Source organism: Dermacentor silvarum, chromosome 1 (genome assembly GCF_013339745.2).
Source record: "Dermacentor silvarum isolate Dsil-2018 chromosome 1, BIME_Dsil_1.4, whole genome shotgun sequence".
In the NCBI taxonomy this organism is placed as follows: Eukaryota; Metazoa; Arthropoda; class Arachnida; order Ixodida; family Ixodidae; genus Dermacentor; species Dermacentor silvarum.
Genome location: NC_051154.1, coordinates 282,383,055 through 282,444,844, shown reverse-complemented (window position 1 = coordinate 282,444,844; position 61,790 = coordinate 282,383,055). Strand labels below are relative to the sequence as shown.

General features: G+C 45.1%; 2 protein-coding genes across 2 annotated transcripts; both read left to right on the top strand.

Annotated features, from left to right (window-relative positions):
- The first annotated feature begins 18,038 nt into the window (after window positions 1-18,038).
- LOC119440984 (uncharacterized protein K02A2.6-like) lies at window positions 18,039-22,263 on the top strand. Its single transcript, XM_037705756.2, has 2 exons — window positions 18,039-19,653; window positions 20,714-22,263. Exons 1-2 carry the CDS (start codon window positions 18,342-18,344, stop codon window positions 22,261-22,263), a joined length of 2,862 nt encoding a protein of 953 aa, XP_037561684.2. The 5' UTR covers window positions 18,039-18,341.
- A 7,123-nt stretch (window positions 22,264-29,386) lies between these two features.
- LOC119437178 (DEAD-box helicase Dbp80-like) lies at window positions 29,387-38,390 on the top strand. Its single transcript, XM_049660346.1, has 5 exons — window positions 29,387-29,831; window positions 31,999-32,176; window positions 33,718-34,118; window positions 37,000-37,191; window positions 38,281-38,390. The coding sequence occupies exons 1-5, from the start codon at window positions 29,408-29,410 to the stop codon at window positions 38,340-38,342; spliced, it is 1,257 nt and encodes a 418-aa protein (XP_049516303.1). The 5' UTR covers window positions 29,387-29,407; the 3' UTR covers window positions 38,343-38,390.
- Window positions 38,391-61,790: the final 23,400 nt, after the last annotated feature.

The window sequence follows — 61,790 nt, the reverse complement described above, 5'->3', positions numbered from 1 at the left end:
TCCCATGTGAAAGCAACAAAGCCGGAAGAGGGGGGGAGGCGGGGCAGCTTCTTCTCTGCCAACAACTTCTCCTTCGCAGTTTGCTCGCACCGTCTCTTATCTCCACACGGCTCTGACCTTTGTATGCGCTGTGCATTCGCCGCTCAGTTTCCGTTGAAGCGATAGACCGCGCGAACCTGCGCTTGCTGCCAGCGTTTTGACAGTCGTTGGCTGCGGTCATTCAGTGTGATCTTTTCATGTTTGCTTGTGCGCGCTGACACCACGATTGTTAATTCAGTTAGTAAGCCAATGTGTCAAAGTTTATGCAGCCGATAAAACTACTGTCCCTACTGCGAATAGCTCTCTACTAATTTGCTATCGCAATCGATGCTTCGCCTTTCGGGCGAAACTGCGACATTTTTTAGTCATTTACAGTAATATGAACTACGAACTTTGATTTTTAGCTGTCATGAACGCAAAATAATGTTTAGCGTCATCGATCTCTCACGTCATCTCTGCCTACGGCGTAGAAGTTCAGCTGTCCAGCGATTTGCGACGTGCTCACGGCTTCTTTTTCATGAGCTAAAACAAGTCCGCGCTATGATACCGTGTTATTTGTCTCATCGTCCTCTCTTGTTTTCTCTTTTTTATTTTTTTATTAGCTTGGCCCGGGTTAGCTGCTACATGCTCTATATACTGTTCATTACTTCAACGGCAAGAACATGCGTTCAAATAAAGTGTCAGACAACAGATGCCACTCGCTGTCTGTATCGGTGTAAGCGAAGCTTTAGAAGATTACTGCGCAAAACGGCACACAGTATTTTTAAAAAGCGCGCAGTTGTTTTCGGCGAATGGCAAAGTTTGGGGCCCCAATAAGCTTTGCGGGTGTTAGCGTTGAGGCATGCAGGAGTGAAGAGTTTTGGAATAGGCGTTTTGCGTTTGCGGATAGCGTATTGCGCTTACAGCGTAACTACGGCGACAAAGAAAAGCTGCTATAAATATTAAAATAAATATACCATTTTATGATAAGAAGGGTAATTTAGATTTTCGTGATTTTGCGTTTGATTACAATTAGAACTTATTCTATTAGCAGCAAGCAACTTGTTGCGCTTAGTTTGGAGTAACCAACTCTACGCACTTTCACCTAGCCAAGTCACTCCGTGTTACTACGAGCCATGAAATCGACAATTGAATTCGGAATCAGCGGCGTTTAATGAATCAATCTGCGTTACACATGTTATTTGATAGAAAGCGATAACCGCAATCACTTCTTCTAGCTTACGAACTTCACGCGTTACCACGAATCGAGCCCAGTTTGGTGCTAGGTTAGAGCCGTCGCTTGCATGGGCGCCGCCATGTTTGTTGACGAAAGCTATTGGGGCTCCCGCTAAATCGATGAAACAGCGTGCCCGACGCAAAATCCAAACATAGTTTGCGTCTTGCGCATGCGCAATGGCTTCGACGCTATTTCGTTGGGGCCCCAAAACGTTTGAGGCCCCTATTCTAAAACTCTAATAATTACTGGGGTTTTACGTGCCAAAACCACGATATGAGTGGGAGGCGTAAGGCATAACGCAGTGGGGGACTCCTGATTAATTTTGGCCACCTCGGGTTCTTTAACGTACACCTAAGTAAACGGGTGTTCCTGCATTTCGCCTGGTTCGAAATGTGGCCGCACTGGCCGGGAATCAAACCCGCGTCCTCGAGCCAGCAGCGAGATACCTCACCTGCCAAGCTAACACGGTGGGTGATGTTCACGTGACGTGGTGCACTGATGTCATCGTGGCAAACATGCTTTGATATTAGCAGAATGAGTATCTGCATCCCTGACGTTACGGGTAAAGCATCTAGAAGTAAAAGCACCAGAACACACCTTTGGATCGGTGTCTTGCTCCCATTGTTTTTTTATACGTTCTCGCATACTTAGCCCACTTCCCCATGTCACGGCCGGACTCGACTCTCCTCCAGCGCGGAGGGTGGAGTCGAGTCCGGCCGTGCCCATGTTTGGAATATCCTCTCTGAGGAGGATCCGATCTTACGTCCAACCTATCGAAATGAATCTCGAATGTAAGTACGAACAAAAATTCTTCTAGCAGGAGAAGGAAAATGGCAGTAAAGCTTCGCGTAAGAAACGTGGAGTAGGTCGAAAGCTGTGCCCGCCGCGATACTTCACCCAGAAGACATGGCCGACTCAACAGCAGTATACTTACGTGCAGTTAGCTCACCACTACGAGCTCATCAATCACGGTCGCCAGTGGTTTACAGCCATATCCACATATCTTAATTCGACAATTTGTTAGCCTCGACTAGTACTTCATTATGCAAAGACCCCAGAAAAAGGCGTAAAGGAAACGAGAGAAAGCGTAGAGGACGGCCGTAGCGCCGTAATAACGGCCTTCACCGTGCTTAGACGCAGTTTGTATTAAATTATTATTATTTAATTTTAAACATATACACAGGAAAGAGAAAGCGAGGAGCAAGGCTGGCAACTGCCACCAGAAGGGGCACAACGCCTGCTTACTCTTCAGAAAGGACGAGAGAAACATAGAAAGGAAAGATAGAAAGGAGGGGAGGAAGGAGGAAAGAAAGAGCGAGAAGACAAATCTCAAGGAATAAAGTACAACATACAGTAGGGCCCGTCCCTGCAGGTCACGCTACTAAAGAATGTAAAATAAAATAAATAGTTGCTGGGTTACAAACGTGCCCCTAAGTTCGTTGCTTCTAGAAAAGTAAGCAGAGCGCGATGAGCTTGATCACGTCGAGACGCACAACCACAGGGGTATAAACATTCGTCTAGAGTCGTACACCGCAGGCCAAGGAGATGATAGTCCCTCATTAGCGATAAGCGTTGCGCACTGAAAGCGGGACATTCCAATATCAGGTGCTTAAGTGTCTCGCAGCCACCGCAAGACGTACACGATGGACTAGTCACACGTCCTTGTCTGTATAAACGTTCGTGCACGTTAACACAGCAAACACTTAGCTTGAGTAGTTGCGCTCTAGCGCGACGAGGCAAGCCTTGACCGCGAACACGCGTCGGGAACGTTCCATTTGCGACGCGCTGGTCTGGATGCTGCTTGAGTAGGTGGCGACGAATCAGCAGACGAGCGTCATCAAGGTTGCACAAAATTTCAGGGCAAGCACAGTCGTTATGGGTGCAAGTTGAAGCCAGTCGATCAGCCTCTTCATTTCCGGCGATCCCTACGTACGAAGGTATCCATTGTGCAACGAGAGATACCCCACGTGATAAAATTTTGTTGGCAGAGTCAGTAATACTGCGCACAATTGGGCAATCAACCTGACTGCGTAATCTGCTAAGGGCAGCGCGGGAGTCCGTAAATATGACAATTTTCAGTGTGGTTAACTCCTCTTGCACGTATTTCAGTGCAACATTAATTGCTGTTAGCTCCGCAGTTGTTGACGAGGCTGGATGGCGTTATACGTCGTACTTTTTGAAGGGCAGAAAAAAGCTGCAGAGGCGCCTTGACCGTCGCTGTGTACAGATGCATCCGTAAATACTTGAAGGTAATCTAGAAATCTCTCGAACATGTGCGACTGAGCCAATTGGAATATGGCCGAAAGAGGCATATCAGACTTTTTGTGTATGTCAGGGATTGTAAGGTACGTGTTTGGTGATATCTTGCGGAGGCGAAGGCGTAACTGAAGCATCATGTTCAGAAATGCCAGTAATGTTCATAAATAATGCCACCATTTTTCCAATGCGAGAAAACGGGCAGTGAATTAGACGATCAAGGAGCATTTGATCATTCGATGCACGGTGCAGACGCTCAATATGATATAGAGCTCTCTGGTCTGCTTGTAGCCTCAGAGGTAAATGATGCGCTTCAGTGAGTAATGGAACTGATTGCGCCTCAAGAGGTAATCCCAGCATTACTCGAAGGGCAAACGCGATGATTGGGCGGCCCCTTTACCTTAAGCCCGAGCCCGGCCCGAACCCGACTCGAAACCGGCCCGAACCCGGCCCGAGATCGAAAAATACATGCTTTTCAGAGTTGAGAAGCCCGAGAATAACTCGCAGAAAGCCCGAGCCCGGCCCGGGCCCGGGTCAAAAAGCACACGCCGTGCCCGAGCCCGGCCCGAGCCCGTGAAAAAACTCCTCTACCCGGCCCGGCCCGGCCCACGGGCCGGGCCGGGCCCGGGCTTTCGGGTAAGCCCGAGCCCGTGCAGTGCTCTAATCCAGATAAAATTAAATTAAATGCATAAATACCAGCATTTCTGCTGTATAAATTACATAACTGCCGAATCAAAAATACGGTAAGCAATCTACAAACGTATGTAGTACATCGCTTTAGAAAATTGTTCAGGATGTGAATAATAAATATAATCAACAAATACAGAGATCTCCTATGTATGACAAAAATATAACATGAGACAACAAATATACATTACAAACGGGTGCAGACCCAATTGCTCTTCGATATTCATGGATCGGGAACAGCCGAGCACCGATAAAAGCGTTGCAGATTTCATGCGGTTCGAGAAAGCACGACTACGAACAAAAACAATAAACTGAAAAGCTACCGGCGCAGCGAGCCTAAATAAGTTCAGTACATGATGTAGGGAAAGGAGAGCGAGATTAGAAGTGATGATGCAAAGCCTAGCAATGCGGCGGAGGCGCGTAACCACGGAATGATGCGAAGAGCGAAAGTAAGGAAGATCGGGAGTGTGAGAAGCGAGAAAGGAGTGGAGACTGGAGGTGATGCGGAGACGACATTACTAAGATTACACCGTATGATTAAAACGGTGTAGGGGCTCTTTGTCAATGAGAAGAGAGAAAGGAGCGGGAGTGATATTGCCACGTGTACTTTTTATCATTCACCGGTGACCGCTTTTCACCGGCTAACAAATGTTAACCTTCATCCCTCGGCGCAGGACGCGCCTGCATGTATCTGTAGTTTCTCGAACGTTATCGATGCTTTTATCCGTTGTCTGTTGTCACCGACGCTTATGTACTCTGATTGTAGGAGCGACACGAATTGTCTAGTACTTTCTGGAAGCCACGCGGGACCCGCCGCGGTTGCTCAGTGGCTATGGTGTTGGGCTGCTGAGCACGAGGTCGCGGGATCGAATCCCGGCCACGGCGGCCGCATTTCGATGGGGGCGAAATGCGAAAACACCCGTGTACTTAGATTTAGCTGCACGTTAAAGAACCCCAGGTGGTACAAATTTCCGGAGTCCCCCACTACGGCGTGCCTCATAATCAGAACTGGTTTTGGCACGTAAAACTCCATAATCTAATCTAAGCCACGCGGGCACCAGGGATTAATCTGGAACTTTCGATGACTCATGTACAAAAGCCGACGGGCTTCGCCGCTCATCAGATTTCGACGATCGCTGAGTGTGTTTGCCGCTTTCGTTGTGCTTCGAGTCTAGCTTGCTTTTGTGGGCACAGGTTCGTCATACACAGTTTTACGACTGTTTTTTTCACTGTCACTACTACGTGACAATATGATGCGGAGACGGATGTCATAGCGCCAGAAGCACTGAATCTTACATCTGCATTTGCCCGGCCCTTCCTCCTTTTCGGAAACTTCCCATTTATGCACAATTTTATTTTTTTTTCTAGATAACTATCACTGGCCCAGCTGTTTACTCATTTCTTATGTGAAAGTTTAACTGTTACAATAGCCTTGTTATATAATGCGTGAATCCTCTCTTAAATCATAGACATGTAACTTAATTGTCTCATGCTATCATATGCAAACGGCCCACCGGTGGGATAGTTATCATCATCAGTTGTAGGCGTAATTTATTGCTTAACGTATGATTGTTACATAAACTAGTAACCTTTTAAGGCGCATTGGCGATGGTATGTGTGTTTGCATTATATAGGCATAGTTGTGAAAATTACCAGCTTTGATGCACTACAAATATTTCTATTAACTTAAATAACGGTACTGCTATTGTCTTCAATGGCAGTAAAACATGAAAAGTTTACGTTCTTGTAATAAGTTGTCTCTTTTCATTATGTAATTACAACTACGTATTAATTGATCAGCGAGTATATTGTTCATGTACGAACTGGCGAACATACCGAATAAATTTCTAAATTTACTTTTGTGTTAAGAAGGAAACAGCAGAGCGCGGGAGAGAGTCTTGTAAAGCAAATCGAACGCATCAAACAAAAGAAAGTAAATGAAGGGCGCAAAGCGTTAGCATGAGCAAGCCGTTTACATCTGCTTCGCGCTCCTAAAGTCCCTATATAGTAAAAGTACCGCAATAAACTCTTTCCTCCGTCGGCTCCTCTCCTAAAGCGCTTGTTTTTTTCTTTACTTTTTGCTTGCGAAAGCAAGTCGATGGTGTCACCCCTAGAAAGTCCTCGTTGAAGCTTTAAGGCCGAGCGCGCGCCGCGGCCGCCGCCGGCGACTGCGGCTGCGCAGAGTGACTTTTAACATGGCTCTGGAGCGGAAAAGAACAAAATATAAAGAAGTGAAAGCACGCGCTATCATCCTCCAATCGAAGATACAGGAGAGAGAGAAGCGGATTTGATCAAAGATGGCGGTACTTTTCCTATATAGGTATTTTACACGCTCCAAGTTATGCGCGCCATCTCGTGCTTATTCTATTTTGCAGAACGTTTACGTTTGTAATGTCACACTTAATTAAAACACCTCCACTCACTATTAAGTGGGAACAGAATGTTTGCCTGAAACAGCCGCGGAAAAGAATGCGTACCATTGCGCGGTGACAAAACCGGCAAGCATAGAAGGAAATATACAAAATCCTCGTATTTAAAGCACACAAACGAGTTCTCCGTGCGGTGAGTCGCTGCAGTATTATTTTGCACTAACGTAGTATTTTATAGGAGCTACATTATCGCAATCTTTTGCGAACAGCGACCAAAATATCAAGCGCGTAACAGACGCCCGCCGCTTTGGCGCATCCAGCTTCACGCTCGCCCACGAATTCACCAGGCGCTTGGGCCACTCTCCCAGTATTCTAGTTCACTCTAATACGAACTCTACGATTAACTTTAAGTTTGGCGCTGAGACAGGGTTGCTCTTTTCAATGTCAGCGGTCTGCGAGTTTCGTGGCGCGGGTTTTGCGCCGCCTCTTTCGAGACGACGCTGCCGGCAGCGGGTGGTTGTGTGGTGTGGTGGGCTGTGCCCTTGCGAACATGCACCATTTTAAGATTGCGGCTAGTATCATCTCCGACCAATCTGCTTTGCCGGTAGCCATTTCATGCTTACATCCACTCGCGATTACGGGAGAGCCAGCATTTTTTGGGTTGTTGGCTATTTGGCTACTATTGCGCTATTTCCTACTCTCGATCGCTTCAAACGCTTGTGTTTCAGGGTGTTTTCTTTTTTTTAATGGTTGTTCTGCCTCAAAGTTTACGTAAATAATAGGCGATCATTGCCCGTGTTGTTTACAATGCGTATTATAGATCCCTATAGACGTCTGACTACCGTTTGTAGGGTGTATAGATAACTGGCGTCTCCGAGAGAAACGAAAGCCAAAGCACTGCGTCGGTGTGGAGCGGGACTTGCATTCTTTGTTTCTTTTGCAGTATTTTTACTTTTGCAAGTGTGTTATTCTATATCTCTTGCTAAATAAACAATCTATTCGTCTTGCTCTGAAAGCGAAAGTACGTCTCCTGTCGTTGTGTCGTCCAGGAAAAGTGTCTTTTATTCTACAGTTTCCAGTCAACAATTGATACCAATGGTTCATACCACTGATCTCCTAGTAGAGATCAGTGGTATGAATCAGGGGATTGAGATCAGTGGGTTGATACTACTGCCGAAATCATGGAGTAAAAATATATAATAAACAAAAATGGTTCGAGGATTTTTTTCTGTGTTGAGTGCCTCACAAAACGTATTAAAAGAGCGTTTTTGTCTTTGGCTATATTGGGCTATATCTATGGACCTACACCACAGGCGCTACTATGGTGGCTAGGAGGGGCAGTGTGACGGGCGCGGTATGCGCACCTTGGGAGAGGAGCGCACGAAACCTGATGCAAATTTTCAGTGCCACGGGGGCGCTGTTGTCGTCAGGAGCGCAAACAATCTCCAACGCGGCGGCCATCAGAGCGTTGACCTTGTGCGCCGGCTGCTACACGTGCAATCGTGCTGACGTTATATCTCGGTGCGCACGTTTAGTGAATGCGCTTGGTTGCTGTGTAAATGAAAGTAAATGAAAGTAAATTTAGCTTTCACACTTTTCAGGAAAGAAGTGCACAAAGGCATGTTTCCCTTTAGATCAGATGTACATCAGTGCTCAAATTCAGAGTCTGCGACAGAACATCTCGTGAGACGCCTGAGCCGGCTTATAGCTATATATATATGACGTCAAGGTACCCAAAACGTGTACCTAGAAGAAAGTCATCGGAAGATGCTGCAGAACTTGAGGCATTTGTATTTTTCGACGAATAGGAACAAGCTTCAAAAAAATGTGGAGGTGGGTTCGTAAGCAAAAGTACTGCTGCCAGTGCTGTGGTACTTGCTTAAAGCAGATTGAATGGCAGAGGCAGCACCATCAATGTTTCCGCCCTCTAGCAAATCCCTGACAATGTCTTGTATGCCAAATACAGCACTGTTGTGTGTGCCTGCTGACGAAGTGTGGAGCAGAGCATTGACAACCTGTGCTGGGCAGTTTCCAGATTTTGGGGCCACACGAGGTTGTAAAAACTTTGACAGTTTACTGTTATAAGAAATTGCCCTGGGCTTGGATGGTCATTAGTACCTGAATATTGCCTTATTATGCCGAAAAAGTTTTCCAGCTTGTCCTGGTCCACTTATTTAGTTTTGACGTCAACAGGTATTTGAACCCACCGAAGATGTGATACTGCAGAAGTGAGAGTGTGCTGCATATGGTAACACTCATGCCTTCAGCTAAGTAGTTGAAAAAAGTGATAGCCGTCTGGATTTTTACGTAGCTGGCTATGTAGCTAGAAAGTTTAAAAGAAAAAGTTGTTGTGGCATGTTTTTTTTAATTATGGGGTTTTAGGTGCCAAAACCACAATCTGATTATGAGGCGCGCTGTAGTGGGGGCTCCGGAGGTTTAGACCACCTGGGGTTCTTTAATGTGCACCTAAAGCTAAGTACACGGGTGTTTTTGCATTTCGCCCCCATCAATATGCGGCCGCTGTGGCCGGGATTCGATCCCGCGACCTCGTGCTCAGCAGCCCAACACCATAGCCACTGAGCAACCACGGCAGATTATTGTGGGATGTGTGCATCAACACTAGCCACAAAAAACCAAGAGGTAGTGGACAATGTACACAATCAGCTTATTAAGCATTTCGACTGTAAAGGTTTGTTGTGCACTGGGGATGACTTAGGCGTGATTTAATGATGTTAAATGAAACGTTAACTTTTTTTTTCTACTGAGAAGCTGCAGGCTTTCAGCATACATGATTTTATGTTGTTTCTGAACACTGTAAAGCTTCATCAAGTTGGATGTCAAAACTATTGCAAAGAACTAACACCACACATAGTTCAGTTTTTTGTGCTCACACACTTGCATTTTTACACCAAATCACTCAACAAAGATAGAGCTGTACAAAGGGAAAAACAGAAGCGCCTTAAGCTGAGAATGTGCTAGTAGGTCGAGACAAGTGCAATTTACATGTTGGAAAAAGTGCAATTGCAGATGCAATTACAAATAACTAAATCCTCTAGTCCATGCTGTCCATGACTTGCGCCGAATAAAGTCACAGCGTATTTTTCCCTACTGTGTTCTTTATGACTAGCCTTGCAATGTAAACATATATTGGCACTAAAAAGCCGTACTGGAACATAATTTTTATAGAGTAATTAACGGCTAACCACATCGCGAATGTCATTTTCTGCCTGGTGGTGAACGAAGGTATGATAATTGTGACAAAATGTTTCTGCAAAACCAGCTGGATACGTCCAGCTTTATTATTATTATTATTATTATTATTATTATTATTATTATTATTATTATTATTATTATTATTATTATTAATGGCGACAAGCGGTTGCCGGCTATTTATGTTTCGCGGTAGCGTGCAGTACCGCCAGAGTAAAGGCACATCATTATCTTGCTGCACCCTTGTGAAGCACACGATTCAGTTCATAATGTATGAATGTAGACTACTCTTCGGAACTTTTCCGAGTTCCGGCCACTCAACTGAAATAAGTTTCAGCGGAAACAGCAGCGTCTTTTTAAAAATCAAACGCGGGGTATGACCAAATAAAAAGAATGCGACGCGCAGCATGAATTACAAATTTATGCTGAATTGGAAAACGGTTACTGACATGACAAATGCTAGCCGCTCTAGATTGTCGCTGCACTGAATTTAGGGCAGCGACAATCTGAATTTAGGGCACCCGCCGTGGTTGCTCAGTGGCTATGGTGTTGGGCTGCTGAGCACGAGGTCGCGGGATCGAATCCCGGCCACGGCGGCCGCATTTCGATGGGGGCGAAATGCGAAAACACCCGTGTACTTAGATTTAGGTGCACGTTAAAGAACCCCAGGTGGTCCAAATTTCCGGAGTCCCCCACTACGGCGTGCCTCATAATCAGAACTGGTTTTGGCACGTAAAACCACATAATTTAATTTTTTTTGAATTTAGGGCACCATATCACGCCCGGATAACTTGGCAAATAAATAGAATCACTGAGGTGCACCATATAAGCGAACTTTAACACGCAACATCTGCACGCGTCGCAGAAAACGCGAAATTACAGCCGACGGCCGCATCATAGCCACGCCGCTAAACGCGCTCCCAACGCGCGCAGCGCCACCTGAGCCGGCCGCCATGTTGCATTGCAATCTTGTGCGCGTCTTCGCTCCCGCCCGTCACACTGCCCCTTCTAGCCACCATAGTGACGTAGCACGAAAATGCGGTGGCGCTGTCGTCGGAATTCAGTTTCGCATTGTAGGCATTCCGCCGCTGAACCGCCGCCCGTGTCGCGCCTACCACAGCAGCCGATGGGTTTCGCGGGTGGTTTTTCGGTTCCATCTGTAAGGACTTTATTCTTTGACTTTACAACGAAGGAAATGCAGTATCTCGACGAGCTGAGTTGCGTCGAAATACGCAAGAGGCTAAAGTTTTCATATGTTTCCTGTTGATGGAAACCGTTGCCGCGGTAAAAAGCGTAACTTGGATTCTGATACCAGATCATCCACTATGCGCAAAACATTTCGTAATCGTTAAGCTTCTCTTTTATTTTGAGTGGCGTTTTATTTTAAGTGCGATTAGCCAACCTATGATCTTGCGATCGTTATTAGCGTGTCATTGCAATTTCTTGCCGCACTATGGGAAAGCTATAGATTGGGATTACCCTTGAATGTAGGTCGAGCGAACAGATGCCCCACAAAGCACGTCACATTCAAATTTATTTTCATCTCAAAGAATTGAGCCACCTGCAGTGTAGATATCCTATCACATGTTCACTTACGCGAGCAGCATGGTCACAGCTGCGTTTATTGCAGTGTGGATGTCATAAACGCGCCTAAACGTGTCAATTGAATTTCGAGCGCGAAATAAGATGTACAGTGTTAGTACAGAGTTGGAGCGATGGGACGGCCGCGGCCAGCAGCTCAGATTGCGCGGGCCTACACAGGTGGCGTCGCCATAGGGCCGGTACCTCGCCGGTCTCATCACCGAGCCGATCGCATATATTGCCGCTCACGGCGACGTAGAAATCGGTTACAGCGTGTTTTTAACATGAAATAGTTCTTAATAGAAAAAATATTTCGAATTTGCGCGTGTTTCGTAAAGAAGTGCCCAGTACTAAACCACTGGCGTCATTGGGAGCAACGATACGACGGCATTTCGTCTCGCAGACGGAAACCAAGCACCGGCTGTCTCAGCCAGGCGGCTCGGCTGGCTTGCAAGTACTATGTTTCGTTTGCTATTCACATCAACGACACCGACAAAACCAATTCATTTACGCGCACGTTAATCGTGTCATCAAAAATAAGCATACTATGATGAGCTGTAGGCCTGGTCGCAAGCGCTGTCGGCCGTCAGTGCGGTGGTCAGCGAGCTAAGCCTAGCGTCTCGTTCGGCCGTATCCCGATCGTGATCCCGATGGGGGCGAAATGCAAGAACGTGCACTGGGTGCAAATTAAAGAACCTCACGTAGTCAAAATTATTCCAGCGCCCCCACTACCGTGGGGGCGCTACAATAGGACATACGTAAGCTGCAGGATAATCGCAAAGGCGCTTTGCTTCACTTTCAGGGCAACGCGCTGCGTATCATTAGTAGTATAGTGGTGGAATACGGCATCTCTATCTCGCAGGTTCCGATCTTGTCGGCATGGATTTCACGCAGCGATTTTCGCAGCATAAGCTCCCGCACCAGCGTAGGTCCCGATTATATCAGTCGGCAGGGCATCGAGGGCATTTATACAGTTTTCGCTTTGGACATTATACACACAAGGAGTTAGAAGCACGGAATTCCTGGGCATGAATTAGAGATCAATCTTGGAAAATAGAATCAATCGAGAAGCGTCATCGTAATGCGTGATGTTGGAACGAAGGATTTTAACATCAGTGCATGAATTGACGTGGTCCTTCACGCATTCCATCGCGAATTGCGTCGACGTCCGACAATCAGTGTCCGCAGCGGCCATAGCCCCACAACCGCGTTGGCACAGCCGGTTGTGCAACACACTCCGGATAAAAAAAAAGTCAGTCGGAACACTAGCCACAGAACACGTGCGTACAGCCGTTAAAAACAAAACACTTGGAGAAAAACAGTCCGATCAGTCCGAACACAACACGTTGGCACAGCCGTGGTGCTAGCGAAGAAGAGCCAGGCGTCTAGAGATAGAGCACCGAGAACGAGAGTAGTCGCTTGGCGCCGTTGCTAGGAGTGACACCACAGCGTCCCGCCGGCGTGTAAGCCAATAGCGTGGCTTTGCGGTTGCCCATGCGTTGTACCTTCTGGATATTCCAAATACGCCCCGGGACCGGAAGGCCTAGCCTCCCAGCCACGTCGTGGGCCTGTTGGACAGCCTAGAGTTGCTTCTTACTGTCCGATCCACCAATGGCGTCCTCCCATCTGGCTTGATTCTTGACTTCTGGGCCGATAATGCCTTCGCAAAACCAGAGCATGTGTTCAAGAGTGACTAATCTGTTACAATCCCTACATTACGGATCGTCGTACGATTCCGGGTCTATTTTGTCTAATCTACGAGGAGATGGATATGTCCCTGTCTGTAAAAGTCTGAGGGTAAGTTCCTGAGCCCTGTTTAACTCGGTACATGGGGGTGAGAACGTTCTCTTACCCAATCTGTAGTGTTTAACGAGTTCATTGAAAGAAGACGGCGCATCTCTGTTCTCGCGGAGTCCAGCCGTGGCGCGGGGCAGAGCGGAGGGTGAGGTCTCGCGCTGCCTCATGAGCGGACTCGTTGAGATTTAGGACTGGTCCGTCAAAGTTACCCAAGTGAGCGCGAAACTAGTACAGAAAGTGCAGAGCGACCTTTCCCGAGGAGAGGATTCTGCAAGCTACCTTGGAGACTACGCCTCTTTCAAACACCCTGATGGCCGACCTCGAGTCACTGTAAATGTTGTACCGCGGCTCATTAAGCAGTGCGAGCGCAATAGCTGCTTGTTCTGCCACTTCATGCCTTCTAGTAGGAACCGACGCCGCATTGATTTCCTCGCCTTGGCCATCGACTACCATTAAAGTGAAAGCCCCCCCCCCCCCTCCCTCTCCTCGTTACACGCCGCATCTACGAAACTAACATGTCTGTTCTCCACAGCTCCGGCTGCGGTCGAATTTAATGCTTTGCCCCTCGCCATTCTCCTAGCTCTGTTCCGCTCAGGGTACATGTTTCTTGGAATGAGCTTGACCCTAATGCGTTCCCTGACCGCTGATGGAATACCGACGTGAAGCTCCTCAATTTCCGTCTGTGGAACTCATATAGCCCTCAGAATGCACCTGCCTGCCCTGGTACCGGAGAGCCTAAACATCTGGGATCTCTCCCGAGTCTCAGCTATCTCATCCAGCGTATTATGAATTCCAAGCTGTCGCAGTTTCTCATTGCTGGTGCACATTTGTAAGCCCAGCACTCTTTTGGCTATTTCCCTGATCTGTGCATTAACTCGATCCTTCCCGGATGCCTTCCATTTGTGCATAGCTGCCACATATGTAATGTGGCATATCACGAAGGCGTGCATGAGACGCAGCAGCGTGTCCTCTCATTCCTGTTTGTCTGTTGGCCATCCTCCTAACCAACCTGGTCGCACTTTCGGTCTTGGATACGATTTTCTCAACTGTGCTTGCATTCGAACCGTTCGTCTCGATGAACATGCCCAGCACCCTTTTCTGTCTACCCTGGGGATGACATCCCCACTCCTGTATGTTGACCTTCTCAATTGGGACCAACGACGTGGGTTTGGGCCCCATTCTTGTTGGCCTGTAGATTAACAGTTCTGACTTGGACGGCGTGCATTTGAGTCGCGTAGGAACTAAGTACTCCTCGATTACATCCACGGCTTCCTGTAGTGCACACTCGATGAAGCCTTCGTTGCCCTTAGAGCACCAGATGGTCACATCGTCGGCGTATATTGTGTGGCAAATCCCGTCTATACTCAACAATTTCTTCGCTAGTCCCACCATAGCCAGATTGAAAAGCGTCGGCGAAATGACCGCACCCTGTGGCGCTACCCTTACTGCCTAAGCAGAGGAGGTCCGATTCAAGTTCACCTACCCTCAATTTGGCTTTTCGGTCTGTTAGGAAAGATCTGACATATTCATGGAATCGTTCACCCAGTCCCAGCACCGATACTGAGTCAAGAATGTATGCGTGGTTCACGTTGTCGAAGGCATCCTCCAGGTCAAGGCCTAGGATAACTTTCAGGCCTCTATCGCCTCTATCAATGATGCGGAGCTTGATCAGCTTCATCGCGTCTTGCGTAGACAGACCTGGTCTAAAGCAAATAATGATGTGTGGGTACATCTTGTTATTCTCCAGACAGCGCGAGAGGCTTTAGTATAGCGTGTCCAGCTACCTTGCCTTCTAGAAACTTTGACCTTGCCGACACACGAGGTCGAACGCATGGGAGGAGTGAGGACCTTTTCTTGGGAACTCCCGTGCCGCGGCGCTGCTGTACCAGACCCGTCGGCTGTCTCCGCTGCGCCGCGCCAAGGTGGTGGGCGTCTGCAACGAGCCTGATATTTTGGTTGCTTTTAGCCAACATCGCGATAATTTGGGATATAGTAAGTACCACGTCACCGCAAGGTAATACCGCAGCGACTCACCACAGAGAGGACGCGTTTGCCGGCTGTGAATACGGGTATTTTGTCTCTCTCTCTCTCTCTCTATATATATATATATATATATATATATATATATATATCCTTCTAGCTCGCTTGGTCCACGCTTACGTGGCTGTTGGAGTAACGCATTCCGCGCGCTTACTTCATTTAGTTATGCACGGAATGAGAAACGTGAACGTGCTGCAGACGAAAATAAGCTGGAGATCGCGATGATAACCAGGAGAACGTAGCAGATATATCTAGCTCATGCTAACGCTTTTACACCCTATTGTTTCCTTTCTTTTATTTCATGCATTAGATTCCTTCTAGAAGACTGCTTCCCGCGCTCTGCTGTTTCTTTCAGTAACTGGCTCTTCGGAAGCGGAATGTGCCATTCGGAGGGGCCGCGGTATGTGTGAAAACTTTTTATCTACAGAATTCCTGAGGCTCGACACTTTCAAACCGAGGCGGGCCGCACTCACGATGGCACCGTTAGGCCCAGCCCTTCAGCGACATCGTGGGCCCTCTGGACAGCCCATAGCTGATCTTGAAACAATGAACTCTGTAGCATCTTCTTCCAATGGAGCCATTCTTCTTCAGGGTTGGTGAGAGTCGCAGGGCGTGCCGCGGGCATGTGTTTGATCCCAATGATGCCATTCCACGCATGACAGTCTTTCGTGATCTCACTTTCTGGATAAATTTTATCAAGGTGGTACGGCGTGGGATAAGTTCCTATTTGCAATAGTCGCAGTGAAACTGCCTGAGCCCTGTTCGTCTTTGAATTTGACAATGGAAATTGGCTGCGTCCTATAGATAGTAGTGTTTAGTAATCTAATGCAGGAAATTGTGAAGCCTCAGCAGCTAGCGCAACAGGAAAGATTGAAAAATCTTTGAAAATTGAGGAATATACTACAGGCAGTAGGGGCAGAGCTGAATAGGTCAAGGAGCCCAGTGGAGGATGAAGTGGAGTTACTAGCGGAGAGTATAGCGATATGATTGAAATCACCCCCTGCCTAGAAACATGCATCCAGAGGAAAATGTCAAAAGGAGAAAGGCAAAAGCGAAAGCACTCTTGCGGGAAATCGAACAGCAGAATCAACAGGCAGCTATCGTAGATATTGTCTGGGTGAAAGGGAAAGAAGCATATACTGCCGCAGTCGGAAACATTCAAGGGAAGGTAAAAGATGCCATCACTCTCTTTTTAGCGATTTCAAAGCTGCTATAAAGGGTTTTGATAAAGGCTACGTGGCCAGCTAAATTTATTGAAAACACTATGACTATGAGGACTGATATCCAATGGTTTCCTGCGCATATGGGAGAGGTGGACGAGACGCGGGTTAACCTAACTGAGGTTACTCATGACTTGGCACAAGGACTTCCGGGCCACTACCGAGCCATCCGCCACCAGGCCGGGGAATTTAGAGATGCCGCGGTACCAAAAAACCGCGTAACTCTCGCGTCTCGTTCATGTGGTATATATATATACCACTGTTTTTGTGCCGCTTTCTTGCGGCTCTGCTTCCGATTCCACCGCCCTGTTTGCGTCCTCCGAAGCCTTCACCTCTCGCAAAACTTCCTCCTTCATTTTGCAGTTCTCACGGTCGAAAACTCTTGCAGCGCCATTTATGTCACGAATCGGTTGTCTTCCACAGCCACGTTATACCGTGGTGAATGTATATTTCGGCTTGAGGATATTGATTCCGCATACTCTACTCAACTGCCTAACGACACGATAGGTCTTCTCGTCGACAGCATTACTCCTGCTACCTCCACCGATTCGTCCTCCTTAGAGGCATTCCTCCCGTAAATTGATTCCACACTCCCGCCTGCACAGCGTACCCAACTCTTGGAGCTGCTCGCCCACTTTCGGATGTCGTTCGATCGTAAGCAGTCTTCCTTGGGCTGCACATCCACCATCGTTCACCGCATTGACACTGGCACCCATGCCGATGCTGAAGATGAAAAATGATGAATATCAAAATGCCGATAGATGAAAAACTGCCGATACAGCTTTGTGTTGCTTAATACGTGCTACATAAAAGTGTTTTCCGAGCGTGAAAGAAGCCCGCGAATGCACGCGAAATGCCTCGAGCGGCCAGTCGCGCGGCAATTATGCGTGTATTCGCGGGCTTCTTTCATACTCGGAAAAACGCATTTATGTAGCACGTATTGAGCAACAGAGAGCTGTATCGGGAGTTTTTCAAGTTGCTCTACAACTTTCTCATTGACACTTTGATAATTGGGACAGTACTTCTCGAGTTAGATAATTAATGAAAATTATCAAATTAAATCTCGGTAACGAAAAAATTACTGGCGGCAACTCCACTGTACTGGAAACAATACGCACTAGGTTTGCTTCGCGTAACGCCGTTCCTCTTTTTTTAATCGTGCTGCATGACAGCTGGGACACCCTGTATGTATATATATACCAAAGTATAGCGTGGAAAGGCACAAATGTGTGACTAACATGACTGATGGCTCGTGGCATTACTAACTTGCCATACTTGCATTCATGTCACGATTAACAATAACAATATGACGTGTGGAGCATACTCGCATTCTTCGGCCAGAAATCCCTCTGATGGTGCGGGTGTGACGATAAGAATGTGTTGCATGCCAATCTCGATCTCAACGTGTCGAACTTACCCATATGACGCCGTATTGGAGGGCTCCGGTATTAGACCGCCTGGGGTTCTTTAACGTGCATCTATATCTATGTATACGGGTGTTTTATGCATTTCACCTCCATCAAAATGTAAGCCGCCGTGGCCGGGAATCGAACCGGCGTCCTCGAGCTTAGCGGTCCAACCTACCAAAGCTACTAAGCTACCACGGCGTGTAGGTAAAGTGTTATAACTGCAGTGTTCTTATCATTTCTCAGATGAAGTCGACCGCTACACGTGCCATTCTAGGTGGCTATCTTATGTTTTCTTACTTTGTTTCCCTTCCCCTCCTTCCTTAACCTGTCTTTATATTTCGGCGTGCACTGGAAATAAACGTCCATTCTTCCAGCTTGTCAGCTTGTGTCTGCCTCGTCTGCGTCAAGCGCTCTGTCCGGCCTACGATGTAACAGTGGCGACGAGGAACGGAAAGCAAAACCCCTGGCAAAACCTTGAAGCAGGACAGCAGCTACGCTACGGGGCGACTACTCGACGATGGCACACCAGCAACTGCCCGACTTCGACGACGAAAGAGACAACTGGAAGGCCTATGTTATCAAGGCAGAGGCATACTTTGAGGCAACGGGCGTGACGGAATCGGCAAAGAAACGGGCACTTTTGGTGGCAGCTTTAAGCACGCGAACCGTTCAAATATTAGCAGGAAGAGTAGCGCCGAAGAAGCCGAATTCTTTGGAGTACGAAGACGTCGTGAAAGTCTTGGACGAGTTCTTTGATCCCAAGCGCCATGAGATTACCGAAAGCTTCCGCTTCTTCAATCGCTGCCAGCTTGACGGTGAGTCTGTCCAAGAATTCATTACTGAAATTCGTCGAATTGCGGACAACTGCAATTTTGGTACTATGCTCGACCGAATGCTACGAGATAGAATTGTGTGCGGCATAAGATCGAGCGCACTGCAGAAACAACTCCTGACAAAGAAAGATCTGTCCGTAGAGGACGCTGAAACGATGGCACTGTCGGCTGAAGCTGCAGACAAGGATGCCAATAAAATGGCCGCAGACGCGTCGGCGGTGCTTAAAATTAAGGCGCAGTCAACCTCAACGAAAGAGGTACCGGTAGAATGTGGGCGTTGTGGCAGCATAAAGCACAACAGTAATGCCTGCCGTTGGAGTAATGCTCGTTGTTATCACTGTGGTCGACGTGGTCACCTAGCAGTAAAATGCCGGAACGAAGAAAGCGCAAGGCCTCGAACTCGAGAAGGAGCCCGGGGATTTCGCGGCAGAGTACTGACTGTTAAGGAAGGGGAGACAGATGAAGACATAGAGGATAGCATGCACATTTGGACGCTAAAATCTACGCGGGAGGTAAAGGTGAAGCCCCCAATTCGACGGACCTTCACATGGGGAGGTGTGGACGTATCAATGCTTATCGATACGGGTTCCCCGGTCTGCGTCGTGTCTCGACAGCTATTTGAGCAGCACAAAAACGCTTGGCCTTCGCTACGGCCTTCACGCACGAAGTTATCATGCTACCTCGGAAAGTTGCCAGTTTTTGGAGAGCTCCTGTTGCCGGTGTCGTACGACAATACAACTGTAGAATGCGCATTGGTGGTGCTAGATTGCCCCGGTCCAAGCTTATGTGGTCGAGACCTAATTTCCCTTCTGAGCGACGCAGGCTCCCCGGTCCTCAGCCTCTCAGCCAAGCCGCTGACCGCACAGCCGTCTACCACAACGCAGGTCACTGCTGACGTGTTCGCCGAGTTTCCAGATGTTTTCAGCTCGGATCTAGGCCTCATCAAAGGACCCCCGGCACACCTACAGCTGAAGGAGGGAGCCACGCCCAAGTTCTGTAAGGCCCGATCTATTCCCTTCGCTCTACGCGACAAGGTATCTGAAGAGCTTGATAGGCTCGTGGCATTAGGCGTTTTGTCACCGGTACCGCATTCCGAGTGGGCTACGCCCATTGTACCTGTCCTTAAGAAGGACGGCACCGTTAGGATTTGCGGCGACTTCAAAGTCACTTTAAATTCGGCATGTGAGCTGGAGCAGTACCCGTTGCCAGTAATCAACGACATGTTCACGTCCTTAAGCGGTGGAAAACATTTCAGCACACTGGACTTACGTGACGCATATAACCAAGTCCCTCTCGATGAGCAATCGCGCCAGTTATGCGTGATTACTACGCATAAAGGTCTTTTCTGCTACAACAGATTACCTTTCGGCATTGCCTCTGCACCAGCCATTTTTCAACGCAGAATGGAAACAGTTCTACAAGGCTTATCAGGCGCGCAAGCTTATCTGGACGATGTCTTAGTGTCCGAAAGAGCAGGAAGTGACGACGTGCTAAAAGCCGTTCTGCAGCGTTTCCGCGAGAGTGGTGTTAAACTGCGGCTCGACAAATGCAAATTTCGGCAAGTGTCCGTTACATATCTGGCCATCGAATCGATCGGCAAGGATTGCACCCAATAGAAAAGAATGTCGAAGCTATCACAGAAGCCCCTAGCCCGAAAAATGTAGCTGAGCTTCGTTCTTTTCTTGGCATGATCACTTTCTACTCAAAATTTTTGCCGAACATATCATCGCTGCTCGCTCCGCTGTATCGGCTGCTGGAAAAGAACAGACATTGGCTCTGGGAACAAGAGCAACAAACGGCGTTTGATAAAGCAAAACGGTGCTTGCAGCAAGCAGGGGTGTTGGTTCATTTCGATCCTTCACAACCGCTGAAACTAGAGTGCGACGCATCGCAAAAAGGAATCGGTGCAGTGCTTTTTCACACGACAGGGAACGTCAACAAGCCGATCGGGTTTCGTTCAAGGACATTGTCGAAAGCAGAAAAAATTATTCGCAACTTGAACGTGAAGCATTGGCCCTCGTATTTGGAGTAATGAAGTTTCGTGATTACCTTCTAGGCCGAGAATTCATCCTGGTCACAGATCACCAGCCGCTCCTGGGCCTGCTGAGACCGGATCGGCCCACTCCGCCTCTGGCTGCTGCTCGCATACAGCGCTGGGCGCTGTATTTGGGAGGATTTCGCTACAAGTTACAGTATTCGCCAGGCAAGCAGCTCCTGAACTCAGACGCGCTTAGTAGGTTGCCACAAGAAACTTCAGAGCCAACCACGGAAGGGGAGCCACCTGACTACGTTCTGGCACTAGCATGTGTCCAGGAGGGAGTGGTCTCGGCAGAAGAACTGCAGGCGCTGACCGCAGGTGACCCTGTACTTTCAAAGGTCATGCAGTACACAAGAGACGGGTGGCCTTCAAGCTCTAAAGCATTAGAACGAAGCTTACTCCCCTTTTACGACCGCAGACTGGAACTGTCATTGGCCCACTGTTTGCTGTATTGGGGCCGTAGAGTTGTCATTCCAGTCAACGCGCAACATAGAATGTTGCACATGTTGCACGAGACACATCAAGGATCATCGGCGATGAAATCAATCGCTCGGTCAGCTTTCTGGTGGCCAGGAATGGACCACGACATAGAACAACTGTCAGCGGGGTGTACAAGCTGCATCCAAAATCGACCAATGCCGGTATCTGCTCCGCCAGTTAACTGGCCGACCTGCCAGGAAAACTGGTCGAGAGTTCATCTAGATTTCGCCAGGCCAATCAAAGGAAGCATGATCCTTGTTCTCGTAGATGCTCACAGCAAATGGATTGAGGCCGTACCAATGAAACAGGCGACCACATCTTCGACTATTACTTGCCTGCGCAGCATCTTTGGCAGGTTCGGCATTCCTCGCACCATTGTTTCAGATAATGGGACGCAGTTCACTAGCCAAGAATTTGCTGATTTTGCGAACAACAATAACATAACCCACCTGCGCACGGCTGCGTTTCATCCGCAGTCGAATGGCCTAGCAGAGAGAGCTGTCCGAACTGTTAAAGATGGGCTGAAGAAGATTAACCAGGGCAAATTAGAAGATTGCCTTTGCAGATTACTTTTCAACTACCGGAGAACACCCCTTGCCTCGGGCAAATCTCCTTCGGAACTCCTCCTTGGCTACCAGATCCGGTCTCGCCTCGACACATGTTTTCCTCCTTTGGCTGCAGAAAGATCGGGAACATCGGATGACTGGACTCTTGCACCAGACACAAATGTTTACGTCCGTAATTTTGGTAAGGGTGATAAGTGGAAGACGGGCACGGTAAAGTCAGCAGTGGAAACGCCTGAGGGCCTCGTTCGGCGACACGTTGATCAAGTTCACACAAGGAAAGACCCACCGGCTACCCAAGGCCACAGGGAAAGTGAAAGATCGTCCATCTCGAAAACTCCGCAACAAACTCCCGGAGCAGGGCCAAAGGCAAACGCCGAAACTCGTGAAACGTCACCACCACAGCGTCAGTCATCACCCCAACCCCTGGACGCACCAGAGAGAAACCGTGAACCTACAGTGGCTACGGAACTCCGACGCTCAACGCGAGAGCGCAGACCTGTGCAGCGTCTTCAGTATTATTGATGGAGAAATGTTATAACTGCAGTGTTCTTATCATTTCTCAGATGAAGTCGACCGCTACACGTGCCATTCTAGGTGGCTATCTTATGTTTTCTTACTTTGTTTCCCTTCCCCTCCTTCCTTAACCTGTCTTTATATTTCGGCGTGCACTGGAAATAAACGTCCATTCTTCCAGCTTGTCAGCTTGTGTCTGCCTCGTCTGCGTCAAGCGCGCTGTCCGGCCTACGATGTAACATAAAGGATACGCGAGAAATTTACGTGGCAAAAAACAAGACAAACCAAAATAAATAAAACGCTAACAGTACAACATTGTGTACGTATTAGAGCACTGCACGGGCCTGGGCCGACCCGAAAGCCCGGGGGCCGTCCGAAGAGTTCATCGGCGGGCTCGCGCCTGGCCCGGGCTTAAAGCCGCGGGCCCGAGCCGGGCTCGGGCTCGAAGCCACGGACCCGGGCCAGACTCGGGCTTGAAGCCACGGGCCCGGGCCATACTCGGGCCTGCTCATTAAAGGGCCTAAGTAGGCCTTAGAGCACACGCGACCGTTATGGATTGCATGGCTCAATGCATTCTGTGCCAAGCTGAAGTGACACGTGCAAGATGACTGCATATCTTATGAAAGAAAATAGTAAAACAGATGAAGTTCTCAATTTTAACAGCGGAGCTGTTTCAGCTGGGCGTAATGTGTCTGCCGAGTCCAAAAATGTGGGCCGATCCTGGCAGCAGTGCAGAAAGGGTCCAAGCGCAATGGCACATACACCTGTTAACTAGCGAAGCTGAGCCTGGATAAGTCTAGCTAAGAATGGTGGGGACTACTTAAACATAGTCAGTCATCAATTAGCAATTGATAGCCAATCAATAGCTAGTCGATAATCGATCAATAATCCATAAATTCTGGAAAATGCTGGGGATGACTTGGTAATGCTTAGCCTAGCCCAAATACGTGGCCAATATCTTGCGATGGACAATCGATAGCCAATCAATAGCTAATCGATAATTGATCAATAATAAATAAATTATAAATAAATTCCGGGAAATGCTGGGGATGAGTTGCTAGTGCTTAGCCTAACTCAAAAGCAAGGACTAGCTAGGTGCCCATCAGCTCCGCTGTCTCTTTAGCATTGCGCCACAGCTACGCTAATTTTTTTTTCTTTTCCGCGCAAGGAAAAATAAATTATACAAAGAACCGCTCCTCAAACTATTTCCATGTTACCGCTTTTGCGATTGCACTATTACCAGTGTCGATACTATTGCATTATTTAACGCCAAGGCCAGTTACTTTTGTGCTTCAATGCATAAAACAGCGTTTTCCTCAAAAAGTTAACTGGAACGCCCGTGCATTTCGTCGGACACTTTGAAAATTAATATCTCGAAACTGGTGCAGTCTTGAGAATTCGTTCCAAGTGGATACGCCTTGCGAACTGAGCGGCTATAATTCGTAAATCTACGAATTATAGCCGCTCAGTTCGCAAGGCGTATCCACTTGGATCCACTTAGAAAGATGTGCTGTGAAAAGAATAATTAAACAGTTAATTACGTAATTACGTTAATTATTCAATTAGGCGTTTTGACCATCTATTAAGCCATCCATGTCAGAATTACCTTGGAACTACGTAAAACAATTAGCCTCCTTCGAGCGTCGTCGCATTAATGCGAACACAAGAAATCCTGAGATATGGTCAATTCCATACTTCAGAACACTCTACAAGCATCAGTCGTTAATACATAACCTACCATTCACTTTGAAGAAATACAAAAATGTCGATAATTTCACTAAGAAAGAACTCAGCTCATACTTTGTTCGCTTGTAATGCATCTGATTATTATACTGCCTTTGTGTATAGTTCTGAGTATATAATGTACAACCTGTTTCGTTTTCTTAGCAAATCTTAATCTTGTAAAATTCAGTCTCATGCTATGTTGTATAGCTGTTATTACGTTGTTTTGTATAACTAGTATTGCTATTGTAGTGTTGTTTAAAATTAATTCTGTTAAACCTTTTTTCCAATTCTGTTTAGTCGCCGTGACGGAAATATTCTTTGTCTTTCCGTTCATAGCTATTTCGTCCATGAGGAATTCCTGTGATAGGTGGAAATATATCTGAATTATTGTACATGTGCAGCTCTGTTTGCTGTACTATTTATCGCCTTGCCTGGTCTTTTGGGTCACGTCAAGATATGTATGTAGCTTTTAGCCAAAATGACCGTCCAGCATGTAAACTGGAGAATAAATTGATTTGATTTGGTTGATTTCGTCGGACACTTTGAAAACTAAAATCTCGAAACTGATTTAGTCCTGAGAATTCGTTCCAAGTGGATACGCCTTGCGAACTCAGCGGCTATAATTCGTAGATTGAAAGATGTGCCGTAAATAATTAATTTAGAAGTTAATTAGCGTAATTAAGTTAATTCAATTAGGCATTTTGATTTCTCGTGGAAGTAATGGCCACCTCATCGAGTAGTTTAGATCAAGTATTATAATTGTGCATTCTGCAGCAGGCAATTTTTAAAATTTGGTTCAGCTAAAATGAAACACCCTGCATATTTGCGAGCTAAATGTCATCATAGAAGCATATCGTACAAATCAAGGTTAGTGCATGCGCACCAGCGGAAAAATAGCAGCACAGGCAATGGGCTGGATTACTGATGTTCCCGTGGGAGAAACAAAGATTTCGGTCATTTATTGCTCATATACTGCAGCTGATTAAACCTAGAGAAGGTGAGGCTGACAGATACGGTACAATATGTAAGTAAAAAAAAAAGATTTTTTTTTTCTTACAGGCCGGGCCAGATCATGCACACGCGGTCCCTAGCTAAGCTTAGTAATGAACGCCCGGGCCCGGGCCGGGCCCGGGCTCAGTAACACGTGCCCGGGCCGAGCCCGGGCCAGGCTCGGGCTTTGTATGACGGGCCCGGGCTGGGCTCGGGCATCGTAAAGCCGGCCCGGGCCGGGCTCGGGCCGAACAATCAGGCCCGTGCAGTGCTCTAGTACGTATGGCTCATTTCATAATTACGAGTGAACGTCAGAAAACGAACGTGATGCATTACAAATGTGCAACTCGTCTTTCGCCTTCTAGTGTTGCAAGAGCCCAAAGACTAAGCGAATTTTAACATAAGAGTAACTTTAGGAATATTTACTGCGTATGCTCACTGGTTCGTACATAGCAAATATACTTCATCATCATCAGCCTATATTTTATGTCCACTGCAGGACGAAGGCCTCTCCCTGCGATCTCCAATTACCCCTGTCTAGCGATAGCGTATTCCAACTTGCGCCTGCAAATTTCCTAACTTCATCATCCCATCAGGTTTTCTGCCGACCTCGGCTGCGTTTCCCTTCTCTTGGTATCCATTCTGTAACCCTAATGGTCCACCAGTTATCCATCCTACGCATTACATGGCCTGCCCAGCTCCATTTCTTCCGCTTAATATCAACTAGAATATCGGCTATCTCCGTTTGTTCTCTGATCCACACCGCTCTCTTCCAGTCTCTTAACGTTAGTCCTAAAATTTTTCGTTCCATCGCTCTTTGTGCGGTCCTTAACTTGTTATCGAGTTTCTTTGTTAACCTCCAAGTTTCTGCCCCATATGTTAGCACCGGTAGAATGCAATGATTGCATACAAATATACTTACTGCATCAATAATTACGTACTTCAACTTGTTACGTAATGAAAGAGGCAACTAATGACCAGAACATAAACTTTTCATGTTTTACTGTTATTGAAGGTAAATATTTTAGGAATATGTCGAGTCAATAGCGATATTTGTAGTGCATCAAAGACAGCAATTTTCAGGACGATTTTCACTCAATATAATGCAAGCACACACATCGTCATGTGCCATGAATGCTTGGCAGTTTACGTAAAAAATCACACGTTAAGCAATAACCATGACATCATGAGAAGCCACATGTTGGTAATTTCAGAGAGGATTCACGGATTATTAAAACAAGGCTATTGCAGTAATAACATTTACATAACAAATGAGTAAATGGCAAGGCCAGTAGTAGCTATCTATTCATTTAAATGTAGAAAAACATATATTTGTTTACCTATTGGATGGAATGGGTTTTCTTTCTAATGTCTGAATTTGAAACAAGTTTCGCTCACGGTGAACCTTAAGGTAGTACATCGTGCGCAAAGTTTGTACTGAAGAGATAGCGTACTACAAGAATTGTTCGTGTACGCTATCTCTGAGGCGAAATAAGCCAACAATATTGCGGCGTTGAGGCCGTCTCTGCTCTTTCTCTTGTTTCCTTTACATCTTCTCACTGTGCTCTGTTCATAATAAAGTATTGTCGAGGCTAAAAAATTGGCGAATAAATACATATGCAGATGGCTGTAAACTACTACTCACCGTGAGTGAAAGGCGCGAAGTGGTAGTGAAGCGGGTACCGCACGCACGTATTTCACTTGACTGCGCGAGTAATTTATTTGCTACAGCGAAGCTGTATACCCCGGGTTGGTCGGAAAATTTCGTGGCGTAAACACAAAACGCCAGGTTAACAATTGAAGTTAAACGGCATATCTTTATTTGCAATCCGGCATACATCATATATATATATATATATATATATATATATATATATATATATATATATATATATATATATATATGGGTCCTTCCATCTCAAGTGTACCAGGTGTCTTTTCGACCACCTCAGATTCTGCTGGAAAAATAAATACTATTTTATCTCACTGGGGGCATTACTTATTCAAGCGACTTTTTTCTGAAGAAAGTTTTCTGATGCCGTGAGGGCACTTCGAAGGTTGCGCGCACACGTGCAACTATGTCAGGAAGAAAAATTCCTATAAAATTATTTCTTTGACCTGTTACTGCGATTTATTTTTTTCTGTAATCTGCAGACGGTGCTCTTTCATGACTGATGTCGTTTGTGAGGTTTTGTTTTCACATAATTTTTGGGCACGAAAAAAAGCTGGAAATTCCCGCTTCGTTAATATTCTTATTAAAAAATATAATTGTTCCACGAGGAATACATTTGCAATATAGGTTTGGTTTGTGTGTATGCTACATGATAAAAATACTTTGATAAGAAATAAAACCTTAACTTTTCGATAAAGTCATGACAAAATGGAAAAAATGGCATTCTCACTCAAGTTGAGGCTTCATTTTCACAATGTAGCGGTCCAAGTAAAAATATGGCTTAATTAGCATTGTATAGTGTGCTTTACTGTCTATATATTTTGAAAGTTTTAAAGGAGTAAATTTCGTTTGAAGCGAGAAAAAAAATGTTTGAACTGCACAATCGCAAGGTTGCGCGGAGAATCTGTTTCGCCTTCACTGCACGCGTCCATCGGCGTTTGAGCCCCGCTCGTTCCACGTATTATTCTTTTTTGAGGGTGAGCTCTTCTGCGGCGACTTCAGATTGATTTGGGGTTTGTCGGGTCTGGTTTTCTGGCCACTTTTGTCTAATAACTGACGATTTGAGGACTTCTACTGCACGTCGGACAAGAAAACTGGCGTCTAAAATAAGCCTGGAACGAAAATGAGGCAGGAATTTAGCGCATGGCTAAGTACGAAGAAACAATAAGGCTTAATTGTTACAAAAACGGCGAAATAAATTAAATCCACATGTGCCCGTTCACACAGCGGGCGCCTATAACCGGAACCTGAACTGTGGCTTTATTCAACAAACGGGTGATTTGTGGCGTTCTACTAAACGTAAAACAACAAATAAGGCCCCTGGCCCGTTGGATTCTGAGAATGTCTACGAAGCGGCTTGAAAAGTGGTTTTGGAGCATGTATTCCTATCGGTACACGCGTTCCGCGACACCAGCCACCCAGGTTGGACAAGCGACGTCAAGACGACGATAACAGCCAAAAGAAGATGCACCAGAACAGGGGTCGTATTCTGAAACGTTCGCCTAGGCGAAATCAGCATGCGCGCTGATTGGCTGGTTGAGCAAATTGAATGACGTCGGGCTCAACCACCCAATCAGCTCATCCAATTTTGCTAAAACAGCCAATCGGCGCACGCCTGAAAGCGAAAAAAGAAATTTCGCCTAGGCGAACGTTTCAGAATACGGCCCAGATCTCCACGCCGTCGATTCGATACATTTTCTTCACTAATGGGCCATCAGAAATAAACTGTAAACATGGACGCCGGTTTGCTGCTGCGCCTGCTTTAGCTTTGCCGGGAAGATTGAAGAGCAGCAGCAGACGACACCATTGTCGTCTGCTCGTAATGTAGGCTCCACTTGTCTTGACGTCGCTTGCCCAATCTAGTAGCTGGTGTCGCGGAACGCTTACACAAACACCGCGAACACCTCTGCAGAATTAGTGATAATGACCAGGGTTGCCAGGCGCTCAGAGACTGACCCGCCAAATCTCGGCCCTCATAACCGCCAGCCACTGTTTCTCCGCGAGGCTGCAAATAATTCGTACTCGAAACTTTCCCTGTTACCTAAATAAGGCGGTAACCACAAAAATAAAATTATAACAGGGTAATTTTATGCGTTTTCACTCGCTTACTATATTGTAACGTTGTGATGTGTGTAATGCGCGACGCGGTGCGGTGGATGGAGACAGACAAGAAGCAGACGACAAGGAATGCGCGCGCGGAGGCGAATTCCGTGTGGAGTGGAAGACGACAACGTCGAAGAGCGTCCGGCACGTGAACACGCGGCGCAAGAAGAGAAAATAAAAGGAAAAGGCATCCAATCAGAAGAAAACACGGAGCTTTGAGCGGCCAATCAGCAAAAGACGAATCGGCAAGAGCTGCAGAAAAGCGAGGCCCGCTGGCAGAAGAGAAAGAAGTGCCACGAGAAGGTGATCAAAGCCTGTGATCAAAGAATTACCTAGCAAAGTAGAATGTCAAGTTGGGCTGAGGCCGCAGACGAGCAAGAGAAGCTACTCTCGAGGCTCACTGGCAAGGTACGGAGAACGTTGTGAGAAACGGCAGTGCTTCGCCGACACTCGTTTTGCAGGTGTCCGGGGTTACCATCGATGGGTCCGGAGACGCTGATCCTAGCGGCTACCGCGAAGAGTCCGGCGGCGCTGGTAGCGAACCAGTACCTTCAGAACATGAGCCCGGTAAGTATTGCGAAGAGTGTTTTCGTGAGCGAGACGACAACGTGGTTACACTACACACTCCTCGTTTCAGTGGTCACCCCGGCGGAGATATCACTGATGCGGAAAATACTCCGGTCGCGTCTTGTGCACACATCACACGCTGTGGAGGTCCAGTACAAAGACCCCAAGTCGCCGCTGCACTCCATCACGACGTTTGAAGATTTGAGGCTGCGCCCTGAACTGCTGAGAGGCGTGTATGATTGTGGCTTTGACAAGCCATCAAAGATCCAAGAGACAGTTCTACCAATGTTGTTGGCTGACCCTCCACTGAACATGATTGCCCAGTCACAGAGCGGCACGGGAAAAACTGCCGCCTTTATTCTGGCCAGCTTAAGTCGAGTGGACGAGACGCAGCGGTACCCACAAGTGCTGATCCTGTCACCCACGTACGAGCTGGCCGTTCAGACTGGCAGCGTGGCCAAGAAGATGGCAGCATGGTGCCCACGTATCACCTTCTCCTATGCCGTCCGCGGAAATAACTGTGAGGGTCCTCCTCTTTTTGGCCATCTACTTATGCATGCATTGTCTGCCCTGCTGTGTTGCATAGTTCCTGCTGTATTGTAAGCCTTATCAACCCCCTATATGGGCCCTGGGATAAATTTGTTCAGTCGTTGATTGTGCCATATTAAGGCTGTACACATAGCAGAAAACATTCTGTCGAGCTTTAAACTGAATGTGGCTTATCTTTGCGTGCAGTTATCTGAAGTCCCTGCCATCTTTCAGCTGACACGTCAAAGTGAATTATCTTAAAACAGACATTAGCAGCCGTTCTCAAAATGTCAGGCAATGACAGCCTGAGGCAGAGGAGCAGAAATAGAAAATGACTGAAGGGAAATGTTAAGAAATGACAGCCTGCAAAGTGCCTCCCCAAAAAAGTTTTTAAAACTTGTGCACCAAGTGGTTAACCATGTGACAAATTAAAACAGCAGACTAATGTGTCGCTGGGCAGAGCGTTACTAGCTGACATTAACGACATTTGCAGCTTTCAGCATTCTAGCAATTCTGATAAGAGGGGATGAGCCTTAAGTACAGAGCGATATAAAATGTGAAGAAAATTGTGTGAGGGAGCGAGGGGGGCGGGTGGACATTATAAGAGCATTGTTTGTAAAGGAACAAATTAAAACAGTGTGTAAGCAAGCTAGTTAAAACTAAGTTATCTGCCATATTTGCTACAGTTAGCTTGAATGTAATGTATTTACACAATGTTTGGGTTCTGTTCGCACTCTTTGAAGCACAGGCACAAATAAGCTTGGCGATAAATGTATTTCGACAAGTATAGCATACTAATGTGCTAGCAGTGTATTATTAAAAGCAGTTTCAGAGTAAAGCTCCAATAATTCAAGCAGATACTTGGTACACAGCCATGGCTGAATGTCATTTATTACCTGTAAGTGAAGATGGTAGGCATTAATGACTTCTGAAGTCTTGCTCTTGGTAACCAGAGCTGCACCGACATTAATTTCAATCATTGCAGTGGCCCATATATGATATGCTTTATGGCTGTGGTCGACAAAAAATTGTGAGGAGACAGCATATTTATCTACATGTTTTCATTGGCCTCATGGTGTGTACTGAGGCTGTATTCAGGATCAATCACTTTTGGGATAACTTTCACTGATTGGCTAAGCCAGTTTCTTAACAAAACGTCACTTAATGCATTGAAGCACAAACTTAGCTGGAACGCCAATGCATTTCTCCGCAAAGTTCGGGTATTAATATCTCGAAACTGGTGTCATCCTAAGAATTAATTCTAAGTGGATCCGCCTTGCGAACTCCACGGCTACAATTTGTAAATTGCAATATGGGCCATGACATAATTAGTTAAAATGTAATTAGTGAATTTCTGTTAATTATTTGATTATGCATTTCAATTTTTGTGCAAGTAATGTCCCCCTCTTCGAGTAGACCAGCTCATTAACTAGAATTGGGCTATCTGCCACAGGCAACCTTAAATAAATTTTGAAAGTGTTCGCTGAAACACCCTGTATACATGCTAGCTATGGTGGGGAGAAAAAGGAATACAGACACAAAATTTTTGTAGCCCACCTTTTTGCTTGATCAGATAGCTGTCAACTACTCCGAATTATGCACAAAATAATAAGTTTGGTCCCCTGCTGTTATCTTTGCTGTTTTTCTCCGAACTTGTGGCTCATACCCACTATGAGGATTGGCTGTCCTTTCTGTTAAAGTGTGCAACACCCTTTGTACTTTTCACCTTCTCTCCCCTATTACCTCATCGCCTAAAACTTTCGACAAGGTGATCACAATGTGGCTTCGACTGCTGCATTGACCCACGCATCAGTGACACCCCCCCCCAAATTTTCATGATGGGTACAGATGACGTGTAAACACACCCGACATTGAAAAATATGGTGCGCTTTTTGAATTCGTCACATCAAACCTTCTCATTCATGATTTATTGCATGTTCAACATATTGAGCTGTCGTACCGTGATTACAGAGTTGCTGATTAATAGCAAAGCAACAAAAGGCGAGACGATTTTGGGGAACGATTTTGCATCAGTTCCCCTTTAATGTTGGAAAATAAGGTGAAACTGATTGTACTGGGACATTGGTGCATTCTATAAAAGACAAGTACTGGCTGCCATCGTCCACAATTTGTGAAGGTGATGTTTTTATACTTTTCAGACTCGCGAGGAGAAAAGATACAAGACCAAGTAATCTTAGGCACACCTGGAAAAATAGTTGACTGGGCCTTCAAGTTCAAGTTCTTTGAACTGTCACGCATCAAAGTCTTTGTGCTGGATGAGGCCGACATCATGATAGCCATGCACGGACATCATGACCAGTGCATACGCGTCCACAAGTGAGTACCCTCAGTGTTTATATTCTTCTGCACTGGCTTAATGGCTGTGCAGCATTTGCTTAGCGTTGCGTAATTTTTTTAAGAAGGCATGCTACAGCTTATACCCCTGTCAACCGAAACAACCTAAATGCACTTTGAGCGAGTGCACTTCACCCCGAGTTAGCGAAGTAGTGCCAAAAATAACAAATATATGTTGTGCTACTGACTCACCCATCGCCATCACCATCATTTTCAAAGTGCACTTCTCTTTCTCGTGTAGCAATTTGCTGCCAAAGTGCACTCTCTCAAAATGACACTAAATTAGCCAGTGTGACAGGGGTATTAAGGGGACATGTGGGCCTTTTACCGAAGATTTTTTAAAATCTTTATTCTTTGAGGTATAGCACTGGAAACTCTTATATATGTGTAAATCTTTGTGCTTATTTCAAATATGAGGTCCATTTTTGTTTATCTTTCTTGGTTCCAATTTTATGCTAGTGTCCTTTAAATATTTTCTGCACAGATTTGCAAAATATCCAATGCTTATATTTCTCAAAATAGGGTATCAATGACTTTTGTATGATTCAAGGAATGCTGTAAGACCAACCTTATTGCTCTATCTTACCTAGAACATGAGTTGTGTGGCTTTGAAGTTGAAACTCGAAGGAGTGTTTTTCTGGTGCTTATCTTTGAAGTCTCGCAACTCGTGTTCTAGTTAAGGCAGAGCAATAAGGCTGGTCTTACGGCACTCCTTGAATCGTACAGAAGCCATAGATACTCTATTTTGAGAAATCTAAACATAAGATATTTTGCAAACCTACGTAAAAAATTATTTCAAGGAAGCTCATATAAAATTAGAACCAGGGGAGAGAACCAAAAATGGACTACATATTCAACATAAGCACGCATCATTGCATATAGGTACAACTTGTCAGCACCATATCTTGAAAAGTAAAATTTTTTTTTCTAGAACCCACTTCCCCCCTTAACTGACATGTCCTGCTGTGTATAGTTACAGCACTATGCAATTCTAGAGCAGCAAGCGTTTGTAGAACTGTTCTCACAGGTGATTGGATAAGCTAAGATTTCATGTGTCATACAACTGTAAAGAAGGATGTATGTAAATGGCCAATATATACTGTATAACTTACAATGGTAGGGTTGTTTTTAAAAACTGAAGAGAAGCAGAAAATTAACACAACTAAATGCAGCTTATGCAGTGCCTATTTAGGTTTATAAATGCATCTGTTTTGCTTACCTCTTACTTTTGTTTCTGTTATATTTTGTGTGTTCATGATCAGAATGCTCATTTGTTGCACTGGTGCATCTTTCATTCTGTTTGCATAATTATTCAGTATTATTAAACACGTCTCTTAAGTCTATACTTTTCCCCCTTCCCAATTTCTAGGTGTGCTGATCTTTAGCAACCCACCACAGAGTGTCACAGTTGCTAGCTAGCCTAATATGAAACATAAATGACTGCTTAAGTAGCATCTTTTTGTTGATTAGTGTCCATTTGGTAGATCAGCGGTCACATTGCAATGTGTCATATGTCCTTGCAGGCGGCTTTCTCCCAGCTGTCAAAACATGCTCTTCTCAGCCACATATGGCAAGGATGTGATGGAGTTTGCTGAAATGATCATCTTCAACCCCGTGGTGATCCGGCTGCGCAAGGATGAGGAAAGCCTGGAGAATGTCAAGCAGTACTATGTGGTGTGCTCGAGCAAAGAAGAAAAGTTCTGGGCCATTTCAAACATCTACGGTGTGCTGGCCATTGGGCAGACCATTATATTCTGCCACACACGTCAGGAAGCTGACTGGCTGGCCAGAAAAATGACAGAGGAGGGTCATGCTGTGGGAATGCTCTCTGGTGACCTCACCATTGAAGAGCGTATTGCTGTACTGAAAGACTTCCGCCTCGGCAAAAAGCGTGTCCTCATCACCACCAATGTCTGTTCCAGGGGTAAGTCTTAAGTTTATGGCTTCTTCCATCACCATCGTCTGCTCTGGCCTCGCTATTTCTACTGCCTTTATCAATAGCAAGAAGGAGGGTGCTGTATCCCGATCTCCCACAAGCCTATTATTGCTGTCACACATGGCTACATCCTGTTAGCAAGTTCATTGTTTTTGATCGTGTACTTAGATTTGGTTGTCATTCATTGCATTCTTGACAATCCTTGCATTCTACTCATGCTAACATAAGGAGCAGAAACTTGGAGATTAACAAAGAAGCTCGAGAACAAGTTAAGGACCACACAGAACGATGGAATGAAACATCTTGGGCCTAACGTTAAGAGATGAGAAGAGAGCGGTGTGGATCAGAGAGCAAATGGGGATAGCCCATATTCTCATTGACATTAAGAGAGAAAATGGAGCTGGGCAGGCCATGTAATGCGTAGGATGGGTAACCGGTGGACTATTATTAGAGTTACCGAATGGGTACTGAGAGAAGGGAAGCGCAGTCGAGGACGGCGGAAAACTAGGTGGCGTGATAAAGTTAGGAAATTTGCAGGTGCAACTTGGAATCAGCTAGCGCAAGATAGGAGTAATTGGAAATCGCAGGGATCCTTTGTCCTGCAGTGCGCAAATATATGCTGATGATGATCGATTTGGGTGCACATTAACTCTGTAAATTCCAAAGTATTATACATATATGCTACGTTGAGTTTGATACCTCAAATTTTTGCTTTAAGCATAGAAACCTTAATGTATAGCTCATAGTAGCACTTTCAATAATGTGGACTAAGTCTTCCCAGTTGTGGATGGTTCAGCAAACTGGGCACTAAAATAATTACTTTACTAATTAAGCTTTAATTCAAATAAGAATTTACTGTTGATTTTTTTTTTGTAAGAGTTCACTTCCATGGTGGGAAATAAAGGCAGCAGTTTGTTATAATTTTCCTCCTCGATGTGGAACTGTGTTTGGGCATTACAGAGTTAAGCAATCCCAGGTAGCCAAAATTAATCTGGGTGCCTCCACTATGGCATCAATCATAACCAATTGCACAAATTTGCGATTTGAAACCCCAGAATTCAATTTTAGTTTCTTAACTATATTGTCAACATGGATTGCTATAGCTGTTATCCTCTATTCATCACCATAACTCAAAACACATCCTTGCATTCACTCTGCTTGCACAAGTGATTGTTCATTCAAAGCTGTGGGGTCTCCAAATGTGCTTTTGGGAGCTGCCCCACAAAGCATGTTGAAAAAGCAGTGTATCTGTGTGTGACTCGTTGCAAGTTTTATGTGATAAGCATGGTTAGAGCTCACTAAAGGTACATAAATCTGTTACAACTTTACTACTTGCAATTATATGGGATGCTTCTTCAACATGCTTTACAACTACATTGGTACATTACAGTAAAACCTCATTAATTCAGATTTCACGGGGCTGAAAAAAATTTACTGATTAACAAAATGTAAAATTATCGAGGGTATCAAGAAAACAAACAAATGCGTATTACGTCAACACGCATTTATTTACTGAATAAATCTGCAAATCCTGTTTTTATTTCACCCAAAAGCAGTGCGGAAGCAGCAATTCTCATCTCCCGACTGATTAGCGCTCGCAGTGGCGATGGCCTCACAACTTCCTTTGGGGCATTGCCTCTTTGCCGCGCATATCCCAGTTCAATTTTTTTTGCCGGTGAGCTGGTTGCCAGCAGATCGACTGTCCATCACAATGTAGCCTGCACTCTTCATCCTCGACAGCATCCACTGTGTTTGTGTAATTTCGTGTGCAGCCATTGCAGTAAGTCAAACCAAAACTACTGTTTGCCGCAACCACTGCGAACGAAACCGCTGTCACTGTCAATGTGATCTGGGCAGCGACCACGCAGTTTTGAAGGCACTCGGCCAACGTGGTGTTATGCATAGACTCTCCTTTAACAATTACCAGACAGATCTCTTGGCGGTGTGATCGTTCAGCCACCATGGAAATGATGGTTAGTACATGGATTTGTCTGATCTTGGTGCTTGTGGATTCAAACACACTTGTGGCTTTGTTTATTACGCTTTATCTACCTTCATTGTCAAAAATTTCAAAGCAATGTATACTTTTCTAAATGCAGAAGACTCTGCAAACATGCCTAATTGCTACTAATTGTAGCGGTTCAGCCTGTCGAGGTGGTCAAATCGAAAGGTGCTGGCTTGCCCATGAGAAACTTATTAGGGTGTTTTATGCTGATTATCAATGCGTGAGTCTGTGGTGTAATGATTTTAATGTCAGTCTTCTGTGTTTCAATCTTGCCATCGGACAATTTTAATAACAATTATTTCATTATTTATAGCCGTACTTCACTGAAGTATAGAAATTCACGAAGCCAGAAGGACAAAGTATAGGCAAGTCCAAGTAACTAACCATCATTCCAAGGCTGACTGAAGCGCCTGGCTTGCAGCTCCTGTATACACTAGTGCTAGAGTTCCCTCTAGTAATTATAAGAAACTATGATGTTTTGAACGGCGCGAAACACAGGGATAAAGGCTATGCAGGCGCAAATAAAATCAAAGCGTCCCGGTGTTGCCTGTCCATGTACGATTTCTGCTGATGACTATGGCAATGCGGAATCTGCCGCTTCGTTTCGATTGCAATATGGTGTGTCAATACATTGTTTCATTGCTAATTTCAGTAATGTTGACAGTCATCGTGAGATGGGGTTTTGCCGGATGTACTTGGCTTGGCTCAAATTTATGTAAAACACAGCAAACATTAGCAGTACACTAGTCAGTGTCATTATTCTTTTCCTGGATCTCTTTCTCTTTTTCTCATTGAGAGTTATTTGGCTTTGCTTTGTCCAGTTCCCAAATGTATGTTTTTGCATCTATGTTTACTTACTTGTAGGCATCGACGTGGAGCAGGTGACCATGGTTGTAAACTATGACCTTCCTGTCGACATGAAGGGCCAGGCCGACTGTGAAACATACCTGCATCGCATTGGGCGCGCAGGCCGTTTTGGCAAGTCTGCAATTGCTGTCAGTATGGTGGAGGGCAACCAGAACTTGGCAGTCCTGAAACAGATTGAGGAGCACTTTGGTAAGTTCAATGTGTCATTGTATGCCATTTCAGCTTTGCTCGGTTGGGTGCTGCCACATCGAAAGCACTTCATAGGCTCTCGATAATTTTTTTATTAGTATGTTGCAAATTTTGGCACAAAACTACCGTACTAATACAGTGCCAACGACTTCTGACAATCTGTTAGCCTAACTGACATTACACTGGCTGAACACTGCTTCTGTATTAGCTGGGCATTTGAGCATTGCATCGTTCATGTTCTTAAAAAAAATTAAGAAAGAAAATTTAGCATGCTTCTTGTAAGCTTGAAAGCATGGCACGTTTCCATGCTTGGCACGAGCTTGGAGTTAAGTTGTGTTCTGTGACTACAGTCAAAAATGTCTGCAAGGTAATGTAGTTGGCTTGTGTGAATGTTCAATATTTTCGAATAGTAGGTATTGTACTATTTGGTATTCACTTTGGATCGAATTTCAGTATTCCGAATTTTCTAATTATTCTGAATAAACAAATATAAATTTGAAAACATTTACAATCTACAGTTTTTACAAGACAAGCCGAAGATGAAGCCTCCACGCTGCTCACTGATTTTTTTATCCAAGTTTCAGATATCGTACGGTGTCTCACTCGAGTTGTTGGATGTCATTTGCATGCATGACATCGGAAATTGGTGCCATTTAGGAAGCCTCCCGCACGCACTACATTCTCGCTTTCTTTGGTGAAGTAGTAGCTTTTTGGTAACCAAGACCAAACCACAAGTTTGGTCACTAGCACCTGATGCAGTGCTGAAATGCCTAACGGGCAAGACAGCGTAGTCGTGATGAAAATTCGCCGCTCAACTGCGTGGTGTCAATTCTGGAGCTGTAGCGCACACCTCGCCCAACTCCCACCCTACTGATCAGTGGTTGTAAATGCATCTTTAGTGATAGTCATGCCAGGCATAGCTGACTTTCTGCTGTCATGTGAATGTAACACTGAGAAGCTCAACTTGATTGTCTTTTCTTGCAAACTTTAGCCTAGTAAATGTACAGTAAATTGGTGATACAATGGAATTTGGGAAAGGAGGCTTGTATGACAGCCTGTTATGTAACACTCTTCTCTTGTTCTTGGCAGGGCGGCCAATTCGGAATCTGGATACAGAAGACCTTGACCAATTGGAAAACATTCAGCAGTGAGCAAAAGAACCAACCCACCATGGTCTCCAGGAAGTGCTTCATTTTGTAACTACTGCACCATTTACACCTTGGCCATTTGTGACCCTGTGAACTTGCTGCGAAGACTTGAAGAGGAATAAACTTTTTGTACAGCAGATTTGTAAGACCTAGGCCTCCCTACCTAGATGACTGCTTCGAGCCCTTTGGCTCTGGTGGCATCTTCAGCCTGCTGGATTGCCTTAAGTTGGTCTTCTGGTGCAGAGTTGAGCAGCGCAGTCTCCCACTGCTCTCTGGTCTTGTGTGTTTTATTCTGTGTGGGTGTCCCAGGACAAGCCAAAATCATATGCTGTGAGTCTGCCCTTTCGTGCCAGAATCTGCATCTATCGATGTAAAATTCAAGGTAGTAACGGTGGTAGGCCACGGGGTTCGGATATGTGTCTGTTTTTAACAAGTGCCATGCCGTCACTTGTCTATACTTAGCGAGGAGTGTGCCAGGAGGGGGGGGGCCTTTCCCAATTTATAGTTTTGGTGATCTCGGTAAAGCTCTCTCCGTTCCCAGTATTTGCATGTCACCTGCTCGGTTCGTCACTTCTTGAGCTAGGTTGTGCCATATCTCCTTCCTGGGAAGGGAGGAGTGTGCGGGTGCCCATATAATGTAAACATCTTGATCTCCACAAAAGTTCGATAAAATTCTTAGCGGCGAGATTCTTTCTTTGGCATAGTTGTTGACGGCGGTCTTGCCAAATGCCAGTGCTAAGGCAGCCTCCTCCGCCACCTCCGCTTTTCCTGTTTTTACAGTGCCACTAACTCTGCAGTCACCCTCTATACTCGTAGCAACTGTCGACATACTCTGTATATTTGTGTACTCCGCCACGTCCACATAGACCACGTCCCTGGCACTACTGAATCTTTTGTGGAGAGCTCTTGCTCTTGCGATGCTTCTATCTTTGTTAAACTCTGGGTGCATGTTTCTGGGAATTGGGGGTATTGAGAGATGTTCCATTATTTTCCTTTGGTTGTCTCACTGCAGTCCGTGCTGGGCTTCGTAGGTTAATTATTCTGACGTCATATAAGATGTGTCTGCCCATCAAACTCTTCGTTAGTCTTTCATACTGCACCACTCTCTGGGCTTCAGTAAGTTCGTCTAATGTGTTGTGCACGCCGAGCGCTAGGAACCTCTCTTTCAAGGTATTTGGTGGAAGTCCCAAGGCTTCCTTTACGCCCCAGACAACACCAAATGTCCTAGGGACATTCCAAAGAAGTACTAAAGTCCCATGTCCAAAAAAGAAAGTCATATGGATGTCCCGTGGACATCAGCGTTCGGATGTCCACTAAACATCCCAGAATAACACATGAATGGGCATCCTGCATGCAAGACATAAATATATATATGTGCTTATTTCAGTTGTCTTTATGGAATGACGCACATTTCAAATGATCATTGTTTAAAACGATGTTATGTCCTTATTTACTGTAATTTTCCATGTGAATTTTGCCATGCGGGCACTTATTAGCGAGCGCAATATGCACTGCAACAATATCACGCGACAGGCTACGTTAGTCGTTTATTCCCACATTTATTTACCTCAATATTGTACACTAAACTGGCTCAACGTACTTACATGCTCCGTTGGCCCACGAATAAGTTAAACATAGATACATTATTGGGGATTAAAACCATCCGTGTGACAGACCTGCGTGCATGCTATCCGCTTGCAGAGTTCTCCGAGAAGCGATGACCAGTTTCGGTTTCAGTTCTTTGAATTTATCCTTTACTACATAACAAATTCTAAATAGGCAGACAAGAACAATAGAACAAACCCTTTATTATTAGTATTTAAAATAACGAATAGCTTTTTACTTTTTTGTTATATGTTCGTTATGTACGGCGAGGCGGCTACGGCTTATCTGTCTGCATAGGTTGGCAGCTGCTTCGGTAGGTGCCATTGTGGTCGCATAGGCAAAGCATAGGTCCCATGGTTTCACTGGTCGCGCAATTTCTTGGTGTTTTTTCAAAGTTGGGCTTGCGGATCCGGTCTGTGTTTCAGTCGAAGGTAAGTGTTGTCCTTTGCTAACTGTTTTTGATCAGTCGGGCCTGTGGAAATACGTGTGATGGCCTTGTTTTTCACCTTTAAAGCTTACGCTTGGCAGGAAGCGCCCCATGGAAAGTGAATACGAAAGTAAGTTAACGTTGCATTTTTCATTCCTTCATGTTCGTAGCGTTAGACTGCTGTTCTTAAAGTGCACTCTGGTGACATACTCTGAATGTCACTCGCATAAACAACACGGCACACGTCAATTTACTGGCTATTGAGAATGTGAATGAGAAACACAGGCAAGCAGTACGCTATAGTTGCACCAACATGGCTTCCATGTCGAGAGCGACTGCCTACCGTCGCATCAGCCACGCCGTGCAGGCCGATGTGCATGCAATATTGGCAGCTGCTGGCGAACCTAATAACGCAGGGAATCCTTCTGGTGTCGCTTCCACCTCCTTTCGGCCAGTGGAAGTTCCCGAACCATCTCTGAACCTTTTGCTTGGCCAAGTTGCGAGTCGTGGCATTGGTGGCGGGGCACAGGCATTTTGCGATGTGGACCAGACTGGTGACAGCATTCATAGCGATCACAGCTTTCCCGTGGAACCCAAAAACTTGCTTGACAGGCGCCAAAGAAGCCTTAGGCAGCAGGATACCGTAACGGATTCTAGCACAAGCACTTTGTTGAAAGTACTGGACTTACATCATTGAAAGAAGACCTGCGACAATGGAGCTTAGAATTGAGTTTATCTCACGATGTCGTCACAAATCTTTTAAAGGTTTTAAAGGTTCTTCGCTCGTATTCTTGCTTGCATGAGCTGCCAAACAGCGCTAGGGCACTTTTGTCGACACCGAGAGTGGCAAATGTCACACTGACTGACTCTGGTCAGTATTGTCATTTTGGCTTGCGTGAAGGGCTTCACTAAGCTCTCAGACATGTTGTTTATCTGCCTGATCCTATTGTTATCCACGTAAATGTGGATGGACTGCCACTGACAAAAAGCACACGAGGTCAGTTCTGGTCTATTCTTTGTCGTGTGTAAAACTGCAAACCAAGCAAACCATTTCCAATCTGTCTTTTTTGGCGAGTGCAAACCATCTCAGGCTAATGTGTTCTTGCAGCCATTCATGTGTGACCTGAAAAGCATGCTCCAAGAAGGCCTGACACTTGAAGCAAAACGTTTGCAGTACAGGTAGAAGCACTAATCTGTAACGCGCCTGCTAAGTCATACGTTCTTGGCATCAAAGGGCATAATAGTTACTTCAGCTGCTTCAAATGTGTGACTGAGGGAGATTTTGAGCAAGAACGAATGTGCTTTCCTGAATTAGATGCGCCATTAAGGACAAATAACAGCTTCCACAAAGCAAAGCAAGAAGAGCACCACACCACTTCGTTGGTTGCTCAGCATGTTTCACTTGATTACATGCACTTAATCTGTCTTGGCGTGGTACGGAAGCTCCTGCTACTTTGGATCAAAGGCGAAAAAAAATACCGTATTGGAAAAGATTCAAGAGACGCAGTGTCACAAGCAAATTCAAAAATGAAGCACGTTGTACCAACTGAATTGTCCAGGAAGCCACGAAGATTGTCAGAGCTTGATAAGTGGAAGGCCACAGAATTTCGCATGTTTCTGCTGCACACAGGCCCTGTTGTCTTAAAATTGCACATTGCACAGCACCTAATAGACAACATCACGTTGCACTGTGCTGTCAGCCTGCTTTGTAGCCCACAGCATTGCAGCCAATACTTGGAGTACTCCAGAAAGCTTCTGAGGCATTTTGTTGAGGTATACATCACCTTGTTTGGTAAGCATGCAGTATCACACAACATTCATGGGCTTATTCATGTAGCAGATGATGTTAAAGTTTATGGGCCATTGGATCACTACAGTGCATTCCCATTCGAAAACTACATGTGTAAGATAAAGAAATATGTGCGAAAACCCAAAAGACTACTGGAGCAGCTACACAACCACATTCTTGAAGAACGTTCTTTCAACAAGCCTTCACCTAGTAGCTCAGCCCAAACTCCATCCAGCTGGGACATCATTTTCATAGGTCTAGAACGTGCAAAGCTGAAAGGAAAATGAAAAAAGGGACCTTTGCCACCTGGATGTATTGGGCCGCAGTACAAAGCCCTTGAATTTGATTCTGTTACGTTCAGACTAGGCAAAAGGGGCTCCACAAGCATGCTTGATGATGGCAGAATTATAAAGATAGAGAATATCGCACTCTCTGAAGATTGTGAGCCTGTAATAATTGGCAGAAAATATGAAAAGTTGGAAGACCTGTAGATGTATCCATGTAGTTGCTCACTATTAAATATACATCTGTCATCCCAAGCTTCTGCTCTGCAGTTCTGGCCTGTTTCAAAAATCAAGGCGAAATGTGTTAGGCTTCCAGTTGGCAAAATATTTGCAGTCTTTCCATTCATGCACTAAAAGTGACTGCTCTTCAAAACATTTCTGCTACTGTGTGTGCGTGTGTGTCTGTCTGTGTGTGTCCGTCTGTCAGTCTGTGTGTGTCTGTCTATCAGTGTCTGTCTGTCTGTCTGTCTGTCAGTGTCTGTCTGTCTGTCTATCAGTGTCTGTCAGTGTCTGTCAGTGTATGTCTGTCAGTGTATGTCTGTCAGTGTATGTCTGTCAGTGTATGTCTGTCAGTGTCTGTCTGTCAGTGTCTGTCTGTCAGTGTCTGTCTGTCAGTGTCTGTCTGTCTGTGTCTGTCTGTCTGTGTATGTCTATGTCTGTCTGTCTGTCTGTCAGTGTCTGTCTGCGTGTGCGTGCGCTTTAGCTTGAAACGCCAAGGTCATGCACTGTGGGAACTTTTCTCGCTTCATGGTATATGACAAAGAATGTGGTCATTGTCTCTCACGAAGGCTTCACAACCAAGTTCACAGGCTGGTATGTCTTTTACTATTTTGACTGTTTTCATCTCTGACTTTCCAAGTTTAGCCTGAAGAAATTTGGGTTAACCGTAAGCTATACGATTGTCTACGTGGTAATTTGACTTTATTTCTAATTTCATAGAAAGTTGACTTTCACTGCCGTTCAGATTTTTCAGCTGTTCATTTGCCTATGTCTAGGAGTAAAGCCACGTGCTGCAAGAAATTGTAATTGCTGCATTGTACTCTAGTTAGGTTGTTGTTACGCATGCTGCAATGGCCGCTGTGCAATTGCCAAGCATACGGGCCAGAATAGTGGTCCACCCTAAATTGTTTTTTGTCATTTATGCTGTGGTAGCAATTAAACTGGTGTCATACTCAAAAGTTAATTAACCTTTATGTAGACTTTTGCTGGGGACCACTTGTCACACCATATTGCGTCTTCACTTTATGCATACTGTGGAGCATTATGCTTAACTTCACCAGCAGCTCCTAACTTGGGAGCTAGTTATGTTGACCTAACTTTCTATATACAGCTCCAGTACAAGGACGAAATCCATTTTCTTGACTGCAGTATCTGCTAGACTATCACACTGCTGGATGCTTCATCGATAGGCTCAGCAAATTACAGTACCATATTATGTTTGCTTCAAGGTTTCTAAGCTGCCCTTTGAAGACAGCTACTCTAATGTAAGAATTTCGCGGTGCAAAGTTGTTAGCAAACTGGTGCAGAATGTTCATAATGCAAAATTACAGGACTAGGTTAAGCTAATTACCTATTCTCCTACAGCCTCTTTGTTTTCTCACCAGCCATGAAATGATGCCTCTGTGTTGGCACATAACGTTTGCTTTTTGTACATTCTGTGGTCAGGTGGAGCGTAACTAGTAGAAGCACAAGTGCCTGGTATGTCTTTACATGCATGATTGCAGTTTATTGTTACTTTGTATACCATATTGTAAACAGTTGTGCACTGGAGTACTGCATATTATTTAGGTGCATTGTAAGGATTGGGGGGGGGTGTATTCTGTAAGTGTCCATATAGTGGACACTTACACAATACCCCACCCACTTCCCCCACCCCACTCCCAGCTTGTGCAACTCTTGTAAAAAATTTGAGACCACTTAAAGACTACCGACCCTTTTTCGAATGAATATCAGTGGAAAACATAACAGTACATAACACCAACACTTTGTATGTCATGCATGCAATTTATTGGCCAATTAAACGATTTGCTGGTCTCAGCTAGTATATTTAGATTTTTGTTTGCTTGTGCATTTTGCTGCCAGAGTGTAAGCCATGGTGTGTTTGTTTCAGATGCTTTGCAAGGGTCTGTAGCTGCCCACGCCGAAACTCCTAGCTTATACATGGACTTGCAAACTCGTGGTAGTCATCATGTGATTTACATCTTTGTGCTGCTGTTATTCACTGATCCTAGTTTGTTTTTTGTACATTTATAGTCACGTGGAGCATAACCTATGGTCTGTTTTATGTTCAAGTTCAGCATACAGGTGTTACGTCTCAACTTGGGGCAGCGTATAACTTGGACCTTCCCCACAAGGCAGCCCGTTTCATCAGCGTCGCCCAGACGGCGACAGCGCCCGACACCGGCCATGACGAGTTGACCGGATTGAGGCGAGAGGCCAACTTCCAGGAATTACTACTGTGGGAACGACAACGATCTCGGTTTCCTAGATGACCATGCAGTGCCAGCGAATGCAAGGGCGAGGAGGCAACAGTAGAGGTGGTGTTGGGTAAACAATACAACCCAACTGATTGGCCGCACCAAGGTCAGCAGATTCCGCAGTCGAGTCTCCTAGGGAAGACCAAGGGATTAAAAGCGGAGACCGCTGGTGCAGTGGGAGGGGGTTGACGTGACCTGATACGAACTCAGACGTTGAATACGCTTCTGATGGAGTGGGCTTCCATGCCAGGGGCCAGTGTAAATAATGTAAATTAAATCAGTTTCCTATTTCCTACTACTGGATGCATTCATCGATGGGCTTGGTAGATTCCTTGGCCCAAACGCCACCTCGAGCCGCAATAAACTGGTTGGCAGCGGTGAGATGAAGAAGGCAGTCCTCATGATCTGGGATCGGTGCACCTTGGAACCTTCGCAAGCTCGAGAAATGGCGTGGAGTCTTCGACGACTCGAGGAAACTGGAATGAAGAGCAAGCAGCAGAAGGTGGCAGGCCTCACGATCTGGGATCGGCGGACATGGGAATGTGGCCCTGGGAGACATGGCCTTCGCAAGCTCGAGGTTGGGTGAGTGCTTGAGCGACTACGTTTTGCCGGACAATAAGGACAGAGTTCTGTCGGGCAATTAGCTGTGATTGAGTGCCACAGGGTGTGCGGTCAGTACAGGGAAAGTTGTAGTGGGCTCTCGAAACGCATGGATATTAGAGTGTTAAAGAAAGAGGAGCTGTTGCTGTTAGCAGCAGAGCTCGGTATGGATATTAGCCATAAGTTGAGAAAGCCCAAAATTCGTACTGTGATTGACGAAGTGGGTCTCAAGGAAGATGAGCTCACGTATGCCTGGGAAAAGATACGTCGTGAAGGAAAAAAAAGGCGGAAAAGCAGGATCGTGAGACAAAAGAACGCTAGAAAAAAGAAAGAGAGGAAGAGAAGCAGCACGAAATTCAGATGGAAGAAATGCGACAGGAAATCGAGCGGCTTAGAGTTCAACAGGCAGGGTTTAATCTGCACAATTTTAAGGAAGGTGAAAACATTGAATGTTTTCTGGCCCTTTTCGAGCAGGTGTGCACAGAGATAGAGCTCGACCGTGACTTTTGGCCTCTTAGTTTATTGGGAGTGTTACACAGTAACGTGTCCTGTTGCTTAGCTCGCATTTCCGATGAAGACTTCAGCAATTACGATAAAGCTAATAGTGCATTACTCCGGCATTTCGGTATTGCTGTTGAGCACAAGAGGGAAAGCCCTAATGACGTTCAACAAAGCGCAAGGAAAGAGGATGAGACACCTGGTGCCGGAGACGTAGTTAAACCAGAGGAAGAAATCGTTCCGATTTCTCCGACCGAAATTCAGGAAGACAGACAGGCATTGAATTGCGACGATCAAAGTGTAAAGGAAGCGGATGAACCATCTGGCTCAGGAGAAGTAGTGAAGTCAGAGGAGAAAATTTTTCTGATTTTCCCGACCGAAATTAAAAAAGAGGTTCAGGCGCTGAGTTACGACACTGAACATAGTGCAAAGAAAGCGAAGGAAACAGCTAGCTCCGGAGACAATGGTAAGTCGAACGAGGACATCTTTCCAATTTCCCTGAAAGAAATTCAGGAAGGCGGTCAGGCTGAGGAACCGCCAACTGAATGAAAGAAAAAGCACTCGGAAATGAGCACCAGTAAGAGTGCCAAGAGGCATCGCAAATTCAGGAATGCGGCCAAAAGGGCAACGCGGCCGATTAACTCGAGAAAGCCACTGAACCCTGTGGGGAGCACATTGAAAGAGTTAGTAAGGCGCATTTGTCCTATCGAATGTTTTCGGCCAAAGCGCGTCCGAGCCGCCGGAGGAGAAAGAAAAGAAAGGGCCGTTTGGCGGGAAGGTGGACAATAGGCAGGGGGCAATTATGTTCCCCCTCGTGGAGTTGTCGAGGTGTACAAGGCGTGACACCGAAGAGCGAGGCAGTGAGGCGACGCGAATTCATCATACAGGACAGGGAATTCGAAGTGTGATGCCTACAAGGCATGCATTGGCCTGTACGTACAGTGTCAGGGGTCAGCAGAGAGGGTAATGACCTGAATGTCATTTGTATTCCCTGGTTGACAAGACAGGCTTTCAGACTGCGCCCACCTAATGTACGGCTTAAAGATAGACTCAACCGCGAGCTATTCAGAATGAATAGCTCACGGTTGAGTGAATGAAGGGCGAGAGGCCAACTTCCAGGAATTACTACCGTGGAAACAACAATGATCTGGGTTTCCTAGATGACCACGCAGTGGCAGCGAATGCAAGGGCGAAGAGGCAACAGTAGAGGCGGTGTTGGGTGAACAATACAGCCCCTCTGATTGGCTGCACCAAGGTCAGCAGATTCCCCAGTAGAGTCTCCTAGGGAAGACCAAGGGATTAAAAGTGGAGACCGGTGGTGCAGTGGGAGGGGGTTGATGTGACCTGATACGAACTCAGACGTTGAATATGCTTCTGATGGAGTGGGCTTTTGTACCAGAGGCCAGTGTAAATAATGTAAATTAAACCATTTTCCTATTTCCTACTACTGGATGTACTACTCAATGGGCTTGGTGGATTCCTTGCCCAAACGCCACCTCGAGCCGCAACACAGGCCAGTATCCACATCTCTTGCTATAACTACAAGGTCACACACGAATACACACGTGATCGGTATGCAATTCATATGCAATGTTATGTTCTTATTGTTGCTGCAGTTCAGTGTTTGCTTTCTGCTTATGCATTCTGTGGCGACGTGTAGCGTAAACCATGGAGTCTTTGTTTTAGATGCTTTGCACAGGTCGGAAGCTTCCAGCTCATTCACAGAATTGCAAACTCGTGGTATGTCATTTATGTGGTACACATCATTATGTTGCTGTCGTTCATTGTTTCCACTTTCAGATTTTTTTAACGTTTATTACATTATGGTTAAATGCCTGTGGCATGTTTTATTCTCAGGCTCATCGAATATACCAGTATCTGCATCCCTTGCTGGATTTACAAGGCCACACACGGAACAACACGTACTTGGTATGTCATTCTTATGTCACATTGCTATGTTTGTTATTTTGCTGTAGTTCTTGACATTTATATAGTTTTTTTTAAATGCAATCAGCATTCTTTCCCTACTTCAGGCAATTTGAGCCTGTCTATCTAACTATCCTCTTACAACTTTGTTCCAGTACTTTATGCAGGCCTGCTCCGCCACATGCTGAAGTTGCCAGCTTCACAGAATTGCAACCTCTTGGTATGTCAAGCATGTAATATAAATTTTTGCTGGTTTTGTTCACCGAATCCAATTTTTGTATGTGGACATTTAATGCACTACAGTCAGGCAGAGCATAACCTGTGGTGTCATTTATATTCAGATTCATCGTACAGGCCAGTATCCACATGTGTGACTGGAGCTACAAGGTTGCACGCAGACCCACAAGTGCTCGGTATGTCGTCCACCTTCTATTTATGGTTATAGTTAATAGGGTTCAGTGTTGTGGGAGTTTAATGTTACCAAGGCCAAGTTTTCAGTATTTTATCTGCGAAGACCGATTTGTGTTTTCTGACTCCATATTTACTTGAGGCAAATGATTTTTTTTGTATTCTACATGTACCATTGACATTTGTGATAACATGTGCCCAGAAGTGCGAGAGTAATTCCATTAGCACTAACTTGGATTATTCTTCTTTAAAGCATATTGGAAACAAAAGGTGATATCCTTAGCACTAAATAACTCTATTATTGATTTATCTTGCTGGCTTCATGACCGAAAAAGTAATGGCAGAACACATGTCACGATAACTGCTGGTGGTAATGCGATTAGCATTCAAGCAATATAGCAGCACATTGTATTGCTGCAGTCGCATTAATTTAAAATCTGTAGTGGCCATTTTGAGACTTTCGTTGGTTTGGCTATAGGTGACATACAATGTCTCCGGTATCAGCTTGCTCTTCTAAGCACTTGCCTGGCAAGGTTGCCCATGATCATGATGGCATAATGAAGTCTGTGTGACGATGATGTAATGACGAAGAAAGAATGATGTCGATGGAATGAGTAAGGCATTGTGATGACAACAGCATGGCGAGAAGGAGATGACAATTTAGAAATGAGGACTATGGTATAATGATCACAATGTGACGACTATGGCACGAGGACAATAGGATGATGCAAACGCATGGTGATGGTGGTGTGACAAAGACAGTACAGCAACAACCGCATGACAACGATGGCATGTCTACGACAATAGGATGACATGTTTGAAGTGATGATGAAAAACAACAGTGTGATGACGATTGCATGGAGGCAATGGTATGTCAACGACTGTGTGATGACAACATGGCGAGAGTCGAATGAAGTTGGAAGGACGAAGATGGAATGACCATTATGGCATCATGATGGCAATATGACAGTTATAATTAAGTGTCCAATCATTAAGTCACGGAGATAGCCAACTTTTTTGTTGGTCAGTGAACTGGTGGTGAGCTGACACTAAAAATTGAATGTCTGGCGTTTTACATGCCGATAGCAGGATATGATTAGGAGCTAGGCACACCTTAATGGGGGGCTTCGGAAAAATTGTGACCACCTGGGGTTCTTCAACGTGCACCCAATGCATGGCACACAGGCTTTCCGTCTCTATGGGAATGCATCCGTGGGGGCCAGGAATTCAACTTAAATGCGACCTCGAGCTTAGCAGCGCAACACCAAAGCAGCTAAGCCACTGCAGCGAGAAGCGAGCTGACACATGAAAGCCCTTTATAATGCAGTGATGCATAGTTGCCTTGACCGAAAAAGAAATTGGCTATCTCTGTGAGTGACAGATTACACACTCTTGTTTCATTTTCCTTAAGGACACATGCCTGGTTTTAGCACCCTCTTCTTGATTTTCTAAAGCTTCATAGCAACCAGGGCCTAGTCCAGTTGTCTGTTTCTCGTCCCGTTCGTCATTCTGTTTTTCTGTCATGAAGCCATACAAACAAGTCGCGGTTCAGAATTTCTTGAAATCTTGGTGGCTGTCCAGTCATTATTATTATATCTGCGTTTTACTCTTCAGCATGCATAAAGAAGCATTCACATGTTCTCTGTTGAATGCTGTAGTGTAAATGACAAACAGCACGTTCTGAACGCTCCATCTCTTGAGCAATACTTTCAAGATGGTAATTGCACAATATTGCTAACGAGAGACACATTCTGCCAGGGGCAGAAGACAAAGAAGACGGTTCTGTCGGGTGCTGTTGGATGTCCACCATCTTGGCTACTGTGTCTGTGTAGTGTAAATACAGTGTATATAGTCCCGCCTTGTGTCGTTTTACGTAACATCTTTGTGGTGGAGGTGCTGGTGGAGGTGTTCCTTTCACTTGTGCTATGTATTAGCGTAAATTGAAACGCAAATGGCATAGTGCATAGCTTCTACAGTCTTCCTCGCCTAGCTCTGGCTTCACGATAATAGTGTTAGCGTGAGTATTCATTACCCACCCCTATGCCGCAGCCATGCAGCACGTAGGAAAAGCTTTTGTGTGTTGCCACTGGTGCACTATCTTTTCTCAATGTCGTCGCGATGGAGTGACATCATGAGTCAGTGCCGCAGTTTGTCACTTCTTCCTTCTTTATGAGTGTACCCCATCATTTGAGCAACAACGGTTGCTAGCGTGCAAGTTAGGAAAGTATTTGTGGTCCGTGGCATGGCTGCAGCATTGGACTAATCGTGAATCCTTGCTAGCGCTTTTATCGCAAGGCGAGTGCTAGGTGACAAGAACTGTAAAGAAGGCACGTGCTTCACTGTTTGTGTTCCACTAATGGCTGGTAGTACATTTAATAATGGTCATGACTGTATTTTTTTCAAATTGTTGCCACGTCAAGTACCGTATTAATACAAAAATAGGTTGAACACAAACATAAGTTGACCCCTATATAGTGAAATCACTGAAAAAAATTATAAATAGAACTTGAATATAGGTCGAGCTATATCTTTCTAGAAAAACAAAGCACTTTGAACATGACACACCATTATTTGCCTTAAGCTCGGCTACTAAATCTCGCTAGTTGATGCCACAAGCTGTATCGCTGTCTGAAATGGCAGAGAAGACATCCTCGACAGACGCTTCACAGGCATCTTCGGCACCCCAAATGATGCCATTCGTGTGCCGTCGAGTGCGTTGGATATGCAGCATTCTTTCAAGCCAGTCTGGATAGTCTCGAGACTGGCCATGTGGCAGGCGTAATTGAGGAACTCGAATAGCTTGGTACGTTGGCTAGCCTTGTTCCCAAATATGGTCGATGGCTAATTTTGGGTAAGATTTTCAAAAAAAGGTCTACCTATATTCGAATAAATGTGCTAGTTTCTCATCTTGCAAATAGCGGTGACCTGAAAATTCACATAATAATAATGCCATTAATTTTCTTTTTCAGCCTTCATGGAAAGGATCTTACACATACTTAATGGCATTAAGCAGATCCAGCAGGCCCATTCACAATATCTTAATGAGCTGCTCAGCAATGCAGACAGTGCTTCGTCGCACCTTTGTCACCTCCCTGAATTGCCTTTTTCGGATGCGGCAGTCTATTTTTGTAATTTTGGCAATTTTATGGCTGTAAACTCCCTAATCATGTTGCTTCATGACCTAGATTCAGTGTGAAGTTGCCTGCCTTGTAACTACAACATGCTGTAGTTACAAGACAGATTGACGCTGATGTTACTTATGACACTAAGTCTGATTCATGGACATGCTGTAGAATCTTGCATACATTAACTGTTTGACAATTTTAAAGAATTTAAGTATAATACTAGAAGCCAGTTTGCACTTCTCTATTACCAAAACATCATTTAGGTTGCGAAACTTTCAATGTTTACTGTATGTTTCTTCGTTTCTTTTTAACAGAAGCACATGGCTGTCCAAAGATGGAACTCAATGAAACAGAAAATAACACGCATACTACAGTCCCTCCTGAGCTGGATTGCTGCAATCAGCTTCAGCTGGTTTGGTGCAAAAGGAAAAAAAATTCTCCGAGCTGCATCTGTGCAAGCTTATGTGTGGTGAGTTACGTGCAGCAAGACTGACATCACTTAGTTATTTTTGATTTTGATGTCAAGCAGTATACCTACTTTACTTCGACTGCTTTGGCAGAATAGACTCCTTATTGCCTAGTGTGATGGATTTTCCTTGGCAAAATATATAAATCACTGATACACCTATTAATCATGTTTTGCTGAGTTTAGTTCTGTATTTAGTTTTGTCTTTTTAGAATAGTATCACATTGGTCCAAGTTCTGTGTGGTGTGCAAAACTTATAGAAAGGATAATTTTGCTTATGCAAGCAGGCACATTGAGTAATGATGTAAGACACCCAGATGCCATGCTAAAGGATGTCGAGAGGGCCGCCATGACGTGGTTCCACCATGCTGCCGAGCGGCTTGCTGCGCAACACACATAATTGTTTTCACTGTCGTGTATGATCCTGCTAAAAGTCAGTTTTTTGTTGCATATTTTCTGCATTGCTTGTATGAACATTTGTTTTTTCATCAGTCCTTCATTCTTTTTTTTTTAAATATTTATGTTCACCACATTCAGTGCCATCATTTTTTTATGTGTTGTTTCCTGTGCCTAACTGAAATTCTTATTTCCTAGAACTCAATTTCTTTACTGGTGCACACAGCCTGCGCTGCCTGCTTAACTCGCTTCTATAGTAGTGGAGAATTAAGAGTTAAGAGATTAGAATTAGGAGTTATTAACTTGGTGCAACTAGGCACAGTATTGTACAATGTTTAAAAAGTGCACAGCAACATACACAAAAGCACCTTAGCAAGTAAATGCAACTTTGATTCTGCACTATTAGATGGGAGTTAAGCAGGCTGTGCAGGTGGTGTGCGCCAGTAAAGAAATTAGGTTTCAGGAAATCAAAATTTCAGTTAAGCACAGGAGACAACAGAGCAGAAATAAAATGATGATTTTAAACTTTATATAAATAGTTCCTGTGAGGGCAATGTTTTAATTATATGTGTATATCAACATATAATTAATTATATATCAACCTAGAGCTAACAAGTCTCTTTTGTCATACAGTTCTGCTCATTCTAAGGTTATTAAAAGGGGCATAGCGAAAATGTGTTTGAGCAATGCTCTAAAAAAATTGTGCCCTCTTTTAATGTCAACAGTTAGTGTGTTTGAATGAGGCTGGGTTTCCAAACCATGTGATTGTGTCAATTTCCAAAGCCTTGCTCAGAGCAACCCAGTCAGGAGCTCATGGTTCCTCGACGACAGCTAGCACACAATCCGGTAAAAAGAAAAATTTCGCTGTAATTCCATACATTCACCGCCTATCACATAACCTGAAGAAGATAGGACATCGGGGAAAGGTCGACATTGTGTTCTCAGCTCCAAATAAGCTTATCATGCAGCCTGTGTGCAAAAACAAGATCATGTGGTACAATAAAGGACGTGTGCAAAAAGCAGCACAGAAAAGGGTACATTAACTGCAGGATATTGTGTTATTTACAGAATACCTTTGCAATGTGGAAGGAGTTATATCGGACAAACCGGCAGATGCATCAATGATAAGCTTAGAGAACATGCCAATAAAGTTAACAAGCCTGCAGCGGATGGCTTCCTCGCAAGTCATTGTCACAAGTGCGGATGCGGCGAGCCCCGCTTCGAAGATACAGTCATTATTGGGAGTAGCAAATGCAAAGTAACTCGTCTAATCATTGTAAGTCCTCACATTGAAAAGTTCGGTGATACTTGTGTTAGCAAATCGTCTCTGTCACTGTCTAAGAAGGCGCTGGAATCCCTGCACGTGCGTTAAACATAATAGTTTTCTCTGCCTAGTCTGCAAGTGTCATTATATCATTTTACCATGTGCTTTGTTGTCTTGCCTTAGTCTGCAAGTATATTAGAATATTTGACTATCATGTACCGTTTCAGTAGACACGTGCTTGTGAAGTGAGTGAAGAGAGAAAAAAAAAGTGAGGGTATAAAAGTGGCGTCCGTCCCGGAAATAAATTGTTGGAAGTTAGCGCCTGTGTGTGTCTTTGTTCTTGTACGTCCTGTGTGTTTTTTTTTTTTTGCTACAAGAAGAAAACCTGCCAATATGTGGTTCCTTACCTTAAGCTCTATGCTGTGGAGAAAGCCACGATAGAATGCATCATTAGAAGGGATACAGTCCACCCCCACACAAGCCGAAATTCGGCATACTCTTTTGCAAAACGTTGAGCATAGCGGACAAACAGGCGCTAGTCGTGGTCGGCGATTTTAATGCGCCACACGCTGCTTGAGTATACAGCTTAGAGAACATTAAGGGCCGAAGCCTATGGGCAGACGCTCAGCACAAAAGACTAACGCTCATAACTGACCCTCAGGCACCCACCAGAATAGGAAACAGTGTAAACAACAGCACGACACCAGATCACACGTTTACGAAGAACGCAGCAAATTCTCAATGGACAAACATGCAGAAAAACTTATGTAGTGACCATTACATCATTGTCGCAATGGTACAAGCAGGCTCAAGGAAAAAGAGGGGTAGAGAACTGAAACTTGTAGAATGGGACTCTTTCCGCAAAATCCAAAGGGAAGATGCGGAAGAGAATATAATGGACATCGAGAAATGAGCAGAGAAACTACAACAACGTGTTAAATGAGCTACCAAAACTGTTCCAAAAGAGGCTGGGGTAGGAGAGATTGATAGCAGATTATTGCACATGTGGGAAGCGAAAGGTTGTATGTGGAAAAGATGGAAAAAGCAAAAACATAATCGGAAGACAAGGAAGAAAATTGCGGAATTATTCGACAAAGAAATCAAAGTTTATGCGAATAGGTTCACCCAACAAAATTGGTAAGATACGTGAAACTTGATGGAGAGGCAAGACCTGGAACATTCTCCGATGCCTCTTGGATCCCGAGAGTACAAAAACTGCACAAAGGTACAATCTACAGAAGGTTATACATAGCTACGAGGGTACAGAAGAGCTCTTTCGAAAGTTTCAAAAGATGTACGTTGGGAATGCGGATAGAGAACTACTCCCGGATTACAGAGGTAATGACAATCCTGATCTTGATGCCCCCATTACAGAGGCAGAAGTCAGATATAACCTTACCAGGCTCAACCCGAAATCTGCACCAGGACCTGATGGGATAACCAGCAAAACGCTCGGGAACCTGGACGATGAATCCATCAGAGCTCTCACAGACTACTTGAATAAGTGCTGGGAGCAAGGTGGCATTCCAAGTCAGTGGAAAACGGCCCAAATCATCTTTATACTGAAGCCTGGAAAGAAACCACAAGGGAAAAACTTAAGGCCCATATTGCTAACATCCTGCGTCGGTAAACTCATGGAACGTGGTTCTGACACGCCTCACGAGATACACGAATCATGGAGGAATTTACCCACATAGCATGGTTGGATTTCGACCAAAGTTATCGACGCAGGATATTATGCTCAAACTGAAACATCACATTATAGATGCGGATGCAAAAACTCTAGATACCAAGGTGATACTAAGGATTGATCTAACAAAGGCCTTTGACACTGTCACGCACAAAGCAGTACTACAAAATCTCCAAGAGCTGGATGTAGGATGTAAAACATACGTGTACTTCAAAAACTTCTTGACGGATCGTACAGCAATGATTACAATTGGAGGAACCAAATCGGAGGAGATCAAACTAGGTAATAAGTGTACTCTGCAGGGATCGGTCTTATCCCCCTTTCTATTTAACGTGGCAATGATCGGTCTTCCTGTGAGACTCGAAAAGATAGAAGAACTCGGACAAAGCCTATACGCAGACATCACCCTCTGGGTGGCAGCTGGAAGCGATCGGCATTTGGAAGAGATCCTCCAAACAGCAGTAAACACGGTTGAAGACTACATCAGAGACAGGGGACTGCGATGTTCCTCTAAAAAATCAGGACTTATAGACCCACATGCAGGGGTCGAAAAAGCATTAAGGAAAGGCTGGATGTTGTGGTCACAGTATACCGCACCACCAGGATACCGGATACCGATAGAGGAGAGCTAAAGAATACTGGGAATCTCCATATCCGAAAATGGTCATAATAGATGAACCATTCGACTACTGGATAATAGTGTTCAATAAACAATCAGACTAATAAAGTGGATATCCAACAGGAACTATGGCATTGAAGAGCGCAATATTATCCGATTAATAGAAACATTCGTAATCAATATGTGGTCCATCAGTGTAGACATTTGGGCTTGTTGGTGTATTATGTTTGCAGATTTTTTTGTAGTGCAAAAAAACACACGGACGTAGAAGAAGAACGGAGACACACTCAGGTGCTAACTTCCAACAACGATTTATTTCGGGGAGGGACGCCACTTTTATACCCTCACTTTTTTTCTCTCTTTTCTTCACTCGCTTCACAAGCACATGTCTACTGACACGGTACATGATAGTCAAACATTCTAATATATTTGCAGACTAAGGCAAGACAACAAAGCACATAGTAAAATAATATAATAACACTTGCACACTAGGCAGAGAAAACTATTATGTTTAACGCGCGTGCAGGAATTCCAACTCCTTCTTGGATAGTGACAGAGACGATTTGCTAACACAAGTATCTCCGAACTTTTCAATGTGAGCACTTTCAATGATTCGACGAGTTAGTTTGCATTTGCTTCTCCCAATAATGACTATCTTCGAAGCGGGGCTCGCCGCATTCGCACTTGTGACAATTACTTGCGAGAAAGCCATCCGCCACAGGTTTGTTAACTTTATTGGCATGTTCTCTAAGCCTATCATTGATGCATCTGCCGGTTTGTCCGATATAGCTCCTTCCACATTGCAAAGGTATTCTGTAAATAACACATTTCCTGCAGTTAACGTACCCTTTTCTGTGCTGCTTTTCGCACGCGTCCTTTATTGTACCATATGGTATTGTTTTAGCACACAGGTGATAAGCTTATTTGGAGCTGAGAACACAATGTCGACCTTTCCTCGACATCCTATCTTCTTAAGGTTATGCGATAGGCGGTGAATGTATGGAATCACGCCGAAATTTTTCTTTTTACCGGATTGTGTGCTAGCGGTCATCGAGGAACCATGCTCTCCTGACTTCGTTGCTCTGAGCAAGGCTTCGGAAATTGACACGATCACATGGTTTGGAAACCCAGCCTGATTCAAACGCACTAACTATTGACATCAAATGAGGGCACGATTTCTTCAGAGCATTGCTCAAACACATTTTTGCTATGCCCCTTTTAATGAGCTTAGAATGAGCAGAACTGTATGATGAAAGAGCCTTGTTAGCTCTAGGTTGATAACACCAGCAAATGTGATATTCCTATCTGTTGGCATTTCGAAGGTAACATCAAGGGTGACCTTCGAAATTCCAATAGATAGAAATATCCACTTTCTCAATCTAAAAGTTGTGCTGTTTAGCGATCACATCTGCTGGTGTTATCAACCTAGAGCTAACAAGGCTCTTTTATCATACAGTTCTGCTCAATCTAAGCTTATTAAAAGGGGCATAGCGAAAATGTGTTTGAGCAATGCTCTGAAGAAATTGTGCCCACATTTGATGTCAACAGTTAGTGCTTTTGAATCAGGCTGGGTTTCCAAACCATGTGATCGTGTCAATTTCCGAAGCCTTGCTCAGAGCAACGCAGTCAGGAGGGCATGGTTCCTCGACGACAGCTGGTGCAGAGTCCAGTAAAAGAAATATTTCACCATAATTCCATACATTCACTGCCTATCGCATAACCTGAAGAAGATAGGATGTCAGGGAAAGGTCGACATTGTGTTCTCAGCTCCAAATAAGCTTATCATGCAGCCTGTGTGCAAAAACAAGACCACTTGGTACAATAAAGGACGCATGCGAAAAGCAGCACAGGAAGGGGTACGTTAACTGCACGAAATGTGTTATTTACAGAATACCTTTGCAATGTGGAAGGAGTTATATCGGACAAAGCAGCAGATGCATCAATGATAGGCTTAGAGAACATGCCAATAAAGTTAACAAGCCTGCGGCAGATGGCTTCCTCGCAAGTCATTGTCACAAGTGCAGATGCGGCGAGGCCCGCTTCGAAGATAGTCATTATCGGGAGAAGCCAATCCGAACTAACTCGTCCAATCATTGAAAGTGCTCACATTGAAAAGTTCGGTGATACTTGCGTTTGCAAATCGTCTCTGTCACTATCCAAGAAGGAGCTGGAATTCCTGCGCGTGCGTTAAACATAATAGTTTTGTCTGCCTAGTCTGCAACTGTCATATCATATTACCATGTGCTTTGTTGTCTTGCTTTAGTCCGCAAGTATATTAGAATATTTGACTATCATATTCCGTGTCAGTAGACACGTGCTTGTGAAGCGAGTGAAGAAAAGTGAGAAAAAGTGAGGGTATAAATGTGGCGTCCGTCCCGGAAATAAATTGTTGTTGGAAGTTAGCGCCTGTCTGTCTCTCCGTTCTTCTTCTATGTCGTGTGTTTTTTTGCACTACAAGAAGAAAATCTGCGAACATGTTACACCAACAAGCCCAAATGTCTACACTGATGACTATTTCTCGTGCAACGGGCTCTTTTTTATGTATTCCCCGGGATCCATGTGGCACTGTCGCCCTCATCGCTACCACCGTGTGTAGAGCACGGGTGATTGGCTTTTGTAATAGAGAAAAATCCTGCCAGAAGACGTCCGAGGCCTATTCGGCAATTGTCTCCCGTCCCACAGACATGGAATTAGGATTTTGAAAATTCTTAGAGCAGAATGGCTACGCCAGGCAAGAATTTACCAGACCAACCTAAGCGTGCAATTGCACGATGCATTCGAACCGTACACGGCCAAACTTCAACTTCGGAAGCACATGCGCATGGCAGACCAAGTCACAGAAGGATTGTGGCTACTTCAATTTAGAAACCTGCGAGACTGTGCGAGAAAAGACTACTGGACACCTACCTGCAAGGTTCACATTGACGAAGGAATTCACCTTCCTGACGGAATCCGGAAAGTTCTTGCACATGGACCAAAATTCGCCGTAGAAACCGCGAGTACCAGACCAGAGCAGCTTTAGCTAGTGCGTCAAGTCTCCCGGCAAAGCACTGAAGGATGAAGCCGGCAGAGTGACCTCCGAAGGCGTTGACGCTCTAAAATACTGTAAGCCTCAACCGTCAAGGATTTCTCTATGTCGCGTAGCCTCGTACTTAGCAGATAAATCGTTGTGTCTAGTGCCTGCCTACAAGGAGGGTGGATTTGCGGTGATGACCCGTGGGTCGTTCTCAAAAGCTAACAAAGCCATCTTGGGTGTATTTAGGCAACATAGAGGCGTCTGTTTGGCTAAGGTCCCAGCTAAAGCGATTGAAATGTGCAAAAAAATGAATCTGAACAAGGTTGTGAAAGACATTGAGAAGAACAGAGGCAAGTGTTTAGACGTATATTTTTGTGCGAAGATGCACAAAAATAATGTACCTTTTAGGGTAATCGTGTCTGAGAAAGGTACATGGCGAAAGGAAATAGCTGCGTACCTGCTAAACTCATTAACTCTTATCGACATTAATGACCCCTTCCTTCTGAAGAGTTCAGATCAAGTTTTAGAGTTCGTAAAAGTGCATTCTGACAAGAGGCTTAATACATTCTCCGCTGACATAAAAAAAAACCTTTATTACTGTTCTCCTCAGTCTGACCTGTTAACCTGCGTTGAAGAAAGCATAGATGAATTTGGTGCAGTGCAGTTTTGCAATGAATGGGTAACTTTTGTTCAAAGGTTTTTAGCACTACTAAAGCAATACCCGACTTCATTTATCCTGTGGAATAATGTTCCGTTTTTACAGAAGCAAGGCATATGTATCGGGTCTTGTTTGGCACCTGTTCTGAGTAACCTATATCTTGTAAAACTAGACAGTGTTGGCTGAGAGTCTCAGGGGAACGTCAGTCTACAGAGCGTTCAATTATGTTGATTTGCTTTTGTTTCTTGACTGCACCACTCATATGTTCAAAATAAATAGACTTCCTGCTTCTTTGCGGGAGGCAATTATTTCAATAAGGATGTGGTCTATGCCGCGCATTCCAGTATCGTGCTCAAGAGCCACGAGGTTTCTGTGCACCAGTGTCGCGACGGTTACCTTCTCACCGGAAGCACTGCAAGATTTATAACCCGATAATTTTTCCATCCCCCCGGTCTCCTCTAGGGCGATGACATCTAGTGTCTCCTTGCTTGTTATGAACTGCTGCAGGTTTCCTCGCTTGCGACGATATCCGCGGCAGTTCCATTGCCAAATCGCGTATTAGTTACGCGGCACCATGTTGATTTATCTGATCTTTCCCGGTGGTGTTCATATTTTCTACTGCAGTCGGTCTGCTATACAGTTTGCCTTTAACCGGTCCCATGCCTGTCGGCCCAATGTCCTTTGGTGTGTTTTCTAGAGCTGCTACTCTATTCTCTAATCCATCGAATCAATGTTTATTCTCTACATACATGTTTACGATTTGTTGCTGTATCCTATCAAACATTTCTTTAAATGTTTCCATAACCTCGCTGATTGTAAAGTCGCTCTTTTCCTCAACCATTTCTTGCACCCTCCTTTGTGTAGTGGCGCTTCCTTGTTCGCTTGTGTGGGAACGGGTGTTGAAGCTCGACTAGGCGTCGGCATCCTAGTGGCGGAGGGTGTGTTGCTATTCTTTCTTTGTTGCTGTAGCTTCGTGTTTTCTGCCCTAAGCTGCTTGAGCTCTTCTTTAAGTGTTGCATTCTCTAGGGTAATCTATTCTAGCATCTGTGTAATCTGTGTCATTTCAGTTCTAGGGCGGACCCCTTAGCTTTAGGAAATTGAGTAGTAGTGCCGGAGACCATGCTTGCCCAGCTCACTTGTGCTTTGCTCCCATCTCCCCCTTGAGAAGTGCTCGAACCGGACCTTGGCCTCGACCTTGATCTTGTCCGGAATCTGATCTGTGAGCGTCCGTGGCCGGCTTCCCTAGACAGTCTTGGGATGTAACCGGACTGGTCTTTCCCAGGGTCATGCCCGTAGTTTTCCTGCTTGTTCCTTCTTTGTCGGTTGATGGATACTTGCTCGCTATCGTCTTATGGTTATTATTGTTGCTGCTCCCTCTGGCTTCTTTGTTGTTGTGGTAGTAGTACTCTTCCTCTTTGGCATATTCTTCTTCCCTCTTCCACGATGTCTTCTGACCAGGTACGGTATCTTGTATCTTGCCTCGCACTTCTTGTCTCCCATGAGGTGGTCTCTGCTGCAGAGTTGGCACACCGCTTGGCAGTTGTGGTCATGCTGTGGATTCTTGCACCTGCACCCCCGGCAAATCGTCTTCAGGGTTGGGGCACACGTCAGCCCTGTGCCCTGTTCTTCCATATCCATAGCATATGTCAATCTGCTTTTTATACAAGGACCATCGAATAAGCATCGCTCCATATTTCACATAGCTTGGGACATGAAAACCTTCAAATAAAGCGATCACGTTGTCTGTGTCCCCCATTCTCTTGGCATGCAAGACCCCAGGATTGCACGGCGTGACTAGACTGGTCACTATGTCCTCCGGACTCTCCTCTTTGGATATTTCTCTGATGAGACCCTTGGATGTGTTATATGAAGATGCTCTGTAAGCGCTTGCTTCAAATTCTTGTTCTCCAAAGCGGAGCATATAGATAACTCCATATTTCCTGATCCGGTCCTCGGATGGTGCGCTGAACACCACTTTGTTTTGCTTGCTGTTTATACATATGCCGCCTTCCTCCACTGTCTCTTGACCGACCCCTGCAGTGTTGCGCAGGCAGTAGTAAATGCGACCTGCGTCCGAGAAGTAAAGTCCGCCACGTGGACGCACTATTACTCTGTAATCTTTGGTAGGCTAGGCAGCCTACTTGCTCTGATGATTTGTCGCACATTGCGTTCGTTCTTCCATTTGTTTCTTGCTGCTTCCTCA

Excerpts from the sequence above, each read along its gene's own strand:
- LOC119440984 (XM_037705756.2), top strand. The coding sequence starts at position 18,342 with ATGGCACACCAGCAACTGCCCGACTTCGACGACGAAAGAGACAACTGG. Across the intron at positions 19,654-20,713 it reads GGGAGCCACGCCCAAGTTCT|GCCGAGAATTCATCCTGGTC; the intron begins GTAAGGCCCGAT and ends ATTACCTTCTAG.
- LOC119437178 (XM_049660346.1), top strand. The coding sequence starts at position 29,408 with ATGCGGAAAATACTCCGGTCGCGTCTTGTGCACACATCACACGCTGTG. Across the intron at positions 32,177-33,717 it reads CAGTGCATACGCGTCCACAA|GCGGCTTTCTCCCAGCTGTC; the intron begins GTGAGTACCCTC and ends ATGTCCTTGCAG. Across the intron at positions 34,119-36,999 it reads CACCAATGTCTGTTCCAGGG|GCATCGACGTGGAGCAGGTG; the intron begins GTAAGTCTTAAG and ends ACTTACTTGTAG.